Below are 65225 nucleotides of genomic sequence, written 5' to 3' on the forward strand. Positions count from 1 at the left end.
AGGCCTTTGACAAGGTCCCTCATGGTAGACTAGTACAAAAGGTGAAGTCACACGGGATCAGGGGTGAACTGGCAAGGTGGATACAGAACTGGCTAGGCCATAGAAGGCAGAGGGTAGCAATGGAGGGATGCTTTTCTAATTGGAGGGCTGTGACCAGTGGTGTTCCACAGGGATCAGTGCTGGGACCTTTGCTCTTTGTAGTATATATAAATGATTTGGAGGAAAATGTAACTGGTCTGATTAGTAAGTTTGCAGACGACACAAAGGTTGGTGGAATTGCGGATAGCGATGAGGACTGTCTGAGGATACAGCAGGATTTAGATTGTCTGGAGACTTGGGCGGAGAGATGGCAGATGGAGTTTAACCTGGACAAATGTGAGGTAATGCATTTTGGAAGGGCTAATGCAGGTAGGGAATATACAGTGAATGGTAGAACCCTCAGGAGTATTGAAAGTCAAAGAGATCTAGGAGTACAGGTCCACAGATCACTGAAAGGGGCTACACAGGTGGAGAAGGTAGTCAAGAAGGCATACGGCATGCTTGCCTTCATTGGCCGGGGCATTGAGTATAAGAATTGGCAAGTCATGTTGCAGCTGTATAGAACCTTAGTTAGGCCACACTTGGAGTATAGTGTTCAATTCTGGTCGCCACACTACCAGAAGGATGTGGAGGCTTTAGAGAGGGTGCAGAAGAGATTTACCAGAATGTTGCCTGGTATGGAGGGCATAAGCTATGAGGAGCGATTGAATAAACTCGGTTTGTTCTCACTGGAACGAAGGAGGTTGAGGGGCGATCTGATAGAGGTATACAAAATTATGAGGGGCATAGACAGAGTGGATAGTCAGAGGCTTTTCCCCAGGGTAGAGGGGTCAATTACTAGGGGGCATAGGTTTAAGGTGAGAGGGGCAAAGTTTAGAGTAGATGTACGAGGCAAGTTTTTTACGCAGAGGGTAGTGGGTGCCTGGAACTCACTACCGGAGGAGGTAGTGGAGGCAGGGACGATAGGGACATTTAAGGGGCATCTTGACAAATATATGAATAGGATGGGAATAGAAGGATACGGACCCAGGAAGTGTAGAAGATTGTAGTTTAGTCGGGCAGTATGGTCGGCACGGGCTTGGAGGGCCGAAGGGCCTGTTCCTGTGCTGTACATTTCTTTGTTCTTTGTTTGTTCTTTGTTCCCCATTTTTTTCTTGCTGGGTTTTGCGACCTCATCTTGCACCCCCACCCCCCACCACTCCTCACTCCCGGTCCTCCCTCACTTTCCTCTTTCTATCTTGTCCTGGCTATTTCCCCCCCTGGTTACTGGCTATTTATTTATTTATGTGTTGGCCACAAACAGGTCTCGGAACAATTGGGTGAATGGCTCCCATGTTTTGCGGAAGCCCTCTTCGGACACACGGATGGTGAATTTGATTTTCTCCATTTGAAGAAATTCTGATAGGTCGGACAGCCAGTCTGCAGCTTTGGGTCCTGCTGCTGATCGCCAACTGAGCAGGATCCTACAGCGGGCATCAGGGAGGCAAAGGCAAGGGCATCCGCACTCCTCTCCATGAAGAGGTCTGGCTGGTCTGATCGCCGAAGACCGGCACTTTCGGGCATGGCTCCACCCTCAATCCCACCACTTTGGGCATTGCCTTGAAGAAGGCTGTCCAGTCCCCAGCAAGTCTGAGGCAAGACGGGAACATGTGGGCGTGGTTGACTGGGCCTCCTTGGCACTGTTCACATACATCCTCCACCTCCGGGAAGAACCTGCTCAAACGGATTCTGGTCAAGTGGGCTCTATGTACCACTTTTAGCTACGTTAGGTTGAGCCTCGCGCATGTGGAGGTAGAGTTGGCCCTGTGCAGTGCTTCGCTCCAGAGTCCCCACCCTATTTCGAACCCCAAGTCTTCCTTTCATTTCATCCTTGTCATGTCCAGTTCGGTGTCGGCCCTCTCTAACAGTCATTCGTACATGTTACTACAGTTCCCTCTGCCTAGGATGTCTGCGTCCAGTAGCTCTTCTAATAGTGTCTGTCATGGTGGTCATATGTTGAGCGACTGAATAGTCTCAGACATTAGAGGTTGAGGGGTGACCTGATAGAGGTCTACAAGATTATGAAGGGCATGGATAGAGTGGATGGGCGGGCACTCTTTCCCAGGATGGAGGGGTGAGTCACCAGGGGGCATAGGGTTAAGCTCTGTGGGGCAAAGTTTAGAGGAGATGTGCGAGGCAGGTTTTTATGCAGAGGGTGGTGAGTGCCTGGAGTGTGTTGCCAGGGGAGGTTGTGGAAGCAGATACATTAATGGCGTTCAAAAGACATCTTGACAAACACGTGGATGGGATGGGTATAGAGGGATACGGCACAAGGAAGTGTTGAAAGTTTTGGCAAAGGTTGATATTATGACCAGCACAGGCTTGGAGGGCCAAAGGGCCTGTTCCTGAGTTGTATTGTTCTTTATTCTATTACAGAGTCAGATCTATTCTTATATCTTCCCAGTGAAATATTGTTCATTGGTCTGTTCCATAGCCAATCTATCTATGATTCGATAATGTGTCCATGACATGTTTCCCTCTCGACACTTGATCCACCTCATTCCCTCGACACACCTCACCCCAGAAAGCAGTGTTTCATAACTGATATTGATCTCAAAGATTTTCCTGAACACACTTCACAACACCTTACCACATATACAGTCACTATTATGAGTATATTTGGATAATTACAAGTTGCCATTATAACTATTTCATACAACCTGTTTGTAACTTTATTGCAAATTTGATCCTCTACGTCTTTTCGACCAATCGGTTGTCTCTAAAATGCATTCAGCAGTACAACCTGTCATAGTTGTTGCCACACTCACATTATTACCATCCATTTAATTTCATTACAAGTCTATTAAATGGTCCGTGTATAACATTGGAAAGTGTACATGCATAGAATCGATCACATTCACCTCCTCAATCCTCTCTGTCACTTCATCAAACAATCAGATCAGGTTTGTCAGACATGATTTTCTATTGCCATATGCAAACTTCTTGTCATTCATTAACTTATATTTATTAAGACACAGATTATTTTCCCCAAATGTGATGACCCCCATCCCACAGGTGGCCTGTGGTAAGACACCCAACACACCAAAACCAAGTTACAGATACCACCCCAATCAGATGCTAAGGACCTCTCATCCATTTGCCATTGACAAAGTCTCACAAAGCGAGGGCAGCATGGTGGCGCAGTGGGGTAGCCCTGCTGCCTCACGGCGCTGAGATCCCAGGTTTGATCCTGGCTCTGGGTCACTGCCCGTGTGGAGTTTGCACATTCTCCCCGTGTTTGCGTGGGTTTCACCCCCACAACCCAAAGACGTGCAAAGTAGGTGGATTGGCCATGCTAAATTGCCCCTTAATTGGAAAAAATGAAGTGGGTACTCTAAATTTATTAACAAAAAGAAGAAAAAAAAGTCTCACAAAGCAGATTACTATGTAGAGTTCAAGCGCATTGGTTTGTGGGCAGTGTCTTGCGATGGATAGAAAGCTAGTTAGCTGGAAGCAAAAAGTTGGAATAAATGGGTCATTTTCCGATTGGCAGGTCATGCCTAATCGGGTACTGCAGGTGCCCAACTGTTTACATTATGTATTACTGATTTGGACGAGGGAACTGAATGTATTATCTCCAAATTTGCAGATGATGCAAAGCTGGTGGGAAGGTAAACTGTGAGGAGGATGCTGAGATGCTTCAGTGGGAATTGGCAGGCTTAGTGAGTGGGCATATGCCGGGCAGATGCAGTATAATGTGGAAAAATGTGAGGTTATCCACTTTGGTAGCAAAAGAAGGAAGGCAGATTATTATTTAAATGGGTGAAAATTGAGAGAGGTGGATATTCAGCGAGACCTTGGTGACCTTGTGCATCAGTCACTGAAAGTAAGGCACAGGTACAGCAGGCAGTAAAGAAGGCAAATAGTATATATGTTATTCTCTAAGTCTGAATAAAGATTGTGATTTCTAGAGTTAGATGCTTATTTTGTGAAAGTTCTTCCCTCAAATTTTTATCAGATAGTCCAGGAATTAATTGATCCCTTTACATAGTGTCTCTGAAATCAGCATAATCACAGCCTTGTGGTATTAACTTGAGATTTGTAATAAAATCAGTGATGGGCCCTCCATTTCTCTGGCATCTATGACACAAGTTAAATCTTTCCAGCATCTCACCAGACTGACTGTTACAATGTTCATCACATTTTTTGAGTATTACCTCTACTTTGGTGTTGTATTCACCTTCTAATTAATTCAAGCAATTATAGATTTCTCTAGCTTCATGCCCTCCTGTTGAGAGTAGTAGGGCTATTTTTGTTGCGTCAGAGGCAGTGCTTAAATCATTTACTGTGATAAATATTTGGAACATCTGTTCAAACATTTTCCAGTTATGACTTAAATTACCAGTTGTTTCCAGCTGCCATGGAGCTCCAACAAGTTCCATCGAATCAGTTAGTCATTGAGGATCCATGTGCTGCGAAGTCTTCCATGTTTGAATATCCGGTTTCAGTTTTTCTTCTCTTGCTAGTGTCTAGCTAGCTTTCTGAAATCACTTCTGATACCATATGTTATTCCCTAAATCTGAATAAAGATTGTAGACTTCTAGTTAACACAAATATTTTACTCAGTGGGTTCATTCTGTTTCCAGAGCTTAACTAGATGTAATACAGTCAAGAGGTATGACCAGTGAAGCTAAGGTAAACTGCCTATGTTGAGCTGTCTCTGTGTACTGCTGCTCACTAGCCTTGTGCTTCTAAAAGAGGCGGATCCTCCCTTGGGCTGGACCCTTTATACTTATCTCTGATGCTGCCCTCTAGTGATGCTGTGGCTGTTACATCTGTGCTGTAGTCCCTGGTGTATGTGCAGATGTACAGATCACTACAGCATATTGGCTTTCTTAACGAGAGGATTTGAGTATAGGAATAGGGATGTTTTACTGCAATTGTATCGGGCATTGTGAAGCCTCATCCGGAGAATTGTGCGCAGTTTTAGTGTCCTTCTCTGAGGAAGGATGTTCTTGCTATGGAGGGAGTGCAGTGAAGGCTTACCAGGCTGATTCCTGGAATGGCAGGACTGTCAAACGAGTAGAGACCAAATCAATCAGGATTATTCATTGGAGTTTGGAAGAGTGAGGGGAAATCTCGTAGAAACATGTAAAATTCTATCAGGATTAGACAGGGCAGATCCAGAAAAAATGTTCCCGGTGGTGGGAGAGTCCAGAACGAGGGGGGTCATAGTTTGAGGATAAGGGGTAAACGTTTTTGGACTGAGGTGAGGAGAAATTTCTTCACCCAGAGAGTGGTGAATCTGTGGAATTTACGACCACAGAAAGTGGTTGAGACCGAAGCATTGTGTAATTTCATGAAGGAATTAGATATAGCTTTTGGGGATAAAGGGATCAAAGGATATGGGGGAAGGCAGGATCAGGGTATTTAACTTGATGATCAGCCATGATCATAATGAGTAGCGGAGCGGGCTCAAAGGGCCGAATGGCCTCTTCCTGCTTCTATTTTCTATGTATGTTTCTATGTAATTTCCTCCGGATACTTATCACACCATCAACCAACTGGTCTCACTGGACTCTGACTTCCACACACAAGGTTCCCAATTTCCTCTCTCAATGAACTCGCTTTGGAATCTTTTCCCAAATTATGCTTTCACTTGCACATCTAAAACAAAGATCCACCTCCAGACCCTTTTGTTCTGATGTTCTTTTCCCCTGGATCTCTGTGGTTGTTCAGCCTTCACCTGTCATTCACCCTCTCGGGTATTGAGCAGTGCCAAGAAGGACATCACTGCTCCAAACACCCACAGTAAGGTCTCACCAAGCGTTGGCTGTCACTTCAAATTTCATAGCTTCACACAAGCCATTTTTGCTTTATGTTTGCTCCTTGCATCTTTGTCTTTTAACTTGTAGCCTTTCCGTCTGTTCCTCACTCTTACTTTCACTTACCAGAACCTTTGCCTGATTTTCCCTTGACTAGGAGTTCTTTCTGGGAGCCATTTTCTGTCCCACTCCCTGGGCGTCATTCTCCGACCCCCCGCCGGGTCGGAGAATGGCCGTTGGCCGCCGTGAATCCCGCCCCCGCCCCCGCCGAAGTCTCCGAAGGGAGAAAAGTCGGCGGGGCGTTAATGGCGCCGCTGCCGCGGAGAATGTCACGGGTCTGCGCAAGGCAGCCGATTTTCGGCCTGCCGATATTCTCCCTTCCGGATGGGCCGAAGTCCCGTCGACGTGATGATCGTTCACGTCGACGTCAATCAAACCTCCTTTTCATCGGCGTGACCCGGTGCTCCAGGCTCACGCCGACCAGCGAGGAGGTGAGTGACGGCCTGGGGGGTTGGCTCTGGGCAGGAAATGGCGTGGCCGCAGACTGATTGCGTGAGGAGAGGTGTGTCTCGGCTTGTGTGTGTGTGCGGCGGGGGGGGGGGGGGGGTGGTTAGAGTAGGCTGGGCTCCGGGGGAGTGCCGGGAGAGGGTCCGTGCCGGGGTGGAGGTTGGGGGGGGGGGTCCGTGCTGGGGTGGAGGTTGGGGGTTGGGGGGGGGTCCGTGCTGGGGTGGAGGTTGGGGAGGGGGTCCGTGCCGGGGTGGAGGTTGGGGGGGGGGTCCGTGCCGGGGTGGAGGTTGGGGGGGGGGGTCCGTGCTGGGGTGGAGGTTGGGGAGGGGGTCCGTGCCGGGGTGGGTGATGGGAGGGCAAATGAGTTGGTCCACCTGGCCAGGTGCCAGCCTCCACAGTTGGACCCATGTGGTCCATGCCACCTGGCTGGGGGGAGGAGGGGATATGGGCAATGATGACATGTCGTCGTTCCCCTCCCCCCCACCAGGCCGTCATGTTTTCAGACCATCCAGCGATGTTGGCCGCCGTGGTGGCAGCCGCTCATGTCTATGTTGCCCTGGATGAGGAGGAGGAGGAGGAGGAGGAGGAGCGTGCCAGAGAGGCGGCGCAGGCTGCCGCAGAGGGGCAGGCGGCAGCCGCCCAGGCTGGAGGGACACCTGACCGACAGGACGAGGAGGGGGAGGAGGACGTCGCGGCCCCACGGCAACGGAGGCACCCGAGGGCGCCCCGTGTGTACCGGCCCCGGCAGTCATACCAGGACCTCACGGACCGGGAATGCAGGAGGAGACTCCGGATGAGCCGGGAAACCGTGGCACACATCTGCCACCTGTTGGCACACCTGTCACCGCGTGGCACTGGCGGGGGACACACTCTCCCCGTGTCCGTCAAGGTTACGGTGGCCCTGAACTTTTATGCAACGGGGTCATTCCAGGCACCGAGTGGGGACCTGTCCGGCATATCGCAGACATCGGTGCATCGGTGCATCCGGGCAGTGACAGATGCCCTTTATGCCATGGCGCACCGCTACATCCGCTTCCCCGTGGACCGGGCCAGCCAAGATGCCCGGGCCGTGGGCTTCTCTGCCGTTGCCGGGTTCCCCATGGTCCAGGGCGCGATCGATGGGATGCACGTCGCCGTGCGGCCACCTGCAGAGAACAGGGCCGTGTTCACTAATAGGAAGGGGACCTATTCAATGAACGTACAGGTGGTCTGCGACCACCGCATGATGATCCTGCACGTCTGCGCCCGTCACCCAGGCAGTGTACACGACTCATTCGTGTTGTCGCGGTCATCCATCCCCGGCATGTATGAGGGACGCCATCCCCGGCTGAGGGGCTGGTTGCTGGGCGACAGGGGCTACCCATTGCGATCGTGGCTGATGACGCCTATACGGAGGCCACGCAATGAGGCGGAGAACTGCTACAATGAGGCCCATGTAGCGACAAGGGGAGTGATCGAGAGGTGCTTTGGCGTGCTGAAGATGCGTTTCAGGTGCCTGGACCTCTCTGGGGGCGCCCTCCAGTATCGGTCAGATAGGGTCGGCCGCATCATTGTGGTGTGCTGCGTCCTGCACAACATAGCCCAGCAGAGGGGCGATGTGCCGCAGGCAGAGGAGGGCGGAGTGGAGGAGCAGCAGGAAGAAGCCCAGTCCTCCCCAGATGAGGGGGATGGGGGCAATGGTCAGGGCAGACGGGGTAGACACAGGCGGGTGGCTGTCCACCGTTACCGGCTGGCCCAGCGGGCACGGGACAGACTGATAGACGCCCGCTTCACTGACTAGATGGGCGTGGGAATCGGGTAGTATGGCCACAGACCGCACACCATGACAACAGCTGACCACCCACACCCCCCACCCATCCACCCACCCAGCACCCTCACCCCCCTCCCCAACCCCACACACCCCACCCGCATGCACACCACCCCCCCACCCCCAATTGCCGATCCACCGGCGGCACAACGGGCCGGGCTCACCCAGTTGCGGGTGGACGCATGTCTATCGCAGGCCATGGAGGATGATGACAACCCGCCTCCGATGAGCTCCTGGCTCTACATCGTTGGACTATGTCTGACCCATGGCCACAGTACCACCATCCACCCGGACCATCCCTGCATGCGGCTGTGACACTGCAGCGCACGGTCCCGTCCTCTGCCCAGGGGATGTTGATGGCGGCCCAGGGGGAAGTGGGCAGACTCACCTGGGGCTGAGGTAAGACCACCCGTCACACACACACTTGCGCTCAACGTACATGACACGCCCGCACACTTTGGACAGAGCACAAAGGCAGCTTCGGTAGGTGTAACATTGACTTTAATAACCAAAGGAGTTCATGCACGTGCCCTAGCCCCTAAAACTCATCTGTGCCCTGCACCCGTGCCAACTTACTCAGTGTCTAATTGTTTGGCCTTACGGGCCCTTTGACTACGTCTACGTGGTTCCCCAGACGGTACAGCAGAACTGGAGGTGGACTCCTGTGATTCCTGCCCTCTGACACTGGATCCCTTTGGCGGCCGTTTCCTGGGGCGTCCTGGCCTAGATGGGCCAGGCTGCGGCCCGGGCGACTGGGATGGCGAGCTGCCAGCCTGTCCTGCCCGTTGCCCACCCGATGCACCTGGGACGGAAGGGGGGGAGTCCGAGGTGTCGCGGTGTACCGGGACCTCCCCTACAGAGGGAGCCGGGACGGACCACACCACCTCCTCCTCCCTCGGGGTGCCCGATGGCCCCCAGGCCTCTACATGGGTGGGGGATGCGAACGGACTGGCCATCCGACGCGCCCCCGACATCTGGCGCTGCCAGTCCTGGAGGCCCGTGCTGGTATCGACAGGGGTCTGCAGGTTTGCAGCCATGGAGCCCAGGGGGTTGTCGAACCCTGTCTGCGACAGTGCGACGCCAGCTCGCACATGGCCACTGGCGCCGATGCCCTCAGCGATGGCCTGCTGAGACTGGGCCATGGCCTGCAGAGACTGGGCCATGGCCTGCAGAGACTGGGCTATGGCCTGCTGAGACTGGGCCATGGCCTGCTGAGACTGGGCCATGGCCTGCTGAGACTGGGCTATGGCGTTGAGCGCCTCTGCCATCTGGCGCTGGCACTAGCTCATGGCCTCCTGTGAGAGGGCAGCCATTTCCTGGGCCACAGACGCCGCCTGCACGGAAGGCCCCAGGCCTTGCAAACCGTTCCCCATGTCTGACACCGTCGCACCCATTGCCTCCACCGCGGACGCCACCCGTGTCAGCCTGGGTGGCACGCATGACCGGAACCACTCCCAGCTCCTGGACGCGGGTGGACTCCTCCACCTGCGACCGCAGCCGCCGCAAGCCGCCCGTCACCCTATTCGCTCGTCTCCGTGTCGGTGGTTGCATCGGATCTATGTGTGGGTGTGGTAACTGCAGGAACCCGGGATCCATCTGGGCGGCAGATGTTCGCTTGGCCTGGGCTGCCCTCCGACCGCCCGGTCCCTCTGCTGCTCCTACCTCCACCTGCTGTACCGGGACGGCTGTGTTGTGCGCACCAGTGAGTGTACCAGACGCCTCATCACTAAAGTGCCCAACCGTGGTGAGTGTTTCTGCGATGGTGGAGGGTGTTGGTGACAGCAGTGGCGTTGTGTCGTGCTCTTCGTCCCACTCTGAGTCCATGGCACTTTGGGGTGGGGGTTCGTCTCCTCCCATCCACTCTGAGTCACTGTCCGGTATTTCGTCTTCCCGGGTAGGGGTGTCCTGGGTAGTGCTGTCCCGGGTAGTGCTGTCCCGGGTAGTGCTGTCCCGGGTAGTGCTGTCCCGGGTAGTGCTGTCCCGGGTAGTGCTGTCCCGGGTAGTGCTGTCCCGGGTAGTGCTGTCCCGGGTAGGGGTGTCCTGGATAGTGGTGTCCTGGGTAGTGGCTCGGATGTGACGGGGGCCTGTGGCTGCCCCCCTCATCGCTGGGTGGTCGCTCCCGCACGTGACGGGGGTGTCGTCTCCCTGTTGCTCCAGGTCTCTCCGTCTCCCGTGGTGTGCGAGGGGCATCCTGCGGGCGTCGCATGCTGGAGGGTGCGGGGCTCTCCGTCTCCCGTGGTCTCCGAGGGGCATCCTGCGGGCGTCGCATGCTGGAGGGTGCGGGTCTCTCCGTCTCCCGTGGTCTCCGAGGGGCATCCTGCGGGCGTCGCATGCTGGAGGGTGCGGGTATCTCCGTCTCCCGTGGTCTCCGAGGGGCATCCTGCGGGCGTCGCATGCTGGAGGGTGCAGGTCTCTCCGTCTCCTGTGGTCTCCGAGGGGCATCCTGCGGGCGTCGCATGCTGGAGGGTGCGGGTCTCTCCGTCTCCCGTGGTCTCCGAGGGGCATCCTGCGGGCGTCGCATGCTGGAGGATGCGGGTCTCTCCGTCTCCTGTGGTCTCCGAGGGGCATCCTGCGGGCGGTGTGCATCTGCGGGGATGGGTGCCTGGACGTTTGGTCCTGCGATACACAATGAAGCATGCATGGTTAGACATCAGGCAGTGATCAGGTGATACGGGGGAGGGGGGATATGGGGACGGGCTGTTGGTGGCTCACTTGCTCGTGGGGCCCCGACCTCTGCATCAGCAACCTCCCGGTCCTCAGGTCCGCCAGCCAGTTCCAGGGCCCTTTCCTCGTGTACGGTCAGTGGCCTCTCATCAGCGGGGCCTCCTCCAGTCCTCACATGCTCCCTATTGTTGTGTGCGCGCTTCTCCTGTGGGGGGGGGGGGGGGTGGTGGCAGGGGTAAAAGGCAACAGTGTTAGGCAGGTATATGAATGCACGCCATCGGTTGCGCGTGCATTGCAGAGATTAAGGTTAGGGCTGGATTCACTTGGGGATATGGGGGATATGGGGGAGGGGGGATATGGGGGAGGGGAGATATGGGGGAGGGGGGATATGGGGGATATGGGGGAGGGGGGATATGGGGGAGGGGGGATATGGGGAGGGGGGGATATGGGGGAGGGGGATATGGGGGAGGGGGGGATATGGGGGAGGGGGGATATGGGGGAGGGGGGATATGGGGAGGGGGGATATGGGGGATATGGGGGAGGGGGAGATATGGGGAGGGGGGATATGGGGGAAGGGGGGATATGGGGGAGGGGGGGATATGGGGGAGGGGGGATATGGGGGAGGGGGGATATGGGGGAGGGGGGATATGGGGGAGGGGGGATATGGGGGATATGGGGGAGGGGAGGATATGGGGGAGGGGGGATATGGGGGATATGGGGGAGGGGGGATATGGGGGAGGGGGGATATGGGGGAGGGGGGATATGGGGAGGGGGATATGGGGGAGGGGGATATGGGGGAGGGAGATATGGGGGAGGGGGATATGGGGGATATGGGGAGGGGGGATATGGGGGAGGGGGGGATATGGGGGAGGGGGGATATGGGGGATATGGGGGAGGGGAGGATATGGGGGAGGGGGGATATGGGGGATATGGGGGAGGGGGGATATGGGGGAGGGGGGATATGGGGGAGGGTGGATATGGGGGAGGGGGGATATGGGGAGGGGGATATGGGGAGGGGGATATGGGGGAGGGGGATATGGGGGAGGGGGGATATGGGGGAGGGGGGATATGGGGGAGGGGGGGATATGGGGGAGGGGGGATATGGGGGAGGGGGGATATGGGGGAGGGGGGATATGGGGGAGGGGGGATATGGGGAGGGGGGATATGGGGGAGGGGGGATATGGGGGATATGGGGGAGGGGAGGATATGGGGGAGGGGGGATATGGGGGAGGGGGGATATGGGGGAGGGGGGATATGGGGGAGGGGGGATATGGGGAGGGGGATATGGGGAGGGGGATATGGGGGTGGGGGATATGGGGAGGGGGGATATGGGGGAGGGGGGATATGGGGGAGGGGGGATATGGGGAGGGGGATATGGGGAGGGGGATATGGGGGAGGGGGATATGGGGGATATGGGGAGGGGGGATATGGGGGAGGGGGGATATGGGGGAGGGGGGATATGGGGATATGGGGGAGGGGGGATATGGGGAGGGGGGATATGGGGAGGGGGGGATATGGGGAGGGGGGATATGGGGGAGGGGGGATATGGGGGAGGGGGGATATGGGGAGGGGGGATATGGGGGATATGGGGGAGGGGGGCTATGGGGGATATGGGGGAGGGGGGATATGGGGGAGGGGGGGATATGGGGGAGGGGGGATATGGGGGATATGGGGAGGGGGGATATGGGGATATGGGAGGGGGGATATGGGGAGGGGGGATATGGGGGATATGGGGGAGGCTCACCCTGCCTGCTCTGACGAGGTCGTTCACCTTCTTGTGGCACTGGGTGCCTGTCCGTGGTGTTAGGGCCACAGCGGTGACGGCCTCTGCCACCTCCCTCCACAGACGCCGGCTGTGGCGTGGGGCAACTCTGCGGCCGTGCCCGGGATACAGGGCGTCCCTCCTCTGCTCCACCGCGTCCAGGAGCGCCTCCACATCGCGTGACTCGAACCTCGGGGCTGAGCGACGGCCAGCCATCAAGTCGGGTGTTGCGGTCGGCTGTTCCGGTCGGGTGGGGGGGAGCTGCGCGGCCTTATGAGCCGTCACGCCGTGCAGCGCGTATGACGCTGCACGGCGTGAACCACTGCGCAAGCGCGGATCCCGTTTCGTCGCTGCTAGCCCATTTCGGGCCGCAGACTATCGGCCCATTTTTATGACGTGACGCAAGTGGGATTTGTGCCGTTTTTTGCGCCGATCGACGGACTTTCCGCCGATAATGGAGAATTTTGCCCCCTGGTTTTAAAATCTTTCTGTTCTGACGGGCTATCTGCTTTCTGCAGGTCCCTCTCCAGTGCCCAGCTCCTCCTAGCAACCTCTTTCAACTGAATTAAAACTGTTGCTCTGTTTCTCCCTGCATCTTCCTTCTATTACTAGGCAACAGCAGTGCTATTCTACTTTGTTTAACTTCCACAAACCACTCACCCGTTAATATCACAGCTCCCCACTTCAAAATCTATTAAAATGCAGATACACGAACAAACACACCTGCTGTCTCCACTCCAAAATAAAACTAGGTTTCACATTTTTAACCCACAAATAGAAAAATATAAATTTAACTGAAGCTTAAAGCTTTACTTTCTTCCTAACACACACACACACACACACACCTAACCTAAACTATTTTTAGTTCTAGCATACATATACTCTAAAAGTTTTCCCAGCTTTGAAAAACGTCAGACTGACTGGCCTACAGCTCCAATGTTTAGTACATCCTTCCTTTGTCCTGAAACAGGGTGGAATATACAGCTCTCCAGTCCTCTGACACGCTCCCATATCGAAAGAAAATGGAAACATTCTTACTCTACAAATCCAACCTGAACCGTCAGAAATCCTCATATGTGTCCTCCCGGCTGGGTTAACATTCCTTGTAATAGTGGTACAATAATTGTGGCATTGAAAGGGATTAACTGAACCTAAATTCAAAAGCAAAATGCTGAAGATGCTGCAAACCTGAAATGAAACCAGAAAAGGGTGAACATTGGCAACAGGTTTGGCAGCATCTGTGGAGAGAAAAACAGATTGAACGTTTCAGTTCAATAATAATAATCTTTATTAGTGTCACAAGTAGTCTTAATACTGCAATGAAGTTACTGTGAAAATCTCCTAGTCACCACTTTCCGGTGCCTGTTCGGGGACACTGAGGGAGAATTCAGAATGTCCAATTCACCTAACAAGCACGTCTTTCTGGACTTGTGGGGGGAAATTGGAGCACCCGGGGGAAACCCATTTTGCATAGACAGTGGCCCATGCCAGCAATCGAACCTAGGACTCTGGTGCTAACCACTGTGCTACCCTGCCGCCCACTAATTTGTCATCAACTTCAGTAATCTTTCATTGGAACTGAAGGAAGTTGGAAAAGTAACAGGGCGCGATTCTCCGCTCCCGCGCCGGTTGGGAGAATCGCCTGGGTCGCCAAATTTTCTCACCACGCCGGTCCGACGCCCTCCCGCGATTCACGGAAGCAGCCAAATCGGCACAATCGCGTTTTGCATGGCGCGGTCCAGCGAATCGCCCGAGACAGCCAAAATGGCGATTCACCGGTACCACCGTGATTCTCAGTGCCAGATGGGCCGAGCGGCCTGCCCAAAACAGCGGATCCCCCTGGCGCCGTCCACACCTGGTCGTTGCCGGCGTGAACAGCGTGGGAATGCTGGGGTGGGGGGGGCGGCCTGCCGGGGGAGGAGGGGGGATCCTGCACCAGGGGGGGCCTCAAATGGGGTCTGGCCCGTGATCGGTGCCTACCGATCATCGGGCCGGCCTCTCTGAAGCCCCCTCCTTCTGCAGCCCCGCAAGATCCGTCGGACATCTTCTTGCAGGGCGGACTCGGAGAGGAGGGCAACCACGCATGCGCAGGTGATGCCAGTTATGCGGCGCCAGCCGCGTCATGTATGCGGTGCCACCTTTATGCGGCGCCAAGGCCTGGCACACGTAAATGACGCGGCGCCGCTCCTAGCCCATTATCGGGCCCTGAATCGATCGGGATAGGGGCCGTTTCACGCCGTCGTGAACCTCGATGGCGTTCACGACGGTGCGAACACTCTGTCTCCATTTCAGAGAATCGCGCCCACAGCCTTTGATCGAGTTTGGGGGGGGGGGTGGAGTGAGGGGAGTGGGGAGAAAACACAAGTGATGTGTTGTGATTGGTTAGGGGACAAAAGGGTATTTTTAATATTTATTTACACAAAAGAAAAGAGTAACGATGGGGAAAAGTAAAATATGTGTACAGATAATGTATAACAACCATAGGAATGGAACGAATAAGAAAAAAAATGTGCATTAAAGTAGACCAGAGCAGAGGTGGCAGAGATTCGAATCTAACGTTGTTGACTGTTTGTTCAGTCAGTGTAATTAATGTCAGTCTCAATGGACCTCAACTGTGTCGCTGGAGAATTTCCTTGTTCGATTGATAAGGGACTGATTCCAAAGAGCTATCTGATCATGTCAAAGGATTCATTACGTCTGAAACTAGCAAGTATCAACAGCTCCAGAGACAGGTCAAGGATAGATTGGAATTTGAGAGCAACGGATTGCAAAACTACAGCAATGGATTGGAATCTAAGAACTATAGATTGGAACGTTACAACGATGAATCCGAATCTTAGATCAATAGATTGGAATGATCTAAAGATGGGTCAGAATCTGAGAACAGTAGACCGGAATGTTACAATGGGTCAGAATATGAGAACATTAAACATAGGCAGGAGTGTATTTTGGGAGCTTGATTATCTTTATGAACGTTATGGGAAAATCCCATTAGAAACTAAATTCTATTACTTACTCCTCCTGATTCAGTATATTTACTACCCCATGCTCGCCATTATTGGTGTTCCTGGTAAGTCCCTTCCTCCGGCTATTTATTTTATAATCTATGTTTAACTATTGTTAATTTTAGAATTTACCCTCTCCTCCTTGATGCTGCCGGTTTTCCATGGGAGTCTGCACCCAGCTACTAACTATAAATCATTGCTAAATGAATCACTGCCTGTGTTTACTTTCTCGTCTTTCTTTCTGTTGTTGACATCGGCCAGTCTCCATATCCAGTTATAATCTCTGTAAATCACATTTCACTATTATAATGTTCTTGCCAGTTAAATCTGGGCAAGGCCAAATCTATTGTCTGTGGTTCGCATTCCCAGGTCTGTTCCTCATCCACTGACTGAAATCCACTCTCACACCATCATCAGAGTCTGAACCAAATTGTATGAAACGTGTAATTTTATTTCACGGTGAGTTGAGTTCCAATGACATATCCTTTCCACTGCCAATTATGTCTAATATCTCCACATCAACGACATAAATCCTCACCCGTGTCGCTGTAAATGCAGCTTCGTCTACTAAAATACCATACTCACTCCCCGCCGATTTGCAAACCGCCAAAAACTACAACCCATCTAAAACTCTGCAATCCACATCCAAACGGACACCAAAACTCACCCAGTTTATTTGTGTTCTCCGTCGGTTCCCGGTAAGGCAACACTTCAAATTAAATACGTTTTATTTTATTTTCATCGGCCTGATCCCCCCTAATATCTCATTCAACTATTAATTTCTTATGTTCCCACGCCGTTTAACACTTTAAGTATTAATTCATTCGCCGTTCTAAAATGAATGTCTTTCCTCCTGTAATTCCATCTGGCCATGGTTTTCCATTCCAAAGAATGGGGCAGCACGGTAGCCTTGTGGATAGCACAATTGCGTCACAGCTCCAGGGTCCCAGGTTCGATTCCGGCTTGGGTCACTGTCTGTGCGGAGTCTGCACATCCTCCCAGTGTGTGCATGGGTTTCCTCCGGGTGCTCCGGTTTCCTCCCACAGTCCAAAGATGTGCAGGTTAGGTGGATTGGCCATGATAAATGGCCCTGAGTGTCCAAAATTGCCCTTAGTGATGGGTGGGGTTACTGGGTTATGGGGATAGGATGGCGGTGTTGAACATGGGTAGGGTGCTCTTTCCAAGAGCCGGTGCAGACTCGATGGGTCGAATGGCCTCCTTCTGCACTGTAAATTATATGTCTATGTAAAAGAGCGATTGGTGGCGGCATTGCGAACTTCAAAAATCGGTGCCAAAAAAAACTACCGGCATTCCGAGAGTGTCTGTTGGAGATTGAACAGATATATAAAAAACAGCAATGGCCATGTTCACTGAGTGCGTGTGTTTGTACTCAACGCCCTCTAGCGTTATTTAGATGTCTTATAACATCAGGTCAAAGTCCAACAGGTTTGTTTCAAATCACCAGCTTTGTGATGTAAGACTTCTGTGCTCATCCCAGTCCAATGCCGGCATCTCCACATCATGATTATTTAGACAAGCCAGGCAGCAGCTGGTAAGTGGGGGCTTTCCACTGATCGCTGCTATTGGAATGTCAGTTCGATTGTTGAAGATGCTTTTTCTGCAGATTCCGTTGTGGGCATCGTTCATGTGGACATCGCTGGCTGGGTCAGTATTTACTGCCCATCCTTAATTTCCTTATAGGGTGCTCCAGAGAGGGAGGGGGTCTGGAAAGATGTGTGCCTCAGACTTTGATTATGTGCCCTGCAAGCCACACTTTATACTATTAATGTCGACGAGATATAGCAGTCACAGTACGGAATCCATTTCATTTCCAGTATGTGAAATACTTGACCGCTGTCATTTATTAGTATAACCATCATCATTTAATAGCGTGTTTGTGTGTGTGATGGGGTGGGAGGGGGGAATAGGGGGGGGGGACTTATTCATCTCTTATTACTCGTGTCTAAATTCATGCTTTGATCGACTCCTGACTCCAGCTAAAACCCTGCTTTTACTCTATTTCCACACAATCAACTTGAACCCTTTTCTACTAGAAGGCATTGTTACAGGTAAAATAATTAGATCCACTGATGAATATAATAACAAATGTACAAATCGCACCCTTTATTTCGCTGGTGTGATAATTTTATTACCAACCCCAGCATGGTTTTTCCTTAATTGGCGTTAATTTAGTAACGATTCTGACGATTTATTTCATTGATTTTTCACTGGATTGAATTCGAATTGTTTTGAAATAAATGAACTCCAAGCTGCCTGTCAGAGGTGAGGGAATCCCTCATTCCAAACACATTTTTTAATACAAGAGCAAATCAGTGTGGGTGCTTGAAACCTGGACTACACGGAGAAAACATTGGAAACATTCACAGGGTCTGACAAAGTCTGTGGAGAAAAGAGAAAGAGTTTTTCCTTCAAGTCAGTGACTCTTCACCGGAACAGGGAGTCTGAGAGGTGGAAAAGCTTTTAAATCAGTCAATAAAAGCAGGGAAAGGGGGAAATGAGGAACACATGAGTTGGAAAATGTCAGTATCGTCCTTTTATACGTTAATATCTCCTGAATTCATCCCTATCATTGGCCTTCCTTATTGATCTATCAGGTATTGTGATTTCAATACATCACTGGATATAGTAATATATTTGAAATTTTCAGTAAGGCATCAGTCATACTGCTAACCTTATCCAAACTTGATGTGTAATTTCCTGCTTATTTGCATTCCTGACAGTTACCGTAATGACGATTGTGATTCTTTGTCGGGGAAAATGTGGTCTTTCCGAATGTGTTACAAGGTGCCTGGTGGCAATGGCAGCGGCGGATCTACTGGTTATTATTCTGGACCTGATATTGAGGCACATTCCAATTGTTTATAAGGAACAGTTTTCTTTCATGCGCTCCATTGATGTGTGCAATATCCATGCTGTATTGCTGTTTGCAGCCACAGACTGTTCTGTCTGGTTCACTGTCATTTTTACCTTTGACCGATTTGTGGCCATTTGTTGCCAGAAGCTCAAAAATAAATACTGCACTGCGAAAACAGCGGCTCTGTTCCTGGGAACAGTGACTGTGCTGAGCTTTTCAAAGAACATCACCTGGTACTTCACATTACAAGGTCGGTATCAGCTTGGTAATGTCCCCTGGTTTTGTCGCTTAGTCTGGTCTACTTATTACTCTCCGGTCTGGGTAACAATTGAGTTCCTTCATTCCATTCTAACCTCGGCAGTCCCCTTTGTTCTGATTTTATTGCTCAATATTTTCACCGTCAGACACATCGTAGTGAACAGCAGAGCCCGCAGGAGACTCCGAGCTCACAACAATGGCGAAAGTCCCGAAGATCCAGAGATGCAGAACAGGAAGAAATCCATCATTTTACTCTTTGTTATCTCAGCGAATTTCATATTGTTATGGGCAATGCTCATGGTGTTTAATATATGGAACAGAATGCAGTTTTTGGGGTATGTGTCGATATATCTGGATGAATTTGTGCTGGAATTAGGCTTCATGTTACAGCTCCTGAGTTGTTGCACAAACACATGTATTTATGCTGTGACCCAGACCAAGTTCAGACAGCAGTTTAGGAATATGTTGAGATATCCTATTACTCGAATTGCTCGATTCATTCAAATGACAGTGGAATAGAATTATTGAAAGTTTGCACAATTTTCTGATTTCATTTTAGACTTTTGAATTGCCACTATAGTAACGGAAAGGGTGGGATACGGGATGTTCACACAGCAGAAGGGGGGGGTGCGGGCAGTGGGACAACAGTTGTGGTGATAAAAGGGAGCAAGGTCTATCACTACAGTGATAGTGATGACAATGGGAGTGGGGCCCGTTTCCCATGAAGTACTGGCTCTGGAGCAGGGATCCGGCTTGTTTTCAACAGTGACGGCGGGGAAGGAGCTGACCCACTGCAGAAGGTGGAGTCAAGGCGTGGCCAGTTTCACATGTTGAAGGGGGTGTTGGGTGCTGTTTACTGCCCCTGGTGACGGGGTGTGTTTTACAGGGTCTGTTCCTTGATGAAGTGAGGAGAGGGTTGGACCTGCTCCCCATTGCATTGGGGGGATGGGAGGGTGTAGGGCCTGCTCCCCATTGCATTGGGGGATGGGAGGGTGTAAGGCCTGCTCCCCATCGGATTGGGGGGATGGGAGGGTGTAGGGCTTGTTCTCCACAGTAATGGCAGCGTGTTTCCCATGGTGATGGCTCCACCGTTTATTGGGAGTCGGCTTTTTCTTCCAGATGTCCTTGGGACAGGCAGTGAAATCTGACCTCGGTCTCCGCGGTGCCTGGTGTGTTTGCAGTTGGGTGTGTAGTGTGTGAGTGTGTGTGTGTGTGTGGGAGTGGGGGGGGGGTCCGGTCCCCATCATGTCTGGTCCCCATCATGTCCGGTCCCCGGGGAGCTGGGGAAGGGGGGTGTCCAGTCCCCGGGGAGCTGGGGGTGGGGTCCGCTGCCCATCATGTCCGGTCCCCGGGGAGCTGGGCAGACCCAGAATCCAAGCGGTGACAGCACAATGTGCGCAGAGTGAAGTCCAGTGACCAGATCCACCAAGAAGCAGCTCACCCATTGGAGCAGCAAAAGTGTTGTGTCAACAGCGGCTTCGCCCTGTGACAGTCTCCATAACGTGGAGATGCCGGCATTGGACTGGGGTGGGCACAGTAAGAAGCCTTACAACACCAGGTTAAAGTTCAACAGGTTTATTTTGAATCATTAGCTTTCGGAGCACTGCTCCTTCCTCAGGTGAATGAAGATGTAGGTTCCAGAAATATATATGGGAGATTTAAAAAGCGCAGGAGGAGAGAGCCGGGTGATTTAAAAAGCGCGGGAGGAGAGAGCCGGGACAGCGAAAACAGCGCCGGAGGAGAGAGCCGGGAGATTTAAAAAGCGCGGGAGGAGAGAGCCGGGGCAGCGAAAACAGCGCCGGAGGAGAGAGCCGGGTGATTTAAAAAGTGCGGGATGAGAGAGCCAGGACAGTGCTGGGAGAGGTGAGTGCACAAAAGGTGTGGCAGGAGTGCCTTTAGTCACGGAGTGCTGATTGGAACAGAGTGCATCTGTGTTTAGGTGAGTGACTGAGTGCTGATTGGAACAGAGTGCATCTGAGTTTAGGTGAGTGACTGAGTTCGGGTGAGTGGCGAGAGAGGGCTGTGTTTGTGTTGGTGTTCGGGTTTATCCTTGAGGTTCTATAAAGATAATTTTTTAAAAAAAATAATATTTAAATTAATTAACTAGTCGAATATGGCTGGACAGGTGATGTGCTGTTGCTGTATGATGATGGAACTGGTGGATCCCGTTGAGACCGTCAGTGACCACATCTGCAGCAAGTGTTGGCTGCTCGAGGAACTTCGGCTCAGAATTGATGAGCTGGAGACCGAGCTGCACACACTGCGGCACATCAGGGAGGGGGAACATTACCTGGACGCTTTGTTTCAGGAGGCAGTCACACCCGGTAGAATAAGTACTGTTAATTCGGACAGTGGTCAGGGCCAGAGTGGTGTGACTGCAAGGGAGGCAGGTAGGGGGATCCTGAGTTTAGGAGTTGAGGAACCTCAGCCCTTGACCTTGTCCAACAGGTATGAGGTACTTGCTCCCTGTGTGGATGAGGAAGAGGGCTGTAGGGAGGATGCGTTGACTGACCACTGCACCGTGGTACAGGAAGCCATTCAAGAGGGGGGAGCAAAAAGACAAGTGGTAGTTGTAGGGGATTCTATAATTAGGGGGATTGATGGCATCCTTTGTAAGCCAGGTCGAGAGTCCCGCATGGTATGTTGCCTGCCCGGTGCCAGGGTGAGGGACATCTCTGATCGACTTCAAAGGATTTTGGAGAGGGAGGGGGAGGATCCAGTTGTTGTGGTCCACGTTGGGACTAACAACATAGGTAAGACTAGGAAAGAGGACCTGTTTGGGGATTATCAAACACTAGGGACTAAATTAAAGAACAGGTCCTCCAGGGTTATAATCTCTGGATTACTACCCGAGCCACGTGCCAATTGGCATAGGGTTGAGAAAATTAGAGAAGTTAACACGTGGCTAAATGAGTGGTGCGGGAAAGAGGGATTCCATTTCATGGGGCATTGGCATCAGTTCTGGGGCAGGATGGACCTGTACCGTTGGGACAGTCTTCACCTGAACCATTCTGGGGCCAGTGTTCTAGCGAATAGGATAAATAGGTTGGTCACAAGGACTTTAAACTAGCATGTTGGGGGGAAGGGAAATGCAAAGCTATGGACAGTATAATGGTTAATGGAGATCAAGGCAGCAGGTTACGTGACAGGTTATTATGTAGAGATATGGGTTCAAAGACAAGGAAAATTAGGAGAAAGGGTAAGAGGAAAAATAAATTGCGAAAAGTTACTGATCAAGGTGTTAGGATTCATAACAAAGACATAAAAAACAGCATAAGTGTACTTTACCTGAATGCTCGTAGTATACGGAATAAGGTAAATGAGTTGATGGCGCAAATCATCGTGAATGACTATGATTTAGTGGCCATTACTGAAACATGGTTAAAAGATGGTCACGACTGGGAGTTAAATATCCAAGGGTATCAGACTATACGAAAAGGATAGAATGGACGGTAAGGGCGGTGGTGTAGCTTTGTTGTTTCAGGATGGCATCCGGGCAATAGTAAGGGATGATATTGGTGCTATGGAGGACAAGGTTGAATCAATTTGGGTGGAAATCAGGAATAGTAAGGTGAAAAGGACACTGATAGGAGTAGTCTATAGGTTACCAAATAGTAACAGGATGGTAGGGCAGGCAATAAGCAAAGAAATAACGGATGCATGTAGAAATGGGACATCGGTTATCATGGGAGATTTTAATCTGCATATCGATTGGTTTAACCAGGTTGGTAAAGGCAGCCTTGAGGAGGAGTTTATAGAATTTGCCTGGGATAATTTCCTGGAACAGTATGTCATGGAACCTACAAGGGAACAAGCGGTCCTAGATCTGGTCCTGTGTAATGAGGCAGGATTGATTAATGATCTCATAGTTTGGGATCCTCTTGGAAGGAGTGACCACAATATGGTGGAATTTAAAATACAGTTGGAGGATGACAAGGTAAAATCAAACACTAGTGTTTTGTGCTTAAACAAAGGCGATTACAATGGGATGAGAGAAGAACTAGCTACGGTAGACTGGGAGCAAAGACTTCATGGTGAAGCAGTTGAGGAACAGTGGAGAACCTTCCGAGCGATCTTTCACGGTGTTCAGAAAAGGTTCATACCGACAAAAAAGAAAGATGGTAGAAAGGGGAAAAATCGACCGTGGATATCTAAGGAGGTGAGGGAGAGTATCAATTTGAAGGAAAAAACATACAAAGTGGCAAAATTAGTGGGAGACTAGAGGACTGGGAAATCTTTTGGGGACAACAGAAAGCTACGAAAAAAGCCATAAAGAAGAGTAAGGTAGACTATGAAAGTAAACTGGCTCAGAACATAAAAGCAGATAGTAAAAGCTTCTACAAATATATAAGACAAAAAAGAGTGGCTAAGGTAAATATTGGCCCTTTGGAAGATGAGAAGGGAGATTTAATAATAGGAGATGGGGAAATGGCTGAGGAGCCATGGTTTTTGGGGTCAGTCTTCACAGTGGAGGACACAAATAACATGCCAGTGACTGATGGAAATAAAGATATGATAGGTGAGGACCTTGAGATGATTGTAATCACTAAGGAGGCAGTATTGGGCAAGCTAATGGGGCTAAAGGTAGACAAGTCTCCTGGCCCTGATGGGATGCATCCCAGAGTGTTAAAAGAGATGGCTAGGGAAATTGTAAGCGCACTAGTGATAATTTATCAAAATTCACTAGACTCTGGGGTGGTCCCAGAGGATTGGAAAGTAGCAAACGTGACACCACTGTTTAAAAAAGGAGGTCGGCAGAAAGCTGGTAATTATAGGCCGGTAAGCTTAACTTCGGTTGTAGGGAAAATGCTGGAATCTATCATTAAGGAGGAAATAGCGGGGCACCTGGAGGGAAATTGTCCCATTGGGCAGACGCAGCATGGGTTCACAAAGGGTAGGTCGTGTCTGACTAATTTGGTAGAATTCTTTGAGGACATTACCAGTGCAGTAGATAACGGGGAGCCAATGGGTGTGGTATATCCTGATTTCCAGAAAGCTTTTGACAAGGTGCCACACAAAAGGTTGCTGCATAAACTAAAGATGCATGGCATTGAGGGTAAAGTGGTAGCATGGGTAGAGGATTGGTTAACTAACAGAAAGCAGAGAGTGGGTATAAATGGGTGTTTCTCTGGATGGCAACCTGTAACTAGTGGGGTCCCTCAAGGATCAGTGTTGGGCCCGCAGTTGTTCACAATTTACATAGACGATTTGGAGTTGGGGACCAAGTGCAATGTGTCAAAGTTTGCAGACGACACTAAGATGAGTGGTAAAGCAGAAAGTGCAGAGGATACCGGAAGTCTGCAGAAGGATTTGGATAGGTTAGGTGAATGGGCTAGGGTCTGGCAGATGGAATTCAATGTTGCCAAGTGTGAGGCTATCCATTTTGGGAGGAATAACAGCAGAATGGATTATTATTTAAACGGTAAGATGTTAAAACATGCTGCTGTGCAGAGGGACCTGGGTGTGCTGGTGCACGAGTCGCAAAAAGTTGGTGTGCAGGTGCAACAGGTGATTAAGTAGGCTAATCGAGTTTTGTCTTTCATTGCTAGAGGGATGGAGTTCAAGACTAGTGAGGTTATGCTGCAATTGTATAGCGTGTTGACGAGGCCGCATCTGGAGTATTGTGTTCAGTTTTGGTCTCCTTACCTGAGAAAGGACATATTGGCACTGGAGAGAGTACAGAGGAGATTCACTAGGTTGATCCCAGAGTTGAGGGGATTAGATTTTTTATTTTATTTTTTAAAATATTTATTAAAGTTTTTAAAAAATATATATATTTTATTAAAGTTTTTCGATCAACCAAAAAATTTCCCATTTTACAACTTTGTGATAATATATACATTGATCGTTTTTTAAATAAATAATATGCTAACTAACGGCAACTGCCAACAACAAAATAAGAAACAACAGAAATAATAACTGAACTTTGTGAAATCAAATATAAATAACTGATATATAAACACACACATAGCCCTCCCCACCCCCACCCCCTCCCCCCTGGGTTGCTGCTGCTGTCTTTCCTATTTTCCCTTATCGCTCTGCGAGATAGTCGAGGAACGATTGCCACCGCCTGGTGAACCCCTGAGCCGAACCTCTTAGTGCATATTTTATCCGCTCCAGTTTTATAAACCCTGCCATGTCGTTGATCCAGGCTTTCACACCCGGGGGTTTAGCTTCTTTCCACATAAGTAGAATCCTTCGCCGGGCTACTAGGGACGCAAAGGCCAAAACGTCGGCCTCTCTCGCCTCCTGCACTCCCGGCTCATCTGCAACCCCAAATATAGCCAACCACCAGCTTGATTTGACCCGGACCCCCACCACCTTTGAGATCACTTTTGCCACACCCACCCGTGCAATACCGGACATGACCAAGACATGTGGGTGTGGTTCGCCGGGCTTCCCGCGCATCTCCCGCACCTATCCTCCACTCCAAAAAATCTACTCAGCCTTGCTCCCATCATATGCGCCCTGTGTAGAACCTTGAATTGTATCAGGCTGAGCCTGGCACACAAGGACAAAGAATTTACCCTACTTAGGGCGTCTGCCCACAGCCCCTCCTCAATCTCTTCCCCCAGCTCCTCCTCCCATTTTCCCTTCAGCTCCTCTACCATCGTCTCCCCCTCGTCTCTCATTTCCCTATATATATCTGACACCCTACCATCACCCACCCATGCCCCCGAAATCACTCTGTCCTGGATCTCTTGCGCCGGGAGCTGCGGAAATTCCCTCACCTGCTGCCTCACAAATGCCCTCACTTGCATATAGCGAAATGCATTCCCAGGTGGCAACCCATATTTTTCTGTCAGTGCTCCCAGACTCGCGAACGTCCCGTCCAAGAACAAGTCCTTCAATTTTGCAATTCCTGCTCGCTGCCAAGATTTAAATCCCCCATCTATCCTTCCCGGGACGAACCTATGGTTGTTCCTTATCGGGGACCACACTGAGGCACCCGCCACTCCCTTATGTCGTCTCCACTGCCTCAAATTTTCAGAGTTGCCACCACCACTGGGTTTGTGGTGTATTTTTTCGGGGAGAACGGTAACGGCGCCGTCGCCAGTGCTTTTAAGCTAGTTCCCCTACAGGACGCCATCTCCAGTCTTTTCCACGCCGCTCCTTCCTCTTCCCTCATCCACTTACATATCATAAACACGTTGACGGCCCAATAATAATCACTTAGACTCAGCAGTGCCAGTCCCCCTCTGTCCCTGCTGCGCTGCAGGAACCCCCTCTTCACTCTTGGGGTCTTTCCAGCCCACACAAAGCTCATAATACTCTTGTCCACCTTCTTAAAAAAGGCCTTTGTAATCAGTACAGGAGGCACTGGAACACAAAAAGAAACCTCGGAAGGACCACCATTTTAACCGCCTGCACCCTGCCCGCCAATGACAAGGGCGCCATATCCCACCTCCTAAAGTCCTCTTCCATCTGCTCTACCAGTCGTGTCAAGTTAAGCTTATGCAAGGTTCCCCAGTTCCTGGCCACCTGGATCCCTAGATACCGGAAATCTCTTGTTACCCTCCTCAACGGTAAATCGTCTATTCCCCTGCCCTGTTCCCCAGAGTGTATCACAAACAGTACACTCTTCCCCATATTCAATTTATATCCTGAAAATTCTCCAAACTCCCTAAGTGTCTGCATTATCTCAGGCATCCCCTCCACTGGGTCCGCGACGTACAACAGCAAATCATCCGCGTATAATGACACCCGATGTTCTTCTCCTCCTCTAAGTACCCCTCTCCACTTCCTAGAGCCCCTCAGCGCTATGGCCAATGGCTCAATTGCCAATGCAAACAGTAACGGGGACAGGTGACATCCCTGTCTTGTACCCCTATATAGTCGGAAGTGGTCAGATCGTTGCCTATTTGTAATCACACTTGCCACCGGGGCCCTGTACAGGAGCTGAACCCATCTAATGAACCCCTCCCCAAATCCAAATCTCCTCAGTACTTCCCACAGGTAGTCCCACTCCACTCTATCAAATGCTTTCTCTGCATCCATCGCCACCACTATCTCCGCCTCCCCATCCGGTGGGGGCATCATCATCACCCCCAACAGCCTCCGTATATTAGTATTCAATTGCCTCCCTTTAACAAACCCCGTTTGATCATCATGCACCACCCCAGGGACACAGTCCTCTATCCTCGTCGCCATCACCTTGGCCAAAAGCTTGGCATCTACGTTCAAAAGGGAGATAGGCCTGTATGACCCGCACTGCAGCGGGTCTTTGTCTCTTTTCAGGATCAGCGATATCGTCGCCTCCGACATCGTCGGGGGTAATGTCCCCCTTTCCCTAGCCTCATTAAAGGTTCTCGTCAGAAGTGGGGCCAGCAGGTCCACATATTTCCTATAGAAATCCACCGGGAACCCATCCGGTCCCGGGGCCTTCCCTGCCTGCATGTTCCCAATTCCTTTTACCACCTCCTCCACCTCAATCTGCGCTCCCAGTCCTGTCATCTCCTGTTCCGCAACCTTCGGGAACTCCAGCTGGTCTAGGAAACGCATCATTCCCTCTTTCCCTTCCGGGGGTTGAGCCTTATATAGCCTCTCGTAAAATACCTTAAACACCCCGTTCACCCTCTCCGCTCCCCGTTCCATCTTTCCCTCCTCGTCTCTAACCCCTCCGATCTCTCTCGCCACCCCCCTCTTCCTAAGTTGTTGGGCCAGCAGTCGGCTCGCCTTCTCTCCATATTCATACTGTACTCCCTGTGCCTTCCTCCATTGCGTCTCCACCTTACCCGTGGTCAACAAATCAAAATCCGTGTGCAGCCTCCGTCTTTCCCTGTATAGCCCTTCGTCTGGAGCCTCCGCATATTGCCTATCCACCCTCAAAATCTCCCCCAGCAGTCTCTCCCTTTCTTTACCCTCTTGCTTCCCCTTATGGGCCCTTATGGAGATCAGCTCCCCTCTAATCACCACCTTCAGCGCCTCCCAGACTACTCCCACCTGGACCTCTCCGTCATCATTGACCTCTAGGTATCTTTCAATACATCCCCTCACCCTTTCGCATACCCCCTCGTCCGCCAACAGTCCCATATCTAATCTCCAAAGTGGGCGCTTCTCCTTTTCCTCTCCTAATTCCAGAGCTACCCAATGTGGGGCATGATCTGAAATGGCTATAGCCGAATACTCCATTCCTGCCACCTTCGGGATCAGCGCCCTTCCCAGGACAAAGAAGTCTATCCGGGAGTTCACTTTATGGACGTGGGAGAAGAAGGAAAACTCTTTACTCCTCGGTCTAGTAAATCTCCAGGGATCCACTCCTCCCATCTGCTCCATAAAGCCCTTAAGTACCTTGGCCGCTGCCGGCCTCCTCCCGGTCCTAGATCTGGACCGGTCCAGCCCTGGGTCCAGCACCGTATTGAAGTCCCCCCCCCATTACCAACTTTCCCATCTCCAGGTCCGGGATGCGCCCCAACATACGCTTCATAAAGTTCGCATCATCCCAGTTCGGGGCATATACGTTCACCAGCACCACCGCCTCACCTTGCAATCTGCCGCTCACCATCACGTATCTACCCCCACTGTCCATCACTATGGTCTTCGCCTCAAACGATACCCGTTTCCCCACCAGTATTGCCACCCCTCTATTTTTCGCATCCAAGCCCGAGTGGAATACCAGTCCCACCCATCCTTTTCTTAATCTAACCTGATCCGCCAGTTTCAGGTGCGTCTCCTGAAGCATGACCACATCTGCCTTTAGCTTCTTTAGGTGCGCAAATACCCTTGCCCTCTTAATCGGCCCATTCAACCCTCTCACGTTCCACGTGATCAACCGGGTTGGGGGGCTCTTTACCCCCCCACCCCCTCGTCGACTAGCCATCCCCTTTCTTAGGCCAGCTCCGCACCCGGTTCCCACGCACCCGCTCGTCCCCCAGACGGTGCCTTCCCGTCCCGACCATCCCATCCCGTAACAGCTCCCCCTTCCCCTTAGCAGCAGCAACCCAGTTAATCCCCCCCTCCAACTCTGGCTGACCTCAGCTTCCCCCGTTTATCCTTAGCCTCCCATTGTGTGAGGCCCCCTCCTTCCTGCGCCCCCTTTTCCCGCCACAATTTCCATAGCGCGGGAACAAAGCCCATGCTTCCCTCTTGGCCCCGCCCCTAATGGCGCAGCTCCCTCTCTCCTTCCCCCTCCCCTTCTCCACCGGCGCCCACATTTCTTCGTATCCCACCCCTTCGAGGGGAAAGAAAATTTTCCCCCATCTGCTCACAGTCCCTCGCCACCACCTCGCTACTTCATTTCAAACACTCTTTCCCAAATCTAGTCCAACTTCTCCTCTTCAATAAATGTCCACGCCTCCTCTGCCGTCTCGAAGTAGTGGTGTTTACCCTGGTGTGTAACCCACAGTCTTGCCGGCTGCAACATTCCGAATTTCACTTTCTTCCTGTGGAGCACCGCCTTGGCCCGATTGAAACTCGCCCTCCTTCTCGCCACCTCTGCACTCCAATCCTGATACAAGCGGATCACCGCGTTCTCCCACCTGCTGCTCCGTGTCTTTTTCGCCCATCTCAGGACCATCTCCCTGTCCTTGTAGCGGTGGAACCACCACTATTGCTCGAGGTATTTCTCCTGCCTTTGGTCTTCTCACGAGGACTCGGTATGCTCCCTCCACTTCCAGGGGGCCCGTCGGGGCCTCAGCTCCCATTAAGGTATGGAGCATCATGCTCATGTACGCCCCCACGTCCGCTCCCTCTGCCCCTTCGGGAAGACCCAAGATTCTTAAGTTCTTTCTCCTCAAGCTATTTTCCAGGGCTTCCAGTCTCTCCATACACCTCTTATGCAGTGCCTCGTGCATCTCCGTCTTCACCACCAAGCCCTGTATCTCGTCCTCATTTTCGGCAGCCTTTGCCTTCACTCCACGGAGTTCCATCGCCTGGGTCTTTTGCGTCTCCTTCAATCCCTCAATCGCCAGCAACATCGGCGCCAGCACCTCCTTCTTGAGCCCCTCCACACATCGCCGGAGGAACTCCTGCTGTTCCGGGCCCCACACCATCTGGGCTCCTTCAGCCGCCATCTTGCTTCTCCCTTCCCTTCTCTGCCGCTGCTCCAGAGGATCCTCCGCAATCTGGCCACTACTATCGCTTCTTTCCATCCACACCCGGGGGGACTCCTTCCTTTGTCGCCTCACACTGGGTATAGCCTTGAAAAATTTCCGTTGGGGCTCCCGATAAGAGCCCAAAAGTCAGTTGAAATGGGAGGTGCCGAAACGTGCGACTTAGCTGGTCATCGCCGCAACTGGAAGTCCAACTTTACTCAATTTAACCCCGTACTGTGTACCTTTGAGTCAAAACCAGTGCCCTTGACATCAAGACACTGAATCACTATGAGGAGAGGGGATCCTGGCTAAATGTTCCCATCCCTAAACTTAGAACAGTGAGGCTAACTGCAGTACATCAGCTCAGGACAATCATGACCGAATGAAACTTGGGTCTTTCGAGTTCCAAACATTCCTTTGCATGTCACAGTAACTGAGCTTTGGAGGTGGAACAGCCAACAAAAAAATCTATCTATCTCTTTATCTCTTTATCTCTTTATCTCTTTATCTCTTTATCTCTTTATCTCTTTATCTCTTTATCTCTTTATCTGTCTATCTGTCTATCTGTCTATCTGTCTATCTGTCTATCTCTTTATCTCTTTATCTCTTTATCTGTCTATCTGTCTATCTGTCTATCTGTCTATCTGTCTATCTGTCTATCTGTCTATCTCTTTATCTCTTTATCTCTTTATCTCTTTATCTCTTTATCCCTTTATCTCTTTATCTCTTTATCCCTCTATCTCTTTATCCCTCTATCTCTTTATCCCTCTATCTCGTTATCCCTCTATCTCGTTATCCCTCTATCTCGTTATCCCTCTATCTCGTTATCCCTCTATCTCGTTATCCCTCTATCTCGTTATCCCTCTATCTCGTTATCCCTCTATCTCGTTATCCCTCTATCTCTTTATCCCTCTATCTCTTTATCCCTCTATCTCTTTATCCCTCTATCCCTCTATCCCTCTATCCCTCTATCCCTCTATCCCTCTATCCCTCTATCCCTCTATCCCTCTATCCCTCTATCCCTCTAACCCTCTAACCCTCTATCCCTCTATCCCTCTATCCCTCTATCCCTCTATCCCTCTATCTCTCTATCTCTCTATGTCTATCTATCTCTCTATCTATTCCTCTATATATCTATCCCTCTATCTATCTATCCCTCTATCTATCTATCCCTCTATCTATCTATCCCTCTAACTATCTATCCATCTATCAATCTATCCATCTAACTAGCTATTTTATCCACTTTCTCTGGCTGCTTCTGTCCATTATATTAGATTTAGTAACAAGTCTTACAACGCCATGTTAGAGTCCAACTGATTTGTTTGGAAACAAATCAGACTCGCCTGATGAAGGGGCTGCGCTCCGAAAACTAGTGATTCGAAACAAACCTGTTGGACTTTAACCTGGTGTTGTAAGACTTCTTACTGTGCTCACCCCAGTCCAGCGCCAGCATCTCCACACCACATTAGATTTAGATTTAGATTTATTGTCACTTGTATCCAGGTACAGTGAAAAGTATTGTTCCTGGCAGATTGTTCCCTATATGAAAAATATAGGACATACGATAAATATACAGCGTAAACACACAGACTTGACAAAGGGTGAAGCATTTAGAGTATTGTGCTACAACAGTAGAGAAGATGCATAGAGAGATCAGGTCAGTCCACAAGTGGGCCATTCAGGAATCTGGTAGCAGCGGGGAAGAAGCGGTTTTTGAATCTGTTAGTGTGTGTTCTCAGACTTTTGTATCTTCTGCTGATGGAAGAGGTTGGAAGAGTAAGCCGGGTGGGATGGGTCTTTGATTATGCTGCCCACTTTACCATACAGTGGGCGGTTTAGTCAGAGTCAATGGATGGGAGGTGGGTTCCCGTGATGGAGTGGGCTGTGCTCACGACTCCCTGTAGTTTCTTATGATCTTGGGCCAAGCAGTTGCCATACCAGGATGAGATGCAGCCAGACAGGATGCTTTCTATGGTACATCTGTAAAAATTGATACGAATCTGTCATGATATGCACTCATGCACATAATGAGATACAGACAGGCAGTGACAGACACCCAGTAAAGCCAATAAATACACAGAACAGAACACAACCAATCACCAGGCAGAACACTAGAAGGTGGTGGTCTGGCACTATAAATTCTGCACTGAAAATTCTATGATTTCTATGATTTCTATAAAAGACACGAGGCATCAACACTCTGCCTCTTTCCACTGGTGACAACTGTAGTGACAGTCAGGGTGTATATATCAGTTAGCATCTTCTACACGTGGCTCAGAGCTAGTCTGGTCTAGTTAGTTATAGTAAGCATGCTTAGATTAGTAGAGTGTCAAACCCACAGCGAACTGAGTGCACTGCTTAACAAGTTCAATAAAGCGTTTTGAACTAACATCAAAGTTTGGAGTCTACTTTCAAGTACAACTGCATCCAGTTGCAGTCCGTGTTACCCTAGGGTGATTAACACGACATGGTACCAGTAGGCTACTATCTCTAAGTAGTTTACCTCGAGTGATTCCATGACGACCAGCAAGTGCCTTCCAGTGGCAAGGAAAAGATCCAGGCCCCTCCACAGCTACGGATCTTCGGCAATCCTGGCGCCAACTGGCGGGTCTTCAAACAAAGGTTCATCCTCTACTCGAGGAGCCTCTGACCACGAGGATGCGTCCAATGCCAGAATAATCGGGCTGCTCCTATCAACTGCGGGGGACCAAGCCACCCAGATTTTCAATTCGCTTAATTTTACCGACGGCCAGGACAAGATCAAATTCAAGACCGTTTTGGAGAAGTTCGACAGTCACTGTGAAGTCAAAACAAACAAGACGTTTGAGCGCTACATCTTCCAGCAACGCCTTCAGGGTAAGGATGAACCATTCCAATCCTTTCTAACTCATCTCCGTATATTAACGCAGTCCTGCAATTATGGTGCAACTGCTGATTCCATGATCAGAGATCAGATCGTGTTTGGGGTGCACTCCGAATCCTTGCAGGAGCAACTCCTCAAAATTAAGCACATGACCCTGCCAGTCGCAATCGAGATGTGTATAGTGCATGAGCATACGAGAAATCAGTGCTCTCATTTCAAATCGGCAGAATACGGAAAACATGCCTCCCATGAGGCAGAGAGTGTACAGGCCATCGCCCGGATGCAGCGCCTCAGTATCAATGAAAGCGGCCATTTCGCGCGCTTTTCCCGGGGCCTCACGCATGCGCAACACGAACGGGAGAACGAAGCGGCCGAAAACCAAACTGCGCAGGTGCGAACGTCGGCTGACTGCACTGCACATGTGCGACGACGCATGGAGCGTAACAACATCAACGCCATGACGTGCCCAAACTGCGGCACCGCCCACTTAAAGCGGCAATGCCCTGCAAAAGGCGGGCGAAGTTTAAATTGAGGGAAGCCTGGACATTATGCAGCCTTGTGCAGGTCTGCACCACCAGTCAAGGGCCAGCGATCCCAATTCCAACGCAAGCGCGTTCGATGTGTACAGCAAGGTTTACTGGATTCTGATTCTGGTAGCACTACGGATTCCGAGGACGACTGCCTGGAGTCCCCCTATCATGTGGACATCATCACTACGTGTGAGTATGCCTCCTCAAATTCAGCAAGACGCCTATCTATCCTCAATGTGGATTCTGCGGACGAATGGCGTGTTGTCATACACGTAAATCAATGCATCATACAGTTCAATGCAGGTAGGGAATATACAGTGAATGGTAGAACCCTCAAGAGTATTGAAAGTCAAAGAGATCTAGGAGTACAGGTCCACAGGTCATTGAAAGGGGCAACACAGGTGGAGAAGGTAGTCAAGAAGGCATACGGCATGCTGGCCTTCATTGGCCGGGGCATTGAGTATAAGAATTGGCAAGTCATGTTGCAGCTGTATAGAACCTTAGTTAGGCCACACTTGGAGTATAGTGTTCAATTCTGGTCGCCACACTACCAGAAGGATGTGGAGGCTTTAGAGAGGGTGCAGAAGAGATTTACCAGAATGTTGCCTGGTATGGAGGGCATAAGCTATGAGGAGCGGTTGAATAAACTCGGTTTGTTCTCACTGGAACGAAGGAGGTTGAGGGGCGACCTGATAGAGGTATACAAAATTATGAGGGGCATAGACAGAGTGGATAGTCAGAGGCTTTTCCCCAGGGTAGAGGGGTCAATTACTAGGGGGCATAGGTTTAAGGTGAGAGGGGCAAGGTTTAGAGTAGATGTACGAGGCAAGTTTTTTACGCAGAGGGTAGTGGGTACCTGGAACTCGCTACCGGAGGAGGTAGTGGAAGTAGGGACAATAGGGACATTTAAGGGGCATCTTGACAAATATATGAATAGGATGGGAATAGAAGGATACGGACCCAGGAAGGGTAGAAGATTGTAGTTTAGTCGGGCAGTATGGTCGGCACGGGCTTGGAGGGCCGAAGGGCCTGTTCCTGTGCTGTACATTTCTTTGTTCTTTGTTCAAGCTGGACACTGGTGTTTCTGCCAATCTCATCTCTCAAGCTGATTTTGACCGCATTCAAAAGCAACTCAAAGTTCTTCAGCCAGCCTGCCAGCTCCTCGATTATAATGGCAATGCCATAACTGCACTAGGACCTTGTCATCTATTTGTCTCCAACAAGACCATCAATGCCACACTGCGATTCAAAATCGTCAAGCCTGATAAGGCGTCCCTGCTCGGCGCCCATGCATGCAAGCTACTCAACCTCGTACTGCGAATCCATGCCATATCTTCTTCCAATGTGGATCTTCAGGCTGACATTGATAACATCCTTGCTCAATATCCGGATGTGTTTGATGGAATAGGCACTCTGCCATACTGCTACAAGATCCTACTCAGGCCTGATGCCAAGCCTGTAATCCATGCACCACGCCGGGTGCCAGCTCCTCTGAAGGAACGTTTAAAGGCACAGCGACAGGAGCTCCAAGACCAGGGCATCATCTCCAAAGTGACGGAACCGACTGACTGGGTCAGCTCGATGGTCTGTGTGAAGAAGCCCTCAGGAGAGTTGCGGATATGCATAGATCCCAAAGATCTTAACCAGAACATAATGCGGGAACACTACCCAATCCCGAAGCAGGAGGAAGTGACCAGTGAGATGGCACATGCCAAATTCTTCACAAAGCTAGATGCATCGTGTGGTTTCTGGCAGATACAACTGGACGAGTCCAGTAGGAAGCTCTGTCGTTCAACACACCATTTGGTCGGTACTGTTATAACCATATGCCGTTCGGCATTGTCTCAGTCTCTGAAATCTTCCACAGGATCATGGAGCAGGTTATGGAGGGCATTGAGGGTGTGCGTGTCTACGTAGATGATGTAATCATATGGTCCATGACCCCTGAGGAACACATATCTCATCTCAAACAAGTGTTTCGACGTGTTCATGCAAACGGCCTCAAGCTGAACAAGGCCAAGTGCTCCTTTGGCATGCCAACCATCAAGTTCTTGGGTGACCAGATATCCCAGCAGGGTGTGCGACCAGATTCGGACAAGGTCAAGGCCATTAACACCATGAACACCCCGGAAGACAAGAAGGCGGTACTACGCTTCCTCGGAATGGTGAACTTCTTGGGAAAATTCATTCCCAACTTGTCCTCACACTATGGCTCTCAGGCATCTGGTGAAGAAGTCCACTGCATTCCAGTGGCTACCCACACACCAAGCAGAGTGGCTCAAGCTCAAAGTAAAGCTCGCCACTGCTCCGGTACTCTGGTTTTTTGACCCGGACAGGGAAACAAAAACCTCCACGGGCGCAAGCCAGGACGGCATTGGTGCAGTGCTCTTCCAGAGGGATGACTCCTCGTCCTGGGCTCCAGTTGCTAATGCATCAAGGGTCATGACTCCTACTGAACAGAGGTACGCCCAAATAGAAACAGAGTACCTGAGCCTCCTAACCGGCATTGTAAAGTTCCATGACTACGTCTACGGTCTACCAACGTTCACAGTGGAGACTGACCACAGACCCTTGGTCCATAACATTCGTAAAGACTTGAATGAAATGACGCCCAGGCTTCAGCGCATTCTCCTTCGACTCCGAAGATACGATTTTGAGTTAGTATACACACCAGGCAAGGAGCTGATAATTGCGGTTGCCCTGTCCCGCTCCATCACCTCGCCCTGTGAACAGGTTGACTTCATCCGCCAGATTGAGGCACAGGTGCAGCTGTGTGCCAGCAACCTCCTGACTTCAGATGGAAGAGTGATCAGCATTCGTGAAGAGACTGCCAAAGACCCTCTTCTGCAGCGTGTAATGCACCACCTTGCAAATGGCTGGCAAAAAGGGCAATGCCCTCAGTTCTTTAATGTGAAGGACGACCTGACGGCCGTCGATGGGACCCTTCTCAAGCTAGATCGTATTGTTATTCTTCACAGACTGCAGAGCTTAGTGCTCAAACAAATCCACGAGGGACACCTAGGTGTCGAAAAGTGTAGGCGCAGAGCTCAGCAGTCTGTCTATTGGCCTGGATTCAGCCAGGACATATCCAACATGGTCCTCAATTGTGCGGCCTGCCAGCGTTTCCAGCCTGCTCAAACAAAGGAAACACTCCAGCAACACAAGATCATGACCTCTCCGTGGTCCAAGGTGAGTATCGACCTTTTTCACGGCAATGGGCGTGACTATGCACTCATCATAGATTACTTCTCAAATTACCCTGATGTTAAGAACATAGAACATAGAACATACAGTGCAGAAGGAGGCCATTTGGCCCACCGAGTCTGCACCGACCCACTTAAGCCCTCACTTCCACCCTATCCCCGTAACCCAATAACCCCTCCTAACCTTTTTTGGTCACTAAGGGCAATTTATCATGGCCAATCCACCTAACCTGCACGTCTTTGGACTGTGGGAGGAAACCGGAGCACCCGGAGGAAACCCACGCAGACACGGGGAGAACATGCAAACTCCGCACAGACAGTGACCCAGCGGGGAATTGAACCTGGGACCCTGGCGCTGTGAAGCTACAGTGCTGTCCACTTGTGCTACTGTGCTGCCGTGACAGTTGTAAAGCTGTCAGACCTCACATCAAGGACAGTCATCAAGGCCTGCAAGGAGACATTTGCCAGGCATGGTATTCCACTCACTGTCATGAGTGACAATGGTCCCTGCTCCCACAGCCAAGAGTGGTCCAATTTTGCCAATTCGTACCAATTCAACCACATTACCTCAAGCCCACACTACCCACAGTCCAACGGGAAGGTTGAGAAAGGGGTCCATATAGTGAAGCAACTGCTCTGCAAGGCTGCGGACTCTGCTTCTGACTTCAACCTTGCACTGTTGGTGTACACGGCAGCCCCTCTGTCCACCGGCATGTCTCCGGCTCAACTCCTCAACTCCTCATGAATAGAGACCGGCGGACGACTGTTCCAGCCAGACACTTACCAGACCTGGATCACCTCCCAGTGCTGCAAAAGGTGCAGCAACTCAGGAACCGGCAAAAGCTGACGTACGATGCTCATGCTACCGATTTGCCTGTGCTATCTCCGGAAGATGCTGTTCGGATCAAGCTACCTGATGGAGGCTGGTCAGCTCCAGCTGTTGTTGTTCAACAGGCTGCTCCCAGATAATTTGTAGTTCGTATGGCTGATGGCTCCCTTGTCAGGCGCAACAGAAGGGCACTGCGCAAAGTTGCCTGCCCACCACCAGTTCCTACTTTTCCATATGTTGTTATGCCTCCTCCGCACCACGAGGCCACCAATCTGGCAGCAATCCCGCCTGTCAAGGTGCCGTCGGCCCCACCTACACCTCTCAGGTGGTCGACAAGGATCAGACGCAAACCCCAAAGATTGGACTTACAGACATTTCTCTTGTAAATTTTGTTCTGTATCTGCATGCTAGACACCTCTTATGTATATATTTATCCACTCGCTTTCATCCACTTGCCATTTAATGTAAATAGTTCTACATGTAAATACAGTCGCTCCAAGCAACTAACAATTTTTTTTTAAAAAGGGGAGATGTCATGATATGCACTCATGCACATAATGAGATATAGACAGGCAGTGACAGACACCCAGTACAGCCAATCAACACACAGGACAGAACACAACCAATCACCAGGCAGAACATTAGAAGGTGGTCTGGCACTATAAAACACACGAGGCATCAACACTCTGCCGCTTTCCACTGGTGACAACTGTAGTGACAGTCAGGGTGTATATATCAGTTTGCACCTTGTACACGTGGCTCAGAGCTAGTCTGGTCTAGTCAGTTATAGTAAGCACGCTTAGATTAGTAGAGTGTCAAACCCACAGCGAACTGTGTGCACTGCTTAACAAGTTCAATAAAGCGTATTGAACCAACATCAAAGTTTGGAGTCTACTTTCAAGTACAACTGCCTCCAGTTGCAGTCCGTGTTACCCCAGGGTGATTAACACAACAGAGTCCATGTGGACATATATTTCTTTATTCGTTCTAAGAAGACTGTTGCCATAAACCACACGAGTGGAAAATACACCGAATTGTTCTGTCACAACATCATGTGCAGTTCAGGGCAGTCAAACCGCCTAAAGAATGTGTTATTTAAGATTCAGTGAAACGGAAGCCCCTCTTACATATGCCTGTTACCGGGTGGATAATTCCTCCTTCTCCCAATGTCGGTTCCAAATCTGATCTCCCAGTAACTGTTCTTGCTGGATGGGGCCTTCAGGCTGTGGTGAGTCTGACTTTCACTGACCTTACACTGACCTCTGCTGCCAGCAACAGGGCATTATCACTGTGAGTGATAGGAGCTCCAACCAATCCGCTTCCTCATTTCCTCAACTTTGACAAAGAGTCATTGGACTCGAAACGTGAGCTCTTTTCTCTCCCTACAGATGTTGCCAGACCTGCTGAGATTTTCCAGCATTTTCTCCTTCGTTTCCGCTTACCCATTCCCCGGAAACCCACCTCCCTCACTCAGTGTCGCCACAAACAACATGTTGAGTTTCTGTGTCAACTTTGAGAAAAACTGTTTCTATTCCAGTGGTTCTCAGATTGTTTTGTTTGAAGAATCATTTTACAAATGTAATCATGGAGCCCCCAGTGTAAATAAAAATTCTATATAATAACCAGAACATGAACAGGTTCCATCAGTTTACAGCTGGCAGGAGACAGGGAGACAGAATTATATTATGGGATGGATCTGTTAGTGACCTTTTATCCTGCAGATTGTCAGCGGGGCTGAGTTTCCCCCGTCGTTGTTTGATCCAGGATTGAAGAAGGGAAAGAGTCTTTCAGTGAAAGTGTGGGTGAAAGTGTAGAGATGGGACATGTTGTCCACATTGTAAAATGACACTTGTCCACCTTCATGGTCTAGGTAAACCCCGATCTTACGAGGATTCACACTCGGGGTGAGGGGGGTTCGAGAAGGGGTGGTGTTGGCAAAATAACCAATTTCAGGAATTAACCATAGAATCCAGAATCCTGCCTCAGGGCTCGGTTTGATTCTTCTTTTCCTCTCCACAGACTCTCGGGCCACTCCCAGAATCCACTCAGTCTTCTCTCCAACCTCCACCTCCCAGTAATGTCTCCCTGATGTGAATCCTTCAGATTCCAGAACAAAGGGCCAGGAATCAAATCTCTCCAGGGTGTCAGGGAGTCGTTGCCATTTGTCTCCGAGACTCACACTGGTCCGGTCCTTGGACAGGAGGAGCCACGGATTCGCTGTGTTCAGATCCAGAGTCAGAGAGGCTGGAGCTGGGGGAAAGTTAAAATAACACAGTCAGTGATTTGGAGAGAGGGGGTGGAGAAGTGAGGGAGTGGTAGAGAGGGCAGACGGGGTAGGCAAGGAAGAGAATGGAAAGGGAGAGGGAGGGGGAGGGGTGAGGTTCAGAGGAGAGAGTGTGACGAGTAAGGATGAATCCCAGAGGAAGAGAGGGAAAGGGGAAAAGGAGGAGAGAGGATAGTTAGCAAAAGATAAGGGGGGATTGTGAGGGGAAGGGGGAGCATTGGGGAGACATTTCAAAAAGGGAAGGCGAGAATGAGGAAAGAGAATGACACAGAGGGAAACAGAAAGAGATGGATTGTGGAGGGATGATTTTGGGAGGAGTAAACAGGACAGCAGAACTAGTGAATGGAAGGGCAGAGAGCAGCAGTGGAAGAATGAGAGTGTACTGAAGGAGAGAGAGTGAGCAGGAGGGTTTCAGAGTGGGATTAAGAGAGGGAGAGCAGCATGACAGGGGGATTGGGAGGACAGGTGACAAAGAGAGAGCAGGTTGGTGAATGCAAAACAGGGACAGTGTGAAACAAGACAGTGGGAAGGTTGGTGAAAACAGGAGACTGTGCAATAGAATTGATGAGTGTGAGAGAGTGTGGGGGTGTACAAATGTTCAAGCTGGGATGGGGAGGGTGATAGCGGAATGGTGAGGGAAGGGCAAGCAAAGGAGTAAGAGTGTGGGTAGAGAGAGTGGCAGAACCTGGGAAGGAATGTGGGCGGGCGAAAGGTGTAAGATCGAGCATGGGGGGGGGGGGGGGGGGGGGGGGGGTGACAGTACGAGTTCATGACAGGGGAGAGATTGGGAAAGGGAGAGAGATTGTGGGAAGGGCAGATGTCAGAAGGAGAGCAATAGTTGGAAAAAGGGAGAGTAGAAGGTGACCGAAATAGTGTGGGGGAAACGTGCAGTTAAGAGACCGATGGGGGAGTAGAGGGGAGGCGTGAGTAGGGGAGAGAGTGAGGGATACGGAGTGGACAGAGCAAGACAGCAGGGCAGGAGAGGGCATGAGTGAGATTGAGCTGAGATTGTGTGAAGGGAGAGGAAAGACAAGGTTGGGAGAGAGGGAGAGGGGTCCGAGGGTGAGGAGAGAAAGAGCTGGAGAGAGCAAGTCAGAAGTGATTTTTCCACAAAGAACTCTACAGATGTCACCGCACAGGTTAAACATAATCAAGTCTGTTGGATAGCTTATAACATTTATATTTCAAGAACTCAACAATTCGAAGCAGCATGAGGGCCCTCAAGGCTGCTGTGACATTCAACAAGATCACAGTTGAGTTGACTGAATATATGTAATGACCCAGTCGTCACATCTCATTGAGATGGAGAATTCCAAACACTAAAAACCCTCTGACAGAAAATAAATTCTCCTAATCTCATTCTTGAGTGGTGACCCATTTTAAACTGTCCCTTAATGCTAGACCTCCACAAGGGAAAGATCCACTCAGCATCACTACTGTCGAGTCACCTCAGAGTTTCATGAGTTCAAATAAGATGACCCCTTTGTACAGGTCCAACTTGCTCAACCCTTCCTTCATAACACCTTCACTCCAGGAATCAATCCAGCAAACCTCTCCAAACTGCTTCTGAGCTAATTATGCAACTTATTTCAAAATTACACACAGTACTCCAGATGATGTCTTATCGAGGCGCTGTACAGCTGTAGCAACAATTGCATGTGTATATATTTGATTCTCCTTCCAATAAACACCAATTTTCCATTTACCGTTCTAATCAATTGCTGTAACTGTTGTGATTCATGTACTAGAACATCCAGATCCCTCTCTACCATTGAGTTCTGCAGTCTATTGGTACAAAGCAGACCAGACCCAAATGAGTTACTGTCCCGGACAACACTCGCAAATTTGTTTACCCTCCAGTGTTTGTTAGTTGGCTAAATTTGAAATTCCACTTGGTAATGGGAGAATATACCCACAAGATTCCATAGTTTGAAAGAAGAAGAATTTTCCAATTCAACAAAGCAAACAGTCAATGCTATCTATTTCATACTCGAACACAAAAGAATGACGTGAGGTTAATATGAGTTAACAGGAAAACTGTGGTTGAACACATGGCAAACTACGGTCAAATTACAGATATGACAAAGGTTAATCACACAAACCTTTCCAATAACCCACTCATACAATCCTCGAAACCATACAGTGCAGAAGGAAGCCATTTGGCCCATCGAGTCTGCACCGACCGGGACTTCCGGTTGCGGCTATGCGGAGCTAAGTCGTACATTCGGCAGCTCCCGCTAAATATGGACTTTTGGGCTCTTTTCAGGGACCCCAACGACACTTTTTCGACGTTCCCCGGTGTGGGAAGGAGATTGCAATAGTTCCCCTGACAGTTTATGGCTTGGACCAGGAGCAGGGCGACTAAAAAAATGGTGGTGAACCCGAAGAAGGTGCGAGGGAAGAAGAGCAAAATGGCGGGGGGCGGGGACCAGGCAGCGTGGATGCAATGGGCGCAGGAGCAGCAGGAGGTTATGCAGCGCTGCTTCAGGGAGATCAAAGCGGACCTGCTGGAGCCGATGAAGTCTTCTATCGACAAGCTGCTGGAGAGCCAGACGGCCCAGGGGGTGGCGATCCGCGAGGTCCGACAAAAGATCTCCGACAATGAGGACGAGATCTAGGGCCTCGCGGTAAAGGTGGAGGCGCACAAGGTGCTCCACAAGAAATGGCAGGAGCGGTTCGAGGAGATGGAGAATCGGTCAAGGCGGAAGAATTTGCCTCCCGGAGGGGCTGGAGGGGTCGGACGTGGGGGCCTATGTGGTCACCATGTTAAACTCGCTGATGGGAGTGGGGTTCTTCCAGGGGCCCCTGGAGCTAGAAGGGGCCCATAGAGTGCTGGCGAGGAGGCCCAAGGCTAACGAGCCTCCGCGGGCGGTGCTGGTGCAGTTTCATCGGTTCGTCGATCGGGAGTGTGTGCTCAGGTGGGCCAAGAAAGAGAGGAGCAGCAGGTGGGAGAACGCGGAGGTTCGGATATATCAGGACTGGAGTGCGGAGGTGGCGAAGAAGAGGGCTGGGTACAATCGGGTGAAGGTGGTGCTGCACAGGAATGGGGTGAAGTTTGGCATGCTGCAGCCGGCGCGACTCTGGGTCACCTACAAGGACCGGCACCATTATTTTGAGTCTCCGGAGGAGGCGTGGGCCTTTGTGTATGCCGAGAAGCTGGACACAAACTGAGGGTCGGGATGGGTGGTCGGGGATTGCTGTTGAGGTGTTACATTTTGAGGGGGGTCTTTGCCCTCGTTTCTTTTTGGTTCGGTGTGGGTGGTTAGGGTGGGTTGGGCATGGTTTTGGTTGGGTCTGTCGGATGGGCTCTTGGAGGGGGGTAAGTAAATGGAGTAGGGGTGGATGGCCGGTAGGGGGGATGGGGCTCCACGGGGGAGGGGGAGGTCCGAGTCGGGCGTGAGGGGACTGGGCCTGTAAAAGGAACGGCATCAGAGGTGGCGGGGCCGGGCAGGTGGAAAGCGCGGGCTTTTTCCCGCACTGAAGGCTGGAGGGGGCGGGGCCGGGGCGGGGAAGCGAGGGTTGTTTCCCGTGCTTGGGATGGAAGGGGGGGGTGGAGAGCCTGTGGATGGGTAATGGAGGAGGAGGGTATGTCCCACAATGGGAGGAGTCGAAGGAGAGGCGGGAGTAGCTGGGGTCAGCAGGAGTCAGCTGACTTGCGGGAGTGCAATGGGGTGAGTAAAGCAGCTAGGAGGGGTCCTAGTTGGGGGGGAGGTGGAGGGTGGGGGAATGGGTGGGGGTGGGTGGGGGGGAACCGGGCTGCTGCTGCTGTGGTCAAGGGGGAGCTGGAGCGAGTAGAGGGGGTTGGGACAGGGGTCTGCCATCGTTGGGAACAGGCCGGAAGTTCGGTGCGGGCGTGTGGCTGGCCAAGGAGGGGATATGGCTAGTCGGCAGGGGAGGGGGGCGGGTAGCCCCCTGATCCGGCTGATAACCTGGAATGTAAGAGGGATGAATGGGCCGGTCAAGCGGGCCGAGGTGTTTGCGCACCTGAAAGGGCTGAAGGCGGATGTGGTTATGCTCCAGGAGAGACAACTGAAGGTGGCAGACCAGGTAAGACTGAGGAAAGGGTGGGTAGGTCAGGGCTAGATGCAAAAAATCGGGGGGGTGGCGATCTTGGTGGGAAAGAGTGTCGTTCGATGCGTCAAGTATTGTGACAGACAATGGCGGCAGGTACGTAATGGTAAGTGGTAAGCTGCAAGGAGAGAGGGTGGTGCTGGTCAATGTGTATGCCCCAAACTGGGACGATATGGGTTTCATACGGCGCATGTTGGGTCGTATCCTGGACTTGGAAGTGGGGGGCCTGATAATGGGGGGAGACTTTAACACGGTGTTGGATCCGGCAATGGATCGCTCCAGGTCTAGGACGGGTAGGAAGACGGCGGCGGCAAAGGTGCTGAGGGGGTTTATGGACCAGATGGGAGGGGTGGACCCTTGGAGATTTGCAAGGCGAATTTTCATTCTTCCCACATGTCCATGAGGCTTATTCCCGGATCTACTTTTTCATTATGAGTAGGGCGCTGATAGCGAGAGTAGAGGATACCGAGTACTCGGCGATAGCCATTTCGGATCACGCCCCGCATTGGGTAGACCTAGAGCTGGGGGAGGAGAGTGACCAGCGACCGTTGTGCCGCTTGGAGGTGGGGCTGTTGGCAGACGAGGAGGTGAGTGAGCGGGTCCGAGGAAGCATAGAGAGATACCTGGAGGCCAACGATAATGGGGAGGTCCGAGTGGGGATGGTATGGGAGGCGCTGAAGACAGTGGTTAGGGGAGAGCTGATCTCCATTAGGGCCCACAAGGAGAGGAGGGAGCGGGGGGAGAGGGAGAGGCTGGTGGGGGAGATGGTGAGGGTAGACAGGAGGTATGCGGAGGTGCCTGAGGAGGGACTGTTGAGGAAGAGGTGCAGCCTCCAGTCCGAATTCGACCTGGTGACCACCAGGAAGTCAGAGATGCAGTGGAGGAAGGCCCAGGGGGCGATTTATGAGTATGGGGAAAAGGCAAGTCGGATGCTGGCGCATCAGCTTCGGAAGCGGGACGCAGCTAGGGAGATCGGGGAAGTTAAGGACAGGAGAGGGAGTGTGGTGCGGAGTGGGGTTGGCATCAATGGGGTCTTCAGGGACTTTTATGAGGAATTGTATCGGTCCGAGCCCCCACGGGAGGAGGGAGGGATGGGCCGCTTTCTGGACCAATTGAGGTTTCCGAAGGTGGAGGAGGGACTGGTGGCAGATTTGGGGGCCCCGATTGGGCTGGAGGAGCTGGCCAAAGGGATAAGGAGCATGCAGGCGGGGAAGGCACCGGGGCCGGACGGTTTCCCGGTCGAATTCTACAAGAAATATGTGGACCTGTTGGGCCCGTTGCTAGTTAGGACCGTCAATGAAGCAAGGGAGTGGGGGGCTTTGCCCCCGACGATGTCCCGGGCACTGATCTCCTTGATCCTGAAGCGCGACAAGGATCCTCTGCAGCGTAGGTCTTACAGGCCGATTTCATTGTTAAACGTAGATGCCAAGGTGCTGGCGAAGGTCTTAGCCACGAGGATTGAGGATTGTGTGCCGCAGGTGATCCACGAAGACCAGACAGGGTTCGTGAAGGGGAGGTAGTTGAACGCGAATGTGCGGAGGCTCCTGAACGTTATTATGATGCCGGCGAGGGAGGGGGAGGCGGAGATAGTGGTAGCGATGGACGCTGAGAAGGTCTTTGACAGGGTAGAGTGGGGGTACTTGTGGGAGGTGCTGAAGAGGTTCGGGTTTGGGGAGGGGTTTGTCAGGTGGGTTAGGCTGTTGTACGAGATCCCGATGGCGAGTGTGGCCATGAACAAGAGGAGGCCTGAGTACTTTCGGTTGCATTGAGGGATGAGGCAGGGGTGTCCCCTGTCCCCCCTGCTCTTCGCACTGGTGATTGAAACCCTGGCTATGGCACTGAGGGAGTCGAGGAACTGGAGGAGGCTGGTGCGGGGTGGGGAGGAGCATAGGGTGTCGCTCTATGCAGACGACTTGATGCTATACGTGGCGGACGTGGTGGGGGGAATGCCGGAGGTAATGAGGATCCTCAGGGAGTTCGGGGATTTCTCAGGGTACAAGCTCAACATGGGGAAGAACGAGTTGTTCATGGTTCACCCAGGGGACCAGGAGCGGGGGATTGGTGGGCTCCCACTAAAAAGGGCGGAGAGGAGCTTCAGGTATTTGGGGGTTCAGGCGGCCAGGAGCTGGGAGGCCCTGCATAGACTTAATTACACGAGGCTGGTGGAGTAGATGGAGGAGGAGTTCAAGAGGTGGGACGCGCTGCCGCTGTCCCTGGCGGGTAGGGTGCAGTCAGTTAAGATGACGGTGCTCCCAAGGTTTTTGTTCTTGTTCCAGTGCCTCCCCATGTTTATCCCGAAGGCCTTCTTTGGGCGGGTCAACAGGAGCATAACTGGGTTTGTGTGGACGCGAGGGATTCCGAGGGTGAGAAGGGTTTTCCTGGAGCGGCGTAGGGGGGGGGGGGGACGACACTACTGGGCCGCCAATACAGCGATGGTGCGCAAGTGGGTGATGGAGGGGGTGGGGGCTGCATGGAAGAGGCTGGAGACGGTGTCTTGTGTGGGTAGGAGTCTGGAGGCGCTGGCAACGGCGCCGCTGCCGCTCCCTCCAATGAGGTATACCACGAGCCCGGTAGTGGCGGCTACCCTCAAAATCTGGGGGCAGTGGAGGCAGTGGGGGAAGTTGGAGCCTCGGTGTGGACCCCAATACGGGGGAACCACCGGTTTGTCCCAGGGAGAATAGACGGAGGGTTTTCGGGGCAGGGATAAGAAGGTTGGGGGACCTGTTTGTGGACGGGAAGTTCACGAGCCTGGGTGAGCTGGAGGAGAAGTATGGGCTCCCCTCCGGGGAACACCTTCAAGTACTTACAGGTAAGGGCGTTTGCCAGACGGCAAGTGGTGGAATTCCCGCGGCTGCTGCCGCACACAGTACAGGACAGGGTGCTCTCGGGGGGGTGGGTTGGAATGCGGAAGATCTCGGAAACTTACCGGGTGATGCAGGAGGAGGAGGAGGCCTCGGTGGTGGAGTTGAAAGGTAAGTGGGAGGAGGAGTTGGGAGAGGAGATCGAAGAGGAGACATGGGCAGATGCCCTCGGGAGGGTGAACTCTTCCTCCTAGTGTGCGAGGCTCAGCCTCATACAGTTTAAGGTGCTGCACCGGGCACACATGACCGGGACAAGGATGAGCCGGTTCTTTGGGGGAGAGGACAGGTGTGTTAGGTGCTCAGGGAGACCAGCAAATCACACCCATATGTTCTGGGCATGCCCAGCGCTGGAGGAATTTTGGAAGGGCGTAGCAAGGACGGTGTCAGGGGTGGTAGGATCCAGGGTCAAGCTGGGCTTGGGGCTCGCAATATTTGGGGTTGTAGGGGAGCCGGGAGTGCAGGAGGCGAAAGAGGCCGGTATCCTGGCCTTTGCGGCCCTGGTAGCCCGGCGAAGGATTCTTCTTCAGTGGAAGGATGCGAGGCCCCCAAGCGTGGAATCCTGGATCAATGATATGGCAGAGTTTATTAAATTGGAGAGGGTGAAATTTGCCTTAAGGGGGTCGGTACAAGGGTTCTTTAGGCGGTGGCAACCGTTCTTGGACTTCTTGGCAGAACGGTAGACAATGGTCAGCAGCAGCAGCAACCGGGGGGGGGGGGGGGGGGGGGGTCTATTTTATTTTTGTTTATTCACCCTGGGGGATCTGAGGGGGTGTATATATTTGCTATGTTTGCTTTGTGTTAATTCGGGGTGTTAATTTATTATTTATGTATAGGTGGGAGGGGGGCACGGGGGCTGTTTTACTTTGTTCTGTATTTAATTCTATTGGGTTCCTTTTTCATTCTGTTGTTGATATTTTGTGAAAACCTCAATAAAAGTTATTTTTTTTAAAAAGAGTCTGCACCGACCATTCAAATGAGCACTCTGCCCATCTACGAGTGTCCACCTTGCTCTATCCCCGTAATCCCATAACCTAACCTACCATCGCTGGAAATTAAGGGGCAATTTAGCATGATTAATCCCCCTAACCTGCACATCTTTGGACTGTGGGAGGAAACGGAAGCACCCAGAGGAAACCCATGCAAGCAAAAATGCAAAAATATTTTTATTGGCCTGAATTGCATAAGGGTGTACTTGATTTTTTTTCCGGACATGTCATGAGTCATGTAATAAGGAAACCTCAAGTGGTAATTAACCCTTAATACCCAGTCCAGCATTTGAGGAATCTTTTACTTGGGTCCTAATTGATTGCATGGGACTCCTGTCTAAAATGAAAAGTGCGAATCCATATTTGTTGACCATGGTAGAGATGTCTACCAGATTTCAAGATGCCATTCCATTCAGAAATATTACAGTTAAGAGGGTTGTAGAGGGGCAGCATGTGGCGCAGTGGATAGCACTGGGACTGCGGCGCTGAGGACTGGGTTCGAATCCCGGCCCTGGGTCACTGTCCATGTGGAGTTTGCACATTCTCCCCATGTAGGTGTGGCTTTCACCCCCACAAGCCAAAGATGTGCAGGTTAGGTGGATTGGTCACGCTAAATTGCCCCTTAATTGGCGAAAAAATAAATAATTGGAGATCTAAATTTAAATTTATTTTTAAAAAGAGGGTTGTAGAGGAATTAACTAATTGTTTTAACCAGACATGGAGTACCAACAGAAATCTAATTAGATCAGAGATCAAATTTTATGTTGAAGTTATTCACGGACGTTATGGAGAGTTTAGGAATAAAGCAGTAACTCAAGTGCATATCATCCAAAATCAAAGGGACTGTTAGAATGGTGGCACTAAACTTCAAAGACCATGATGAAGGTCTCCAGTCAAGATTATCCAAAGGATTAGGATAAAACAGTGCTTATCATTTGTGCTGTTTGCAATTAGGGATGCCCCTAATGAATCGATAAAATTCCATCCATTCGAATTGACTTTTGGTCTTGAGGTAAGAGGACCACTTAAATTGATCAATGAGAAACAGATGAGTCAGTGGTCTCAGACTACATTGTTGGACCATAACTCAAACTTTCGGGAGATTTTTTGTTCAATTTTGGGGAATTTAGCATGGCTAATCCACCTACTCTGCACATCTTTGGGTTGTGGGGGTGAGACCCATGCAGACACGGGGAGAATGTGCAAACTCCACATGGACAGTGATCCAGAGCTGGGATGAAACAGGGGCCCTCAGTGCCCTAAGGCAGCAGTGTTAACCACTGTGCCACGTTGTCATCCCTTTAGGGAGAAAGTAACTAGAGCTGACGAGTTGGCTAGAAAGTATCTAAAACTTACACAGCATGTGATGAAACAAGAGTTAGATAAGAAATCACAAATTCATAGTTTTGTTAGTTAGGAGAAAATATTAGTGGTATGACCAATGGTAGGTGAACCATTAAAAGCAAGATTTAGTGGGCCATAGAAAATGGAAAGGAAATTATTTGATAAGAACGCCAAATAGAAGGAAAACTCGTAGAGTGTGTCATGTGAATATGCTCAAAAGCTTTATTGATGGAGAAAGAAAGAGGGAGGTGGTGTTAGTCATTGTAATTCAGGGAAAAGTGATAAATCCAGATGATTCTGTATTTGGCATTCCTCAAATTACATTGGACGACGAGGAAGTGGAAATGAATTGGGATCAATTACTGAATTACCTTCCATGGGAAAATACAAGTGACCTGAAAGAGTTATTACAGTCACATATTGCTATATGTGGGAACAGATGAGGACGTACAAAAGTAATTATATAGGATGTAGATGTGGGAGATGGGACTCCAATTAAGCAACATCCATACAGACTCAGTTCACCAAAGCTAGTACAGGTACAAAGGGAAATTGAAAGCATGCTAAAGAATGATATCATTAAAATGAGATGCAGCGATTGGAGCTTCGCCCATTGTAATGATGCCAAAACTAGATGGAGCACAACGATAGTGTGTGGACTACAGAAAGATCATTGCAGTTACGCAGTCAGATTCATATCCTATTCCTTGTTTGGAAGACTGTATTCAAAAGGTTGGACAAGTGAATGTTATTAACAAACTTAGCTTACTTAAAGGATAGTGGCAAGAACCTTTTTCAGCCTGAGCTAAAGGAAATTCTGCTTTTTAGATGCCAAATGGTCTGCGTCAGTTTAAAGTTATGCCATTTGGAATTAAGAATGTGCCAGCAACATTCCAAAGATTAACCAAAAAGGTCATTTCCGACCTTAACAATTATGCAATGTACATGCACGATTTGGTGGTGTTCAGTAAAATGTGGAAGGGGTATTTGGAACATATAGAGGAATTGTTCGATCGACGGCAGGAGGTCGGATTGGTGGTAAACTTGGCTGAAAATGAATTTGTGAAACCTAAAATCAGATTCTTAGGCCATACAATTGGACATGGTCAGATGCCCCATGGAATTTGAAAACCAAAGCTAATGTGGAGTTTCCAATACTAGCAACGAGGAGAAAAGTTCTGAGATTTCTTGGCATAAGTGGTTCTACCACAAATCCATGCCAAAGTTTAGCAGTGTGATTGCTCCACTGACTGAACTTCTGAAAAGTCCCAACAAATTTCCTTGGAGGTCGGAATGTCAGGAGGCATTTGGCAATCTAAAAATTGTGTTAACCACCACACCAAAAGTAATTATATAGGATAGGCGACACCTAATTATGCCAAGTATTTAAGGTGCGAGTGACATGGGAGTTGGTGCTGTACCGTTGTATAATGAAAGAACAGAAGGTCTGTTCGTTATATTTTTTCGGAAACTAAATAATCATCAAAGTAAATATTCGACCATAGAGAAGGAGGCATTGAGATTGGTATTGGCGTTACAACATTTTGACATTTATGTTGCGAATAATTCATTGGAGACAATAATCCATTAAAGTTTTTGGATAAGTTTAAGGATCGAAATGCAAGATTGTTTGGATGGAATTTATTGTTACAACCATTTAACGTTAAAAAAAGTACAAGTGGCAGGAAGAGAAAAGGTGATGGCAGATACTGTATTCCGACTTTGAGATGTGAGAAGACTGAAACTTTCAAAGGTGGAAAAAAAAGACCGAATGGGCTATATTCAGTGCAAAGTGCATGCTTAAATGCAATATAATATGTATGTCATAGAGTATTAGTAGTGTTTAGTAAAGAGGAATGTTTAGAGTTGAATGGGTTTGGAAAATTAAGCCAACTTACTGGGGGGAGATATGATGAATGTAGGGATTTCAGATATGTTGTAGTATATATTTTGGGTGCATTAAGTGTTGCAAGCCTGGGTTAGTATGTGACAGCTGCAGCAATGTTTTTTTTGAATCCCAGTTTGAAAGGCAGCTAGATTTTTGGACCCAAGTGTGCAAATAGGGCATCATAAAAGCTTGGGCTAATGGACTTTTGTTTATGTCAAGAGGGTTCCCTGGGAAGTAGACAATAAAAGATATTGTGTTGAAACTTCAATAATCAGATCATGGGATTTGAGTGGGATAGGATTATGTAACTGATGGGAGGAGCCAGGACCTCTAGCAGGTAGGCAGAGTGTTCTTTGGCAGGAAGGTGAATCGAGATGCAGTTTCTGAAGAATACAGCTGGAGATTCTGCATTATTCTGACAGGCTTCAGATCTCCCTTCAGACATTCTCAAAAGATCTCAATCCAAGCAAGTATGCTGGGTCTGCTAACTGTATTTAAAAGTATGTTTTGACATAATATGGGTGTGTTTGAGTGGAAACAGTGATAGCAGTTGAGGGAATTGTTTCATTGTAATGTTAAGTGTTGTTTAATGGATAATTCAAAGCTATTTTCTTTGTGATGCCAATATGAGTAATACTGTGTTTGCAATAACGTTTGTTTTAATATAACGATATCCCTACTTGTGCGTGAAATCACTCGCGGAGTCTTACAAATTAAGTAAAATGTTGGAGTTTCTGTTCAATGTCCTAGCAGCTGATGGGGTCTGGTCTGGGGTAGTAATAGTTTAATATGTCAGCCATGTCCAAGTAAGACCTACACTCTCCTTGGCCTTCACAATTCCACTCTCCAAACCGAGACAGCTCTCTCCCATTTGAATTTACAACTTTTGCCAACTGCTCATTTAATGTTCTTTTGATGTTGCTGATGCTCTCAGTCAAAGAAAAAATACATTACTTACATCCAATATCCTTCACATGACGTAGCTAAGAGTGATTTAGATCTCAACATTCCTCAGTTTTGCACCAAAATCATACACAGTATTTGCCATCTGGTTCCCGCGAATGCCAGCCTGGCAATTATGTAGCAGGTACAAAGTAGCTAGACAGTGTCGTCATATATAGGAGAAGCCATAGTGAATCGTCATGGAGAGCTTTTTCTGTACAAGTGGACTCAATGTAATTTTGGGCTTCCATTGGATAATGGACTAAACATATAAATACCGTGGTGACAAGAGCAGGTCAGAGGCTAGGAATAATGAGACATGTCACTCAACTCCTGCCTCCCCAAAGCCTGTCCACCACCGACAAGCCACAAGACAGGAGAGCGATGCAAGACCTCCACCTTGCCTGGAGTGCAGCTCCAATAACACTCAAGAAGTTCTACACCATCCACAACAAAGCTCCATCATTCAGTTCACTCAAAGAAATAAACCTCAGTCAATTCAAACTGCTGTGTCATCCTCCCTTTTCTCTATTTGATCTTATCCCTACATTGTTGCAAACTCTGTGCCTGTGTGAAAATTGAGAAGCTTTGTCTACTCTGCACTGTTTGAATCTTGAATGCTTTGATAAGATCCCCTGGCGTCCTCACTTTTATAGTGCAGATTCATCTCCTCGTGATTCAGTCGAATTCCACCTCACAGATGAGCTGCATTTGAACACATTTGCTTCAAAGTCTTCATGCCTTCCTGATAATAGGTTGATTAAAAAGATTTTGCAGAATTCCAAAAGCAGACAGGCCAGTCTCCGCTACAAATTGGGTTTCCCATCCTGAGATTGGTGCTCTATTCCTCTGGTTATACAGATCCCTTCACTGCTTTGACACACGGTGCTGATGGCTTCAGACACTCACCCAGAGGAACCCACAGAGAGTCAAATATGAGAATGGAGAGGCTCCCGAGGATTAACAACCGACAAAGTGAATATTTAATCTGGGACTTTTGAGTTTGGTTTATCCATTCCCAAGTAGATTTATAATCAAGAAAATTAATATCAGAGTTTTACCTGGGTTAATTAAGTGCAGCATTTCCCTCCACATTGTGTACTGTAAAGGGCCTTTGAACATTCCAATGGGTAGGGCGGCAGCATATACTGAGAGTGACGGATCGTCATCACTCATCCTGTAAATATTAAACAATTGATGTCACAAATCATTCCTTGCTACAAAATTTAAGAAATGGAAATATGTCAGAAATTATTTGGGTTAATGGACTTTTGTTTATATCAAGAGGGTTCCCTGGGGAGTAGACAATAAGAGAATTGTGTTGAAATTTAAATGATCAGATCATGGGATTTGAGTGGGATAGGATTTGAATGATCTATCTGTCCCAACATTCCCATCTATCAGCACTTTTCACGTGAGAGTGAAAGTAAAATGTTAATCTTAGTTTTATAACTGAGCAAAAGATAACTTGGAAATTAAGGAGCAGAGACAGGAAACGCCCATGTCCAGAAAATGATTCATAGTCTGATAACAGATTAGTTACCAAGGCATCGCACACACTCAGAAGATGCACACAATCCTCTCTGAGACTGAGCTGCTCTAATTATGGCCTCTTGACGATCTTTGATTAACGATGCCCAGCTATTGGTGGCTGGGTCTTCAGATGTCGGTGTCGCAAATTCTGGAAATCCGTCCCTAAAAACCGCCCCTTCACAATTCCTCTTTCTCCTTTCAGAAACCTGGCTCTGGAATCATTGTTAATATCTCCTTGTGTGACGCGGTCTCAGTTTTTGTTTCGGAAGTTTGAACGCTCTTATTCAGCACCTTCGGATTTTCTCTTTTTAAATATTTTATTCAAGCGTTTTCATAAAAACATACCAAAGTAGAATCAGACTCATACAACATTATAAATAACCCACTCCCCTGCTCCCCACCCTCGCCCCCTTCTTTTAACCCCCTTCCTCCCCTTCTCCCCCCCCCCCCCCTCTTCCTCCTCACCCCCTTGCTGACTCCTCAATCCTCTTTAAAGTAGTCAATGAACGGCTTCCACCTCCGGGTGAACCCATCACCGACCCCCTCAGGATGAACGTGACCTTCTCCAGCCTCAGGAATTACACCAGGTCGCAAACCCACACACCCGCTTTCAGCGGCTCCGAGTCCCTCCATCCAATAAAGATCCATCTCCGGGCTATCAGGGAGGCAAGGCCAGGACATCAGCCTCTCTCGCCCCCTGGACGCCCAGGTCTTCTGATACCCCAAATATCGCAACGTCCGGACTCAGGGCCACCTTCACCCCCAGCACCATGGACATTTCATCCGCGAACCCCTGCCAGAACGCCTTTAGCTTCAGCAATGCCAAGAACATGTCAACATGATTTGGGTGCCTCCGCACGCATCGCCCACACTTGTCCTCTGCCCCCTCAAAAAACCTACTCATCCACACTACCATCATATGTGCTCTATGGACCACTTTAAACTGAATGAGTCTTAGCCTTGCACATGACGAGGATGCATTCACCCTTCGCAGAGCCTCAACCCATGTCCCGGCCTCCACCTCCTCATCCCACTTACGCTTTATATCCCCCACTATGGCCTCATCCCGATCCATCAGCTCCTTGTAGACGTCAGACACCTTTCCCTATCTCCTCCTTTGACACCACCTTGGCTTGCAACCCCAAGGGTGGTAACCCAGGAAAAGACAGCACCTCTTGCTTCACAAAATCCCAAACCTGCAGGTACTTGAAACCATTCACCCTGGGCAGCTCAAATTCTTCCTCTAGGTCCTCCAATTTCACAAACATGCCCTCTACAAACAGGTCACTGAATCGCTCAATCCCTTCCTGCTGCCAGCCCCAAAACCTTGCATCCAGCCAACCCCCCCCCCCACCCCCCCCCCCCCCCCACCCCCCTCAGTCCCAAATGCTTTTTTTACTTCCTCCACACTCTCAAGGCCGACACCACCAGTGGGCTCACGGAGTGCCTGACCGGCGAGAATGGCAGAGGTGCTGTTCACCCTGAAGCGCATTCCCCAGCAAGAAGCCGCCTCCATCCACCCCCATGCCGATCCCTTCCCCTCTACCCATTTCCTGACCATGGCATTGTTCACAGCCAAGTAGTAGATCATTATATTCGGCAATGCCAGCCCATACCCCCTCCTCACCCCAACTCCAACAAAGCCCTCCTGACCCGTGGTTCTTTCTTGCCCACACAAACCCAGAGATCAGCATGTTAACCTTTTTAAACAACATCTTCGGGACAAAGATCGTGAGGTTCTGAAATACAGGAACCTTGGCAATACCGTCATCTTTATTGTCTGCACCCCTCCCGCCAACCATAATGGCAGCACACCCCACGTCTTAAAACCCCCTTCATCTGCTCCACCTGCCGAGTAATATTCAACTTGTGGAGCTGTGCCCAACCCCGTGTCACCTGAATTCCCAGGTATCTAAAACTCGCCCCCACTACCTAGAACAGCAACTCCCCAAACCTCCTCTCCTGCCCTCTGATCTCAATCGGGAACACTTCGCTCTTTCCCATATTCAACTTGTACCTGGAGAACTAGCCAAAGTCCTCCAAAATCCCCATAATGCCCCCAATGCCACCCAATGGGTCCGAAATGTATAACAGCAGGTCATCCACGTACAATGAAACCACCCCATCCCCCGCACAATCCCTTTCCAATCCCTTGATTGTCGTGGCTCGATGGCGAAGGCAAAGAGTAACAGGGAGAGTGGGCATCCCTTCCTCGCCTCCCCCCGATGCAGCCTGAAATATCCTGAGCTGACCCGGTTCATCCGCACACTTGTGACCTGTGCCTTGTACAGTAACCGGGCCCAGTCCACAAGCCTCTGCCGAACCTGAACCGCACCAGCACCTCCCACAGATATTCCGAACACCTGCTCTGCATCCGTCGCCACTCCCACCCCACCATCAAAACAAAAGGAACATTTCAATGGGAAAAGTTTCCCGAGAAAAAAGAAACATTCACACAAACTCCTCCAAAGTTCAATGTCCTCCTTCTCCTGCCAGTCCATTGTCGCTCATGAGCTCCATCGCCTCCTCTGGCATGCCAAAATAATATTCACGCTTCTGGAAAGTTACCCAGAGGTGGGCCGGGTACAACACCCCGAACTTCACCACCTTCTTAAAGAGGGCAGCCTTGACCCGATTAAACCCGGTCCTCCCGGTCACCAGTTCTACACCCAGGTCCTGGTACACCCGCGGCTCCTTCCCTTCCCTGGTGCACTTCGGCGTCTGCCTCGCCCACCGAAGAAGCTTCTCTTTATCCAGAAAGCGGAGAAACCGCCCCACCATCGCCCACGGCGGCTCCTCATCAGCGCCCTGCACACTCGCTCGATCTCAGGGTCCGGTGAAAGACCCCCTCCCCCATCGACTTCACCAACATCTATGCCACATACGTGCCGGCCTACGCACCTTCGATACTTTCGAGTATTGCCACAATCCCAAAGTGTTGCCTTCTGGAGCGGTTCTCCAGATCCTACATCTTTTCCTTCAGCCTCGTCTGGGTCTCCCACATCACCCCCACCTCGGCCACCAACGAGGCCAACTACTCCTCGTGCTCCCCCACCCACCGCCTCCTCCACTTTCTGGATTGCCCAGCCTTGGGACTCCAGCCTCTGCTCCACTCTCTTGATTCCTGCTTTAACCGGCTCCGCCACTTTGGCCAGGTCCTCCAGGGCCTCCTTCCTCTGCTGGCTGAACTTAGCATTCAGAAACTCCACTAACTGCTCCGTTGACCACTAGGTAGGCAGCACATCCCCTTGCTCTCCGCTATCTTATACAATGGCGCCCCTCAGAGACTCTCCTGCTCCAAAAGCTCTTTTCTTCTCGCCCCACTCCTCGTGCATGGATCTATCCACCAGCTGCTCCAGAGGAGTTACACCTTCTCTAGGTACTCCTACACCTCTTTCCATCCAAAAACTTTGCCCTTCAGAAGGGGAATGGACCAAAATATACCACCTTGAGCGGGAGCCACCAAATGTGCGACCGCTCACTCCATAGTCACCACCAGAAGTACCACCTTGGGATTTTCCAATATGTTAAAGGTGCTATATAAATAAAAATTGTTACTGTTGTGCATGTTATCGGAATGAAACAAGGTTGTATTGGAGTATGAAAATAAAACCCAGTTCTTCTTTAAGGTGAGGCTTTCTTGGGTCAGATGCTGTGCAGGTGTTTGAATGGCCCACACCTGGAAACATGGACCGTGTGTCTCTCTCAGGGTCGGTGGGAAGGTTACTACCTCACAGGGAGACTGCAGCTTGTAAATCATCACTGCGGGTCCTGGAACATGGTCCTGTTATTTACATGTCACCGTGTCACTGAATACAACATTGGAGAACAGTTACTAATCATTGCAATAAAGGATGATTCTGTGGGAATCATAAAATGAGTTATGATCATCGAAATAATAAATCTTTTAAAATATAATTGTGGAACTGTAAGCAGGAGAGAAAGTCACGAAAATCCAAAACACAATTCTGTGTTATTTAAAAAATTTAACTCTGCAGAGTTTGAGTAAAGAGCATGTCCTACCTTCTCTTCCGAGAAACTCCCATCTGAAATAAATAAATGAGGATGATAGTAAAAGATTTCAGAAGGATACAGACACGATGGTGAAATTAATAGACACTGAGGCAGATGTAATTTCACACGGATATGGAAAGTGATGCAGTTTGAAAGGAAGAACAAAGAAAGGCAAAATACACTAAATATTACAATTTAAAAGAAACACAAGAACAGATCATCTGGTTGAGTTCACAAATATTTAAGATTGTTATAAAATGAGGGAACTTTATTTTTCTAGTGAATTTTGATCATTTGGAACATGCTGGCTCACATGGTGGAGGAAACAAATTCATTGGTAATTTTCAGAAGGGATTTGGAGATATATTGGTGAAGGAAACAATTGCCCCCAATCAGAGTAAAGAGCCAGGACAGTGGGACTAAATGGAGATCTTTTTCACTGACCCAGCACAGAGAATTGTTTTCACCTGTGCTGTAGAATTGATGATATTATTAAGATGACCTTTGTGTCAGACACTGGAGTCAACATCAATCCCAGTCACAGACTCAGTGATTCTCACACCCACCGTATTAGACACACCCACACACACACACAACATGGGAATGGATCTGAATTGCAATGTCAATTCCTGGAGAAAATTACACTAATTGAGCAAGGAAATAATTCCAAACAAGTGTCCAGATCGGAACAACTCATTCCCGGGAGATTCCGGTATTCCTGAAATTCTGCAGACAGTGTGGGAGGCGGTTAGTTCACTGACGACAGCAGACACCCGGGAATGGACAAAAACTCGATCTAATATTTTTCCATAAATTCTTCATTAATTTTACAATTATCACTAGTTATTTTGTGACTTTACATTTCACTGAACTGACCCGCAATATATTCCCTCACCTTCAAAAATACCAGCTCGTCTTTTTGCTCCATTTGTTTCTGCAACTTGGAGAGTTTCTCCTCAATAGAATTTAAATTCTCCTGAATCTCTCGAAGGTTTTTCTCCATTGGTTCTAGAATCCTCTCCTCTTCTTCCCTGAGATCTCTGAGTAAACGCTGCTCTTTCTCCGTGAGAATCTGGTGCATTTTACTGAACTCGGATGTGATGTGGGTCTGCAGACTGCTCGACTGTTCCTACCAAATGAAATGTGAAACATAATTAATGTCCCGCGATACAGGGAACAAAACTAACCGAGATCCCAGAAAATCAGCACAGGGATCCCTTACCCTAACTTCAGAAATCTTCCGTTTCTGTTTCTGTTCCGTTTCTAGAACCGCCGATTTCTTCACTGTGAGAGAATCTAAAAAAGATTTCAGCTGATCCTGGGATTGGGTGAGAAAATATAGAAGTGTGTTGGATGTACACATTGCAATAAAATCATTAGCTGATAAAATATGTCACTTTTTACCTTGTGGATTTCAACAGCTTCTTTAATCGGCAGAAAGCTGTGAGATTTGTGTTCCCGCGAATCTCTACAAATCAGACAGATCAGTTTCTTGTCAGTTTCACAAAACAGCTTCAGTTCTTCCTGATGTTCCTCACAGTGAAGTTTACTGAACTTCTCTTTTGGATTCAACTTTACTTTTCGAGCTTTCTCGGTCAGATTCGCTAAGGCCCGATTTGCCCTGAAGTTTCTTTCCGGAAACTCCTCTCTACATTCCGGGCAGGAGTTTATCTCCTTTTCCCAACACTGGGAGATACAGGAGCGGCAGAAGTTGTGTCCACAATCCAGGATTACCGGATCAGTGAAGAAATCAAGACAAATGGGACAAATTGTCTCCTCTGTCCAACTCTCTGCTTGCTGTCTGGAAGCCATATTCACACTCAGCACTTCCTGATTTAAACCGATTTCAGTTTCGATATTACAGCCTCAGTTCACCTCAGCGATTTCCTGATTATCACCCAAGAAAGAAGCTCATGGTGGCTTGTGGATAATGGAGGGGATAATAGAACCGTGTCGGGGCGGTTTGGGCTCCAAGGAATGTTGGCAGTGGAGAGAGGTGGGGGAGATGGGCGACATTGAGAATCGATTGCACTTTTCTCGAGTATGAACTCGCTGCCTATCACAAACCCTCCGGTGAAACTCGGTGTGAGATCCACACCCAGAAATTGAATTGTTTTAATTTTTGCAGCCACTCACTCTAACGCAATAAATTCCATAAATGTGAAGAAGCTATTTTCCACAAAAGGCACAGGGAATATGTTTAGAAGATTCGACCTGCGAAGTTTGTTTTAATTTTCTTGAAATAAAATCGAGCGGATTTATATATATTTATGGATCCCATTCTGGACCCTGACCCAGGGAAACATCAACTGATGAAGGAAGATTTGAAGTGGAATCTCTCCTCCAATATTCGGCGGCCTTTCTTCACACAGAGTGACGAGAATGTGGAACTCGCTGTCACAGGGAGTGAGGTAGAGAGAGTTGATACATTGACAGGGAAGCTTGAATTCCAAGATGACGTTGTCCCGCACAGAATGCATATTTTGTACCTTGTTTTATATCTACTTCGGGGAAATTAAGCTAAATTTCGGAAAAAGAAAAGTTAATAGAGATTCTCAAACTTTACCTGGGGAATTTTGGTGTCTGTGTGTTCATGTTCCAGTCCCTGATCAAGAGGAAGCACAACACAGGGTGTGTGTGTTTGGGGGGTGGGGGGGTGGAGGGGGGGGGGGCGGACAGGACTGTGGGGCAGACCAATGGAAATGGGAGGGGGTAAAACGACATCCTGTTGGGATAGATTTTGAAGACCATCCCCTACACTTGTACTAATACAGTAAGGGAGACTGTGAATGTTTCAGATACATCAGATTTATAAACATATATTTTGGTAAAGTTTGGAGAATATAGAGTAAAGGCGACTCGGGAAGAGGCGAGATCTCAATATTGACTGGAAATAAATGTTTTGTTTAATTGCAGAGATATTGTCTGTGATTCCGGTGTAAAATGTTTGATATATCTGACAGTATTGAACATTGGGTTTTATTGTTACTGCCTGGGTGTTAAACAGCTCCTGTGTGGTGCACAGAAAGGTCAATCTGGCCTGAGTTCACCAAGCGCTTGTTCTCCACCATTACTGTTGCTAAATCCCCCTGTTAGCACAGCAATGCCGCGATGACAATCACAGTGGTTTCTATAGAGCAATTCAAAGCCAGCTCAATGCTGCACTTATGTTAAATTAAAGCACAATTTCAATTCGTAAATCCTTCCCATACAATGGTGAATATTAATGTGACATTCTCCAGATAATCTTTCTCTCTGATAGCCTTGGAACATCTCACCAAACAATGGGATTGCATAAATATAATTTGAGAATCTGGATTTGATCAGATACAATTTTAATATTACATAAAATTCCCAGTCTGATACAACACAGGAGAAGGCTATTCAATCCATCGAACTTGGGAGGCCTGGACACTCCCAGAGGAAATTACTAATATTCATTTAAACATAAGGAAAATCTGGGAAGTTTCTGTTATTTCCGACTATCCCGCTACAGGCTGCGCTTCTGCATTTGTGAGTAATCCATTGCGGATGCAATAAGTTTCTGGGATGTGTTGAGACTGTATGAACGCAAGCCTTCCATTGTTACAAAGTGCGCGGCTGCCACCTGCTGACAGAATCCTCGTGCTGCAGGAAACACAATCCCCTTTAAAACTGCCCAAGGAGTGAAACTCGGATCATTAAAGTTTAAAAGGTTCAATGGACCGGGCATGGCTTCAATTCGAGTACCGTCTGCTTCAGATTTTATATGATACAAATATTTTGATTGCATAATTTCACGAGGCTAAATGTCTACTATCCCTGGCATTTACCTGTTCTTCCTATCTCCCAGAGGCTGCTCTTTATCTCTGTCTCGTTGTCTGTTGCTACCAGGATAGACCTTGATCTTTAGATGTGTTTACTAAATCGTGTCTTTGAGAAACATACAAATCACCAGGCACGCAAACTACTTATACTGGGTTGTTAAATCACGTAAGCTTCCAGCCCAGAAGATATTGTGGCCTTAGCATCCTGAGTGTGAAATATCACTTAAAATCTTTCCTAATTCAACCATATGGTTTCAAATCCTTCTAAAAGATCCCTTCAGTAAATTACATAGATTCCTTAGTTCTTTTTGATGTAATGGTTTAACTGCATTAAAGTTCCCTTAAGAAACATACTCGTTATTTTGCCTAATAAATTGTTGTAATTAACCACATTCGTTATTTCCCGCTCACAGTACAATTTCACCTTTAGACCTTTAATCCCTCCTGCATTCTAACATTTCATTGGTTGATGTTGCTCTCCGCCCTTTTCCCTGACGCTGCCCTTGCTGAGAAATTGTTAACTAGAACCCTAGAAAAGATACATCACTGAAGGGGGCCATCTTGTCCATGTCGACCCAAAGACATCTAGGTGCCCTTTCGCATCCCATTTTCCTGCACGCGGATCATATCCCTACAGCCTACAGCACCGAAGGTGCAGATCCAGGTACTTTGTAAAAGAGTTTAGGGTCTTTGCCTCCAGCACCAACTCAGGCACCGAATTCCAGATACCCACCTCCCTCTGTAAAACATTCCAGATCCAAGGAAAGGACATCGACTTGAAAAGTTAATTCCCTTCCACTCTCCATTGATTTTGCCTGATCTGTTGAGTGCTTTCGGTAATTTATGTTTTTAAAAAGGATTAGGTCTATAAATCACTGATAAACAACTTTCAATCGCTGCAGAGTAAATGCAGTAACCAGCAGGAAGCTGAAGAGAAGCCGGCGTGATTCGCCCACAGGAATATCAGAAAGCACTGAAACTCCCCATGGCTTCCAAACCAGGCGGAGAGTTTCATTGAGCTTCTCTGCAACATAAGGTCTGAAATGGGATAATTGCACAGTGGTCAGTGCCATTCACAGCTCTTGAGATACTGAATGTCCGAATGCGACACGACCTGGCCAACCTTATGACTTGGGACGTTAAATGACTACTAACATTTCCGTCACCCAAATGCCAATGTAATAACCATCTTCAACAAGAGATAATTTAACCAACGCCTCTTGTTATTCAACAGCATCGCAGCCACACATCCCTCACCATCAACAACCTGTGGTGTCACTGAGCAGAAACTTGGTTGGACCAATCATATAAACACTGTGAGCCCAGATCAGAGGCTGGGAATTCTGCAGCAAGGAACTCATCTCCCAAAGTCTGTCCACCCTGGAGAAGGCACAAGTCAGGAGTGTGAAGGGATCTCTCCATTTGTCTGATAAGAAATGCAGCTCCAATAGCAAACACGAATTCGGCATCATCCAAAACAAGGCAACCCGCTTCATCGGCTGCCTCTGGCGGGCTTCCCAGAAGTCTTCACAACTAGTGGGGTCCACCCAGGTCCCGCGAGGCGTCCCAGTCAGAAACACCCCCACAAGTGGTGTGACCAAATGGCGCTCGTTGGCGTTGATGCCAGTTTTAAACTCACTTTGGTGAGGACATCCGGGATCCACCTGTCTCCCCAGCGAGGCCGCAGCCGGGCACCGTTCAGCACTGGCCCACACAAACATGGACCATGTGGAACAGCACCCAAGGGGTCTCCCGGGCCATTGGAGACCCCTGGGTGGTCAGGAATAGTGCAGGGTGACTTCCTGAAATGCAGGCACATTGGTACTGCAACCCTAGCACTGCCAAGGTGCTCAGATGGCACTACCAAGCTGGCTGGAGCATTGTCCGGGTACCAGTGCAAGGGTGCCCAGGTTGCAGGGTGGCACTGTCGAGGGCCATACCCATGAAAGGAGGGTGGAGGGGAGGTATGAAGGCTAGGGCTGTGCAGGGCTGCTTTGTCGGAGCCTCTGGGAGGTTGGGTGGGTGATGGACAGGTGTCCTGGAAGGGGACTGGGCCTGTAAGTGGGCATGGGGGGCCTGAAGAATAAGGACCCCCAGAGTGGGGTGTCCTAACCTGGGGACGTTTGGGGTAATGCCCATGCATGTGGGGGGTAACATTGCCCATCGGTGCGGCGAGTGGGGAACCCACAAGCTCAGTTAGAGACCGGGGCACCTTTTCAAAATGGAAGCCCGATCTCCAAGTTTTTTTTATTCGTTCATGGGATGTGCGTGTCGCAGGCTGTGCCAGCATTTATTGTCCATCCCTAATTGCCCTTGAGGGGGCAGTTGAGAGTCAACCACATTGCTGTGAGTCTGGAGTCACAAGTAAGCCAGACCAGGTAAGGAGGGCAGATTTCCTTCCCGAAAGGATATGAGTGAACCAGATGGCTTTTTATGATGATCAACAATGGTTTCATGGTCATTATTAGACTTCTAGTTCCAGGTTTTTATGGAATTCAAATTTCACCATCGGCAATGGTGGGATTTGAACCTGGATTCCCAAAACATTACTCTGGGTCTCTGGTTAAGTAGTCCAGCAACACTACCACCATGCCACCACCTCCCCGTGTTCAGCATCCCAGTGGGCTAAACTGGTGAGAAACTCCCCAGGGCCTAAAAAAGTGACGAAGTGTCATTGAATATCGATGGGGACTCGCCGGCAGAGCCGACAGGAAACTCCCTGAAAAACCCGCCACAAATTAACTTGGAGATTTTGGGGGAGAATCACACCAGGAGAGTGGAAATTACAGAGGCACTATTGATAGTCTTCCAGTCTTCCTTAATAAATCCATGCTGACTCTACTTAATTATTTTGCACTTGTCTCAGTGGTTGCTGATTTTACTGAAGTTTTCAAAAGTTTCCTATCACTGAGGTCAAACTGACTGATCTGTAGTTATCGGCATTATCCTTGTTCCCCGCTTTGAAGGAAGACCGGAGGAACATCACCAGTCTCTCTGACATTTCCACTCTCTCCTCCGATCCTAGTGTTTTATCAATTGTAAGTAAAGGTAGACTTTCTTGCACCTCCTCCTTTTCAATTGTAAATTCCGCAAGTGTATCAGTTACCTCCTCTCTCAACTTGGCCTGTTCAACATCTTTTTTGTAAAGACAAATGCAAAGTACTCATTTAATACCTCCTCTACTTCTCTTGCCTCCACATGCAAGTCTCCTTTTTATTCCTAATCGACCCTTGTATTTTCTTTACCACCATTTTATTATTTACATGCTTCTCGAAGACCTTGATATTGCCTTTTGTGTTAGCTGCTTCTGCCTTTTCATGTTTCCTGCTTGTTCTTTGAGAAGGTAACAAGGAAGTTAGACAAAGGAGAACCAGTGGACAAGACTTATTTAGATTCCCAGAAGGTCTTTGACAAGGACCCCCGCAGGAAACTGTTAAATAAGTTAAGAGCCCATGGTGTTGAGGGTAAGATTCTGGAATGGATAGAGGATTGGCTGACTGGCAGAAGGCAGAGTGGGGATAAAGGGGTGTTTATCAGGATGGCAGCCGGTGACTAGTGGTGTGCCTCAGGGGTCACAACTTTTCCCAGTGTACGTTAATGATCTGGAAGAAGGAACTGAAGGCACTGTTGCAAAGTTTGCAGATGATACAAGGATCTATAGAGGAACAGGTAGTACTGAGGAAACAAGTGGGCTGCAGAAGGATTTGGACAAGCTAGGAGAGTGGGCAATGAAGTGGCAAATGAAATACAATGTGGAAAAGTGTGAGGTTATGCAGATGGGTGTGGGGGAGGGAGGATGGGGTGTGGGGAGCAGGGGGATGGGGTGGGGGGATGGGGTGGGTAGGGGAGGGGGGATTTGGGTGGGGTAGGGGGGATTTGGGTGGGGGAGGGGGAGATGGGATTGGGGAGGATGGATGTGGGTGAGGAGGGGGTTGGGGAGGGGGGATGTGGGTGAGGAGGGGATTGTGGGTGGGGGGAGGGGGCGATGGGGGGTGGTGGTGGGGGGGTGGGGCTTGGGGAGGGGTGGGGGGAGGGGAGGTGGGGGAGGGAGGGTGGGGATGGGGTGGGGGAGGGGGAGAGGGGGGGTTGGATAAATATGGGAAAGTTGGGGCTGGGTAGTGGAATAGTTTTATAACAAATGTTTAAATTTGTTAGTCCTTTCTGTAGGTTGTAAAACTGACAATATTGAGACCAAACATATTTTTTTTAAAAAGAAAGTCTGCCGAATGTTGGAGGAGACATTCCACTTCAAATCTTCCTTCATCAGTTGATGTTTCCCTGTGTCAGAGTCCCGGGTGGGACCCATAAATATATATA

General features: G+C 49.5%; 1 protein-coding gene across 1 annotated transcript; it reads right to left on the minus strand.

The window, feature by feature from the left end:
* Positions 1-37684: 37684 nt before the first annotated feature.
* LOC140390436 (zinc-binding protein A33-like) lies at positions 37685-59244 on the minus strand. The gene is made up of 6 exons (XM_072475580.1): positions 58507-59244; positions 58325-58420; positions 57998-58231; positions 57112-57134; positions 52617-52732; positions 37685-39429 (listed from the first exon to the last, which is right to left on the minus strand). The coding sequence occupies exons 1-6, from the start codon at positions 58912-58914 to the stop codon at positions 38879-38881; spliced, it is 1428 nt and encodes a 475-aa protein (XP_072331681.1). The 5' UTR covers positions 58915-59244; the 3' UTR covers positions 37685-38878.
* Between the last annotated feature and the right edge of the window lie 5981 nt (positions 59245-65225).

This window comes from Scyliorhinus torazame, chromosome 14, assembly GCF_047496885.1.
Source record: "Scyliorhinus torazame isolate Kashiwa2021f chromosome 14, sScyTor2.1, whole genome shotgun sequence".
Lineage (NCBI taxonomy): Eukaryota > Metazoa > Chordata > Chondrichthyes > Carcharhiniformes > Scyliorhinidae > Scyliorhinus > Scyliorhinus torazame.

What these genes read in the sequence shown, in the direction of transcription:
- LOC140390436 (XM_072475580.1), bottom strand. Translation starts at nt 58,914, where the DNA reads ATGGCTTCCAGACAGCAAGCAGAGAGTTGGACAGAGGAGACAATTTGT. An exon ending in ACGAGCTGGTATTTTTGAAG is followed by an intron (nt 57,135 to 57,997) that starts GTGAGGGAATAT and finishes TATTTATTTCAG; the next exon opens with ATGGGAGTTTCTCGGAAGAG. An exon ending in GGAGTTTCTCGGAAGAGAAG is followed by an intron (nt 52,733 to 57,111) that starts GTAGGACATGCT and finishes TAATATTTACAG; the next exon opens with GATGAGTGATGACGATCCGT.